The sequence below is a fragment of the Trichoplax adhaerens genome, genomic scaffold (assembly GCF_000150275.1).
Source record: "Trichoplax adhaerens TRIADscaffold_16 genomic scaffold, whole genome shotgun sequence".
NCBI lineage: Eukaryota > Metazoa > Placozoa > Uniplacotomia > Trichoplacea > Trichoplacidae > Trichoplax > Trichoplax adhaerens.
In genome coordinates, this window is record NW_002060958.1 from 1,482,733 (window position 1) to 1,554,821 (window position 72,089).

The 72,089-nt window shown below is 34.0% G+C and overlaps 7 protein-coding genes across 7 annotated transcripts; 3 read left to right on the forward strand and 4 right to left on the reverse strand.

The window, feature by feature from the left end:
- Positions 1-1,393: 1,393 nt before the first annotated feature.
- TRIADDRAFT_60645 (uncharacterized protein) lies at positions 1,394-3,135 on the forward strand (the record flags this gene model as incomplete). Its single annotated transcript, XM_002116545.1, has 5 exons — positions 1,394-1,443; positions 1,601-1,640; positions 2,375-2,644; positions 2,808-2,865; positions 3,059-3,135. The coding sequence occupies 5 exons, from the start codon at positions 1,394-1,396 to the stop codon at positions 3,133-3,135; spliced, it is 495 nt and encodes a 164-aa protein (XP_002116581.1).
- Positions 3,136-8,758: 5,623 nt separating this feature from the next.
- TRIADDRAFT_60646 (uncharacterized protein) lies at positions 8,759-9,850 on the reverse strand (the record flags this gene model as incomplete). Its single annotated transcript, XM_002116612.1, has 1 exon — positions 8,759-9,850. One exon carries the CDS (start codon positions 9,848-9,850, stop codon positions 8,759-8,761), a length of 1,092 nt encoding a protein of 363 aa, XP_002116648.1.
- Positions 9,851-29,446: 19,596 nt separating this feature from the next.
- Positions 29,447-30,010, reverse strand: TRIADDRAFT_60647 (uncharacterized protein; the record flags this gene model as incomplete). Its single annotated transcript, XM_002116613.1, has 1 exon — positions 29,447-30,010. One exon carries the CDS (start codon positions 30,008-30,010, stop codon positions 29,447-29,449), a length of 564 nt encoding a protein of 187 aa, XP_002116649.1.
- Positions 30,011-36,507: 6,497 nt separating this feature from the next.
- Positions 36,508-38,120, forward strand: TRIADDRAFT_31068 (uncharacterized protein; the record flags this gene model as incomplete). The annotated part of the gene is made up of 4 exons (XM_002116546.1): positions 36,508-36,614; positions 37,033-37,260; positions 37,610-37,705; positions 37,838-38,120. Coding segments are annotated over 4 exons (714 nt in total), but the record flags the coding sequence as incomplete, so codon positions are not given.
- A 2,521-nt stretch (positions 38,121-40,641) lies between these two features.
- On the reverse strand, positions 40,642-41,495 carry TRIADDRAFT_60649 (uncharacterized protein; the record flags this gene model as incomplete). The annotated part of the gene is made up of 3 exons (XM_002116614.1): positions 40,642-40,757; positions 40,961-41,067; positions 41,320-41,495. 3 exons carry the CDS (start codon positions 41,493-41,495, stop codon positions 40,642-40,644), a joined length of 399 nt encoding a protein of 132 aa, XP_002116650.1.
- A 5,873-nt stretch (positions 41,496-47,368) lies between these two features.
- On the forward strand, positions 47,369-48,493 carry TRIADDRAFT_30995 (uncharacterized protein; the record flags this gene model as incomplete). Its single annotated transcript, XM_002116547.1, has 4 exons — positions 47,369-47,512; positions 47,752-47,916; positions 48,029-48,118; positions 48,287-48,493. Coding segments are annotated over 4 exons (606 nt in total), but the record flags the coding sequence as incomplete, so codon positions are not given.
- A 1,120-nt stretch (positions 48,494-49,613) lies between these two features.
- On the reverse strand, positions 49,614-59,271 carry TRIADDRAFT_50916 (uncharacterized protein; the record flags this gene model as incomplete). Its single annotated transcript, XM_002116615.1, has 18 exons — positions 49,614-49,721; positions 49,811-49,886; positions 49,983-50,116; positions 50,197-50,253; positions 50,328-50,372; positions 50,484-50,544; positions 50,619-50,749; positions 50,881-50,955; positions 51,033-51,159; positions 51,267-51,362; positions 51,450-51,518; positions 51,620-51,714; positions 51,863-51,937; positions 52,056-52,110; positions 52,537-52,559; positions 53,138-53,313; positions 56,519-56,522; positions 59,254-59,271. The coding sequence occupies 18 exons, from the start codon at positions 59,269-59,271 to the stop codon at positions 49,614-49,616; spliced, it is 1,425 nt and encodes a 474-aa protein (XP_002116651.1).
- Between the last annotated feature and the right edge of the window lie 12,818 nt (positions 59,272-72,089).

The following is a 72,089-nucleotide window of genomic DNA, read 5'->3' on the forward strand; positions in this document are numbered from 1 at the left end:
TAATTATTTTTCTCTACTTGAACTGAATGTTGCTTAGCACCAATGGAAAAAAGCTCTTCGTTGACAGCCTTTCAAATCTACTCAGTTCACAAATGGCAGCATTATGTACAAGCAAAAGCGATAGCAAAAATAATGTCACTAATGCATGCTATAGTCTACTAGTACTTTACTGCCCTCCATTGAAAAATCAACGAATGCATGACATCATTTTTGTTTACTTGCCTTACTGCTAGGAATAATGAAGTGTAAACGCAGACTAACTACTGGTTTAGTAGTAGAGTATTAGTGGTTTTTACTCAGCTGATGGGCGCATCCATAAGAGCGAGTAAATTCCTTTTTCATCTGTTATGTAAATATCTGCGAGTGCACAACGGCTAAGAAAGCTGCAAACCCAATTCAACGATTTAATCCTCATCGATCGTATCCTAATGTGCTCTCTATAGCTATCAGCTCTACTGGATATCACGACAGTCGTTTAAAGTAGCTCAAATATCCATTGGAATAGTGATTCTAGCCGGGCCAAGACTGATTGAGCAGGCACACATACGATTATCCGGATAGTGCTATCGTTATCCGGATCAATTTTAAAAACTTTCATCAACAGAGAATTGATTTTACCAGTTTGGAGAATTGCAAGTAAATATCAAAATCAACGCGTTCAAGGGACTTTTCGCCCAGGTTAGATTAGTCACGAGTACACTTAGCAATACGCGTAGATCCTAATCTTGAAAGTAGACGTTGCTATCGAATACATTAAAATTCTAGCTTATAAACTGTTCCAGTAATTGACATCATTTCAAGTATCAAAATAAAACTTTCAACATGTACCAATCGTTGGTTAATGGATGAATGATCAATTAGTAGTACTGTACAATCGAAATAGTATCCAGTGGTTGTACTCTTTACCATGATTCAATATCGATGATAAACGGCTAAAACTCGCCATCAAAGGTTCATTTCTTGCGGTAACATCATACTGTAAACTGTGATCACGGTCCTCTCAGCCTATCCTCAACCGGTATTTTTACAGTATTGATCGGCGAAACAGATTTCAACAGGAATAATTAATCATCTAACATTGAATGTATTTTCCCATGCTTAAGTTAATGCAATCGTATACTAATCCATTAAGTAGTTGAGTATTGTTATTATACTATCTACAGACTGCGATTGATCCACTCCTGTCGATATGTTGTACAAGTTATAAACTCTCCAACAGTTAATTAAGGAGTTATAATATTGTATACAGTATAACTGTCAAGCACACTCGATATTAGTTAGCGATTCAATTCAATACAGTCTGAAGACAAAATTAATTATAAATCGTAAATCACTATACTAGTCGTTTGCGATGAAGTACTAATCTGCTTACACTGATTGATACTTTTACAGGATGTCGACGGTAAGGCGAGAACAAAGTGATCAGTCCGTTAACGATTCAAGGTTAGTAGAACACGACAATAAAGTAACCAGTAGTGTAGGAAAAAGCAGTTGTGATAGAACAAATTATCGATAAATAACATCGTTATCAGATTATATTAATAGACTAACTGTTATCAATAAATTTTATATATTGTTTCAAATACGTAATGTCATGTAGGCCCCAGTCTAGAAGTAGTCTACCGAACGGAATCGAGCAGGTATATAGATATTACTACTCGTAAAAAAAACAATTCCGTATCGTATGTACAAAGTTGAGTCTTGCAATACTTTGCTATAGAACATCACTTTATAATTATTTCTAAGAGATAAATATCAATCACCGTTTCATTCCGTGTTGGCTGAAATGTTTATTTCTAATAATCCTATTACCATTCCGACTCAAAGTATTATTATACCGCGTTTGACGTGAATGCAAGCGTACAACGCGAAAGGTCTAGCAATCGTTTCTTATTTTAGGGTTTTTGTTTTTTCTTCAGAGACGACCAAAGTCTGGCCAATTAGAAATACTACCACCAGATGGTAACAAATTTTACAAATATCTAAATAAGCATCTACTTCATCGACGCTATACAGAATTTTTACTATCGTAGATATGTTCACCCCAAAATTTGAAGTCATACAATAATTTGTTATAACGTTACATAGATTTATTTCAATCTTCTCAACCTAAATTGCTTAACAAGCTCAACCCTTATGTCATAAATTAATGTACATAGCGCCGCACTATAAAAGATTATACAGTATTATTGTACAGAATCTCATTCCTTAAAACGATGAAGAATCATTGGGTAGTTATCTACGGTAGCTTAAAGTACGGTAGCATACTTACTTTAAACGTAATATGAATTTGTAGTTACTTTAGCACCTCATTGCACCTAAAAATCAATCTCTGTATTGAATATCTCAAAGCCGAAAATGATTGATTCATTAGACGTACAAACAAAGACACTGGTTTCTTTTCATACCAAATCTAGATGAAAAAGTAAACGAAGTATGCGAGCAATTAAGTGAAACTGAACTGTCCGATGCTTCTTTGTCTGATGATTCTGCATCTGACGATGATTCTGCATCTGATATTGGGAATACTTCAAGCGCCTCTAATGGTATCCAAAATAACCATGTCAATTACAGAAATCAAAATGGTACTGTCATGACATCCGGACTAGATCAACAACAATCGCCTCTAGAACTCATCAGCGATGTATGTCTATATAACTGTAAAGAAATTGATACACGATAAAAACTGTATGTTATCCTTTAATCATAATGAATATTTCTTGTAGTTTTTGTTACAAATTATGAAAAGTAACGATGAGGAGATTCACTATATGTTACCCCTTAATAATATTTCATATTTCTTGTAGTTCTTATTACAAATTATGAATGGTAACTATGAGGAGGCTCAAAGGCTATGCGAGCAAAGTAAGTACTGTACTTATAAGTGCAAATGATAATGTACGCCCGTATGTCTAGTTTATATAATGTTATATCCAAGCCTACAATACATTAATAGTAACTTCTCGTGCTTGGATACGAAACAACTAAAATTGTTATAAAGATGTCTATTTTGATATCATCATACGCGTAATATTATTACTATCGAAAATTTGTTTAGTTTTAGAGGTTGAACCCGACAACCAAACATGCCTTGAATATCGAGAAGTATTGAAAGAAAGAATTCAACTTGGTTAGTTGAGTGGTGTCAATTATAAATTATTAAATGATCTTAATTGTGAAATGCGCTATTTCAATTCGATTACTTTTGTAGACATTGAACCAAGTGATGAAGATACTGAAGAATCGGATAACGATGATGATGATGATGATGATGATGATGATGATGATGGTAGTAGTTTGGTTACCTCATCTGATGAAGTCGACGATAGTTTAAGCGACTATGATACGGACGATCTTAGTGATGAAGAAACTTCAACATCAGACTCTGAAAGTAGTCCTAACACTAAAAGTAACAAAATTCGGCGTCCGACACCAGCAGTCCATGTTAATGTGAAAGATAGTAATAGCAAATCAAAGTATGAGCCAACCTTTCTGACAGTGTAACATCTGTTTTGTTTTGTTTGTATTTAATGAGCTGTTAAGGATAAATTTTTTTATCATGCTCTCCAATACTTAACTATCAATTTATTGATAGCGTTTGTACAAAATTCAATGCTGTAAACATCTAATCAAGTATATTTTCATTTTTATATCAATCTACCATAATTAAAATTATGGATTCTATCTATTCCCCCTATAACTTGCAATGTATAGAGATATAGGCTTATGCAATAGTAAGGTTAAGCAATCTTCCATTAGTATTAAGTCAATTCAACTTTATCTAATCAAACTGATATCACAAGCCTATATCCTAAAACTATGAGTGCCTGATACAGTGGCAGTTATGCAAAATAAATAAATGTATCAGGCATAGAAATCTCTATTGTTGTATTGAACTTCTGATCCTGATATTATAAACAATAAAGTTTAGTACTGAATATGACACGATAACAATCTACAGTAAACGTCAAAAATGCTTCTAATATTCAAGTCTCGTGTTTCATTTATGAAAAGGATCTTCTTTTATCAATTGAAATTTATTGCAAAACAGTATATAGACGTACAGTAGCAAATTAGTGAAAAAAGGTATGATAAAATTTTTCCATTGGAGAATGAAGCAATTTATCATTGGTGAAATATGCTGTTCATTTTGAAAGCCATAAATAGATTATAGTCATATTTTTAAATTCATTTCTTATCTAACAGAAGACGTAGAATATTGTTAAAATGTCACAGTTCATTTTAACCCAACGATGTAAAATCGTCTATAAAAGTTAACCTATGACCTATCGAATATAATGAACGGCGCCATATTTATATTTAGCCTTAAAATTACTCAGTTATGCGATCATCTAGATACTTTGTAGGAATAGCGTAATATTCATTTAGTTTAGAATCAACTTCGATTAAATTGAATAGAAATCAGGTCAGGAAATGATTTTGTTTATCAATAGGTATTTTATGCACAGATGACCATGAAATCCTGAACATATTATACGTATGAATACACGCAGGCAACACCCCTCTAATTTTATTGTTCTCTACTATAGGCAGAAAGATAGAAAAAATTTATATATAAAACGTTGGGTTACACGATTACGCAAGAGAATTAAATCTTATTTTAATTAAAATCCAGAGTGAAAGGATAAATGTAGCAGAAACTTTCAAGTAATAGCAATATACGTAGAATATACTAGCCGAATTAATGTCCAATCATTGCCATCTATATATCCAACTTTGCAGGACAGGATATCTAAAACAATAACGAGAGCATACAAATACACTGTGAAGATAATATTCGGTGATCTTAATTAGTGCTAAACAAACTTCTCTATTATCAGCAAACAAAGGTAAAACAGTCAAGAAAATGAATAATAAAATTACTTAGTATGCAATAAAATCGTTAATATCAAGACTACTGAATTTATTGTACTCAGTTTTTATCAGCACCTTTTAAGAGTCCTTCATATGGCTATAAATATATATAATTACCTCGAGTTAAAACGAAGCAGATAATAAAAAATATTTCAATACACACACGTGATATAAAAAAGCTTTCGAAGTTAAAGCAAAAGGAAATAAAGAAACTCTAAGGGCAGAAATCTCTTATTTTCATTGAAAGTAATGAAAGTTAACGTTTTCAGAACTTTTCCAATTCTAGTTATGTGTACAAGTGCTAGAAACAAAGAAACCCAGTAAAAACGAGCTTGATTGAATCTGTTCACAAGAGAATATTTTTAATATCTGAAATCTTCCCTATTTAAAATTCATATCCCATTGAATAGTTTCTTCTATTACTATCGGATTTAAAAAAAAATTATTGTATAGAAGACATTTTCCCACGATACATCATTGTTACGTAGTAAACGATATCAAACTGAGCCTGAGACATATATACGAGTACATATATAAAGCACAGCAGAAGACTTAAATAACGATGAAATAGCCTACAATGACTATAGAACGTATAAAATATACTTAAAAGTCGATACTTGATGACCATACTACAGATATTAAGTACTGACGAAATGTAGCTTCTATAACATTTTAAAATAATTATACGTGGCTTATTTCGAATTAGAAATTCAAACAAACAGGTCTAGATGAATTAATAGTTAGATAAGGCCATAGTAAATATTTTGGAATAATGTGCAATCTTAATAAGGGCAAGAATAAAGCTAACAGCAGTGATTTAAAAAAAACTGAATATTATAATGATCGTACAAGCAATAATCTATTCTCAATATCTGATATGTGATCAGCATGTCAGAGTGAAATTCTTTGTATCAGCGGCATTTAAATTGATTATTACTTAAATTTTACTATTTACTCATTATCAGCCCCTAATACTGTATAATGCACCTTAAGTAGTTTTCATGTTACAGAGATCGTTGCAGCATCAAATTAAAAAGCCAATTTTACATAATGTATTCGTCGTCACGAATTAATTTATAAAGTCATTTCAATCACAAAAAAATTCTTGATCAAAAGAATTATCTAGACATTAATACATAGGTACATATTGCAGGAATTTCAATATTTATATTGAAAGAATAATTACCTTAAAAGGTAATACATTATTGCATAATTAGCATTTAAAAGAATCGAAGAATGCATCGTTAAATATATATTATCTCACGTAATATTCAAATCAAAAAATAAAATCCGACTCGACATTACAGTATAACTCCCTCTGCATTAGTTCAGGACATTGAACACCTTGCCTATTATAAATAAATACTTTCAATTATGTGGATGCTACACTTATAATTAACAACGCATAGTAATATCATTTCATAATGGTTTAAGAACTAGCAATTGCATCAAATTTATACCGATACAAAATATTATGAGACTAGATGCTCGAAATAAATGAAGAATAAATACAATACTTGTTAATACCTTAACAGATTAAAGTTTCTACTTTGAATTAAACATTATGGCTCATAAAATCTTATCATAAATTGTTTAGTGCCGGTACTGTAAAAAATTGGGACATCATAATAGCCCAGAAAATTACACATTCGATATAAAGTTGATACATTATTTAACTTAACATTGCATATATATAGATAGATTTGATATAGAGGCCAAGTCAAAGTATCCGCATGTAGCGGTAAATCAGGAATCGAAATACTGCAGTAGTTCGACTACTGTAATACGTTACCTTATGTAATAATCAATTGACTGATCTACTACTAATTTAAAAATACATTGTTCTATTAACGTAAAAGAAAATATCAAAACATTTTAGCTAGCATTTTATATAAAACACTATTACCAACTTAGAAATAACTGATAATGTTAGGTAAGACAGAATGGAATAAAGAAATAGGTAACTTGCAATCGATATTAAAACTGATGGCATATTACTTCCAATATTGGATAGAAAGTCAAGTTGCGTATAAATAAATGCCTTAATATGACAATATTAGGAAGTGCTTTTTCTATGTTCGTCTCACTAATAATTACTGTAACGATGCTAATATCGTACATTAATTATAGAATAATAGACCATATTTCCTAATTAATATGTCGTTAACAATAAATTACTAAGCTATATTAGAAAGTAGTAACTTAAATTTGTCACGTAGTGCCATTTAATGGATATTAATCAGCGTAAATTTAAGGTATTTCGAAACACTGGCCATAGATTGAATTCAAAGTCGACGTACTGGCAACATCAATCACTATGCCACATTAAAAGGCTATAACTCGATATTTATCCAATTACTGTTGCCTAAACTTTAAAAGTATATAATTACTATAATACATTGGATCATGTTTTCAAGACCTGCAAACATCAAGAGCTAATTATGATTATTACTAAGCTATGTACATACTAGAAGATTTATTTTACATTTAACATTAATACACATATCTATGTGATATCGGAAAGAGTAAGCTACACGCATCGTGAATCAGTTGATAGTTTCACAAGGATGAAATGTCTGCAATCAAAAATTCCAGACCACTATTAGAACAGTACATATTCTGCGTAACTAGGTACTATCATTACGTAAGGAATATGAAAATAGTATACATCTCATAAAATACTGGATCGTACAAATCTCATAGAGTAATAATCAATCATTACCCATAAATAGAAGATGTCTGCTCTCTATTTTCAGTACTAGTTTCTACTAGATATCAACAGGGTAAAGCATGCGTATTTATCCTGAAATACTGTATGATACTTCAAGGTTGACATTACAGTAATAATCAATTTTCTAAACTATACGAATTAGGAGATATCTAATCCACATTTACTATATTGCTTCTTCATCAAAATTGGCACAGTTGACGCGAAATAATAAATCATATTTCAAAAGTCAATACTTTAACAACAATAATCTCCAAGACATATTAGAATGAATCAACTTTGTCATCAAGATACTAATACCGAAAAATTACAAGGGTATTCATTCACCACAAAGCCAAATTTCAAAACCAACACACCAGTAATACTCTAATTACTTTCCCAAGTTAGAGGAGTTCGATTCCTTCAACAGATACGTATATTACTATTTAACAGGATTTTAAAGAATCGTATTCTTTACCCTTAAAATCTTTATGTTCGTAACTATAATGAATTGTTTCAATTTATTTCGTAACGAAACTTTCTCATAATTATGCCAGAAATTAGAAATGAAATTGCATTGATTTAATATATCAGTAACTTTAGTCAGATAAATGTTAAAAACGTCACAGTCCGTAAATTAGCAATGCAAAATATCAAATCATTCTTAAATTGTAAAAAGACAGGAGATGTTTTTAATATAGTTTATTTTGTTAGTATCTATGATATAATTACATCTTGCAGCATTTATTTAATCAATATAAACATATAGAACAAACAATAATTCATGTAGAGAAATTTAATTTCATCTTGTAGGAACTATAAAGTAATCAGCTAGATTTCCCAAACATTTATATCATAAGCAATAGAAATTGCCTTAACCCATTTATTATAGAATTAATTAATGTAATAATGATAATAATCGATTTCGATCGAATGTTTTGCAGCAACTGTACGCAATAATATTAATTAGTGTTATACATAACTTAACTTTATAATTTCAAATACTCTACAACGATAGTGTCAAGATTTATGATACAGTAGTGTTGTACATAACTTAACTTTATAATTCCATATACTCTACAACGATAGTGTCAAGATTTATGATACAGAATTAGTATAAGTTAATGGAGTTCATCGCGCAGTATGTCAGCAAATATATAGAAAATAAGCGTATAATTATGCTTCTTGAATGTAAATATTAATCTTCCTTTTTCGATAGCATAACCAATTAACATTGGAATCTTCATCATGAGTAAAGCAGACACAGCTATAAAGGGAGCAATGCTGCGTCCAACGTGTTATTAATTCAGTCACACCTTCGCGAAAATTGCGATTTAATGCGCCGTACATCATAGGATTAATGCTAATACTACTAAAAGCTAACAAATAAACAGCTAATTCAGCTGATTTTTGATTACCAAACAGAGATGAATCCAAGAGCATAACAACAATTAATGGTAACCAAAGAACCCAATTAACAAAGACAACAACTAATAACGTGTATGTAACCTGTTTATCAATAGTATTATGAGGATGATAACTTCGCCGCCTAGGACTATATGAATTAACTGGCAATGCTGTATCATTATTATCCGACATTGGCGATATTTTATGCCTCCATTGAGATTTAGGATTTTTATAAAGTAAACATAATATTCGAATAGCTAGGATAAAAACAGTCAGAAATGGAAGAATTAACGTAATAATGATATCGATAAAACGAAAAGCACCCAATGGTTTGATAGTACAAAAACCAACCGCGTGGTTATACTCATAGCTACTAATAGATTCAAAAAAGGGCAATACAGCCATGATAATCGATTGACTCCAGACATAAGTAATCAAGATGAAAAATCGCTTCTTATTAATTAAACGTGTATAGGTCATAGGGTATTTTATAGAATAGTAACGTATATAACTTATTACAGTTAACGTTAAAATAGCTACATTAAATAAAACGACAATGAGAAAACCTATGGCATCACATGAATAATTGCCTGATGTCGAATTACCAAAAATCCATTGACCACTGATTAATGATGGTGGTATAAATGCTGTAACGATAATGGATGCTATAAAATGGCATACTGCGATATTGATGATAAAAGCATTGGTATATGTGTATAATTGCTGATTTCGAGCTACGACGTAGAAAACTAAGAGGTTGCCACAAAATGCAATCATCGACACTAAGATGATAAAGATTACACTTGTGATTGTTGAGCCATTCACAGCAACCAATTTAACGGCTGATTCGTGAGTAACCATTGGGTATTAATGATTTTGACAAATGGATCAGCTATAAGTGAAAGAATACCAAATTTAGATAATTAGACCATATAAAGGTTGGTAATGATGCTGCTCTACCAGTTTAATAAGAACTTGTATAGGCGTATACCCAATTTCCTTGTCGGTTGATATTTTCCGATTATAAGAAGATCATGGAATACCAAATTATGGCATATAATAAAAACAAGACTTGACAATAATATTCTTACGTATCTGTTTGGTTGATAAATTTTCTCTTGATAGCTTGTGTGCAATGGAATTATTGAAATAATGATCAATTAATCATGCACTGATTGTGAATACCATTAGCACCTTTCTGGCTCTAATTTATTCTGGCTACGATATTCTATTCGTTAATTTGTTCGCAAAAGTAACAGCATCCAAATTCTGTTAACGTTAACAGTTAGCTAACGATCGTGAGTGATCAAGTAAGCAATTCTGGTCATACCTTAACAGAGAGATTATTCTGGACCATATATTTTCATTCTATTAAACCAGATGATAACTTAGAAAATCTTATTGTCTTTAAATCTAATTCTTTTCTCTCAATCAAACTGAGAAAAACGCCAATGTAACCTCTACCAAATATTCTATGTTTAATTGCTACTTAATAATTTTGAAATAGCATCCTATGCCAAGCATACGGCATGTAAATCTTTCGAAATAATAGTAATATCTTTTCTATACGGTACAATTCTAGGTTGAAGCCACTATAATTATTATCCTATTGATTTTTTCTAAATCACGATAATGATGCTTAGGAATGGTTCGTATCAATTCGAAGGGAAATTTTTACCCAGCTAGTTGCTGTATTTCTGAAATCAGAAATGGAAAAAAATCAATCATTTGAATTACTTCATAAAAATGAATCCATTCATTACTAGGTAATAGTTTGGCTATATTTAACCAAATTTGGATTATAATATTCTATTTTTGTTGTTTCTTAATTAAATAAGATGTTTAATGTAATGTTTATAACTCATTTATGCGACAATTGATTTCATTTTCTCCTCCAAGCATAATTTTTCAGGTGGCTGAACATAAATGAATATATTTTGGTTCGATATGAATAGTTTTAAATTATTAAAGACAGTAAAGAAACTTGAGTATCTAACTTCCTACCAGAAAACCAATTATAGGAGCTCTACCGTAATTGCTCTTCATCGATTATTAAAACTTAAATTCTATTTAAGCAGCTATACATTGAGATTCTTATTTCTGAACTAAAAAATTTATGATACCAATATGATATTATAATTCTATTTTGGCAGCCGCACATTGAAATCCTTATTTGTAAAACGAAAATCTGTGATAATAAATGTATAACAAACGGGACACATTCTATTATACTATAGATCTACTCGTCTTTGACGACAATAGTACCATTATAATTCTGCATCGACGATGGCGTTGTACTTGAGATTATTATTCCTAACTGGATATAGCTCTGCTCGCTTTGGTTAAAATAAGGCGATTAGAATTATAGTAGCGGCGATGCCACTGTACTTGAGATTATTACTCCTAGCTAGGATATTAATCGATCATACGGGGATGAATCTATTCTGCATCCTCACTAGCTCTATTAATAATAGATGGTGTGCCCTCATCCTAATTATATATCGGCAACGAATAACTAGCATTTCCTTTATTTGTTATAAGTGCATCAATCTCGTAACAGAAATTGTTGTAATCCTCCAATTTTAGTTAATTCGCATTAATAGGATTTGATATCGGTCATAAAAAAAACTAGCATTTCCTTGTTTGCCATAAGTGCATCAGTCTCGTAAGGGAACACTGATAATCCTCCACTTTATCGAGAAAGGCTAGCTGACTTATTATTTCACAATCTTTTTAATTATTAAGTTTCTGTCGGTATTTTTAATCCGTGATTTAACGAGGTGCATTTTCATACCCGATATTTATTCCCTTTCTATTCAACTAGCTATAAGCTCTTCATAAAATAGCGTTGTAAGAAATGACTTCTTTCAGTCAGATAAAGAAGTTAAATTTATACAAATCTAGAACGGAAAAGAGGAAGCTTTATCTATTAGGATTGCTAATAAGCTTATTTTGGTAAGTTTACACTTATGACTTGAAAGCGTTTCAATTGGCTACGAAAATAGGAGAGCTTTATTTTCTAATGGGACTTCAATCATTAGATAGAAAAATAACCATGTTTGCTCCTTTCTACTATAGATCATTACGTAAATGCTATACATCAATGCCATTATTTATTAAGCAATGACGTGGATAATTATTTGCTCAAATGGAAATTCAATAAAGATGCGGCGAACAGGAATACAGTTCAAAAACAATTGATCGGATAATAATGTAAGGCCTAAGTGGCAAAATTGAACGTGAAAGCATAGTCATTATCAAGTAGCCTTTTCCAGTCTAAATTAATATGGATCCCATTGAGTTGATTTTACTGCAGTTTATTAATCCGTTGAATCGCAATACGATGATCTCTATGAGTTGGTTGGACCGTAACTTATTAAAATAAGACGAAGCCGGTTCGTTAGGCATTACGATTCAATTAAATTGATGAACAATCTCAGCCATAATGTTTAACTCAAGATCACGACGAAATCATTATCTCGCAGCGATTGGTTTAAAATTCTGCTAGCTTGCTAATATTAATTAATCGGAAAGCATATTCAACGATTAGTGCAATAAACGATACCAGAAAACAAATTCTAACTTGGTAGATTTCGAATCTTTAAGTTGTTTAGCAGATTTTGATGTGTCAGCAAGATAGAGCTTTTAACATGAAAACATAATACTGGCCAATTTGGATAACAAGACAAGGATTTTACCATCGATTTTCCCATACTCGTCGATGTCATTTTTTCGTCTCAGAATTAGTTATTATTGTTAATTTTATTTGCACGATTCATTAAAAGCATTCACTTATAATATTTAATGGATATTAATGACTCGTTATTTCTCTTCCGTCACAGAATTAGTCTGTCAATATTTTTTCTATTTTGATGATCCATTGGAGGATTTTATTTATAGTTTTGAAGGATAACCGGAATAGAAAGGGCTTACCACCCGCTATAAATAAACTATATAGTCTTAAATTAGGACAATCGAGTACAGTTTTTGGTGCTAGATACTATTAGGAATTACTCATAGTTCAAGAAAGTAGAGCAGTCAACATCCATGTGTACTGTGTAAAATTTAATTAGATTATAATTGTGAAGAGTTCGAAAAGAATTTTACGATTACTAAATTTCACAACAAGCTAATTGAATAAAGTGCCAAGTCAATTTGCTAAAGAATCATACGCGAAAAAGTGCAAACGAACAAATGATTGCAACGATTTCATGATAACGGAAATAGAGCAAACAGTCTAAAAGAAGCAGAAATTACGATACTATATTTAGCTTGGTAAAATCAGTCGAGATGTGGAAACGATGGCAACGATTGCATGAGTAATATAAATAAAGCAAGTAGTAATCGATTTATCTTTTCATTCGTTATGAATAATTTTAAAGTTGGCATCAACATGCTGATCCAAGTGTTATAAAGAGTAAAATCAGACTCTCTTATGTTGTTAAATAGTCAATGACGGAACTTAGTGAACTAAAATTATTACACAAGATAGGTATATTACTGTTGAAAATGCATGATTAGATTAAAAATCACTTATGGAATAGATCAAGCGATAGCTACATATAAGAATGGGCATTAAGCATACAAGAGGAAGTAAAGAATCTATTGGATTACTTCTGCCTGACTCCATCATTGAATTAGTTCGAAATAAAAAAACTATTTCTCTTCATTGACTTGTAGTATCCAAGATATTGTAAGTTACCTTAGCTCTTTTCAGCTTGGAAAATAAAATCATGGAAAAAGAAAGGAGTGGATCCAGCGGTGTGAGAGAGAAAATGAACTGATGTGTGACATCGGGATGGTCTATAAAATTGTCCTGATTAGAGTCAGAAAATACAGTAGATGACAGCCATCAAAAGTAGAGAATGGAATAATCCAGGCAGCCTTGCCGATCTTTGGGTGTTAATAGGTTCATTATCTCAGCGGAAGTTGAAAACTAATTGAACTTGGATAATGACAGAAATGTTATTCAGCTGTAAAATATTCGGATTGGTTGATTGGTGTCATGATCGGATACTTCTACAATAATCATCGATAACCCTGCTGCAAAATCTTTTCGATCTGTGATATCGCATAGAATGATTGAGCAAATTGTATCAACCTTTTGACTAGGTTGGAACTAATGATAGTAACTTTTCTCCATTATAACAAGACAATTAGCTTTCTCGAAACAGAAGAAGTTAGACAGTAAGCATTCTACAATAACTTTTTCATTTTGCAAGTCAATGCGTTACTCGTTGAATTCTTGTCAAGCCAATTTATTTTAGTCTATCATTTTGTATAAGTTTGCATAGCGTTAGATTCTTCATTTTTTCCGTCATAACAACAGAAATAACGCTATCGGAAGACAAGAAGTTGGAGAGTAAGCATATTCTTATATTATATCAAATCGAAAGTAAATCTCTAGTTGATTGCATTATTCTCTAATTAATTTATTCTGATCGATCACCGCAGACTTGTATTCGGTTTCTTTTGCATAAGTACAGAGTTTGAGGAAACCACAGAAATAACGTTATGTAAGGACCAGAAGTTGGAGAGTAAAAAATTCTCCTTTGCTATTTCATGTGGAAAGTGTAGGCCATGTTCATTGATTATTTTGTGTCATCATCAATCTATTCTAGTCTGCTACATTCTATGCAATTTCTTTGGGATTGTCATAGAGTTGATTACATCTTTTTCCGTCCGAATAACTACAATAATACTATTGCAAGACAAGAAATTGGAGAGTAAAAATATTCGTGCTCTCTGCCATATCGAAAGTAAAGAAGGCCTTGGCTATTGAATTATTCTTAAACTAATTGATTCGAATCTTTCATTTCAGACTTGTATTCGGTTTCTTAGTATAACTACAGAGTTTGGAAGTAGTAACAGAAACAACGATAGCTAAATACAAGAAGTTGGAAAGTAAAACTTTCCTTATGCTATTTCAAGAGGAAAGTAAAAAGCCTTGTTCATTAGTCTGCCACCTTACATTAGGTTTTCGTTAGCCATAGACTTCGTTAGCCATAGACTTAAACTTAATCATTCTCCGTTAGAACATTAGAAAATAACGTTATTGCAAGACAAGAAGTATCACTTCAGACTTGTATTCGGTTTTTTTGTATCACTACAGCACCTGGAGTAACAAGAGAAACACTTTCTCTTATGCCATTTCATGTTAATGTAAGGCCTTATTCATTGAATGATCATAAATTATATATATGCAATATAATTAATCTGTTCTAGTCTTCCAGCTTACATTAGGTTTCTTTGGTAGTCATGGAATTAGGATTAATTATTTTTCGTTAGAACAACAGAAGTAACGCTATTGCTAAGCAAGAAGTATCATTTCAGACATGGATAAGGTTTCTTTTGCATCACTGCAGTGTTTGGGGATAACAACAGAAACAACGATAGCTAAATACAAAAACTTGGAGAGTATAAATTTTCTTAGGCTATTCCATGTGGAAGCACAGACCTTGTTCATGAAATTATAATAAATTATATATATCATAATTAATCTGTTCTAGTTTGCCACCTTACATTAGCTTTTTTGGACGTAGCCATAGATTTAGGCTTAATCATTTTCCGTTTCAATCATAAAAATAACGCTGTTGCAAGACAAGAAATTGGAGTAAGAATATTCTTATGCTGTCATCGAAAATAAAGGCCTTGGTCATTGAATTATTTTAGAACCAATTTGTTGTGGTCGATAATTTAATATTCGATTTCTTTTGCTTAGCAATCGAGTTTGTAGGTCATTTCCCCTCATAGAGCAACAGAAACAACCCTATTTATTTGGAAAGTCAAGGCCTTACTCACTGATCTATTCAATAATACATATCTATAATTAAGCCATTTATTGTAGTTTACCACCTAATATTCGATTTTTTTACGCTTAGCAATCGAATTTGCGGGGATTTTTTTCCCCTTTATAGAGTAGCAGAAGCAAGGATTTCTATATAGCATGTAAAGACCTTATTGATTGATTGATTCACAAATTCAAAAATCCGTTGCTGTCTACAACCTAATGTTCCATTTCTTATGTATAGGAATCGAGTTTACGATTATTCTTTCCCTATAAAGTAAAGAAAAACAATGCTATCTGACACGTCAAAGTTGTATAGTAGAAACCATTTTTCCATGGCATTTTTCTAGTCTATCCCCAATATCAAATTTCTTTTGCAATCCTAGACACTTTTAGGGAAACTCTTTTCTTATCATTTTTTCCCTATAAAGTAAGAGAAACAACACTATCGGACAAGTCAAAATTGGATAGTAGAAATGACTTTTCTATGTCATTCTTCTAGTCTATCCCAATTGTCAAATTCTTGGCAACGCTAGACAGTTTTAGGAAACTCTTTTCTTTTATAGCTACAGAAATAATGCTATTTCTAGAGAAGAAGTCAGAGAGTGACATTTTTCTAGATCATTACAATCACTGATGAGCACAGTCGGTTTCTTTTGCATCATAATCCAGTTTTATCTACTCTTTCTCTTCTAACGGCAGAAAAAATGATTTCTTAAAAGTCAAAGTTAGGTAGTTTAAATGATTTTATAGTATTCTTTCCATCGATCAGCTAAAGTTCGATTTTATCTGCAATGGTAGAACATTTTAGGGGTATTTCTTTTCCATTATAGCAAGAGAAACAACAATATCTCTAGAGGCGAAGTTGGATAGTGGAAATTTTTTTCACTCTATTCTGCTAGTCTGTTGCCTAAGATGACTTTTCTACTGAGCGAGGAGTTTAAGCAAACTCGTTCTATTCCAACAGCGAAACAGCGATATCTTAGAATGCAATTGGAATAGTAGAATTTTCCTACGATATTCTTATTGCATAAGGAAGAGTGACTTTTCTTCCGCATAACTGTGGAGATTTTACCGAATTCCTCTCTGTTCCAACAACCAAAAATAAGATATTCTAGAGTGCAAGTGGGATAGAATTTTCCTGTGACATTGTTATTGTAAAAGAAAGAATGACTTTTCTTCTGGATAACTGTGGGGATTTTATCGAATTCTTTTCTATTCCAACGACCTAAAATAAGATAGCTTAGAAAGCAAGAAGAATAGTAGAATTTTCCTATAATATTCTAATTTCAATAGTAAGCATCTTGATTATTGAATTATACCACGTCTACCAGATCCGTAAAACTAATTACTGGTAAATTCATTGTAGTGTATCACCTAAAAGATTTCCTTCACATGCTATCGAGTTTAGGAGAACCATTTTCCATTCAAACAACAGATATCTTACTATAAAAGTTTTTTAGTACACCATTCTTGTTTCAAAAGCAACGATCTTGCTAATTAAATTATCCGCTAATAAACCCAATGTAGCGTATCACTTCAACGATTTTTAGCAAAGCTCTTAACTTTAAAGTCAACATGAACAGAAATAGGGCTATTTCACGAATAGAAGATGAATAGTAGAATTTCTCAATGATATTCTATTTTAAAGTAAAAATGTCACTAATTCAATTAGCCTGTAAGCAATCCGATATAGCGTATCGTTGAAAAGATTTCTTTTACATCGCTTAGAGTGTACGCCACCCAGTGAAAGAAATATTGCTATTTCAAAGGGAGAAGATAAATAGTTGAGTTTTCCATTGGATAGCAGAAATAGCATCATTTCAAAATGGAAGATGAATAGTAGGAATATTCCTTTGACAATCTCATTTTAAAACGAAGGAGCTTGTTAATTGAATTATCCTATAGCAAATCCATTGTAGTCTATTGCTTAAAAGATTTCTTTTGCATATCTCTGGAGTTTCGGGCAACCATTGACAAAATAACGATATCTAAAAGGGAGAAGATCTAGAGTAGAGTCTCTCTTTAATAATCCCATTTTATAAGAAAGAATTTTGATCGCTGAAAGATTCTACAACTAATTTGTTGTAGAATATTGCCTAAACGAATTTGTTATAGCTTTATAGTTTACAGCAATTACTAACAGAAATGACGATATCTCAAGGGGAGAAGATCTAGAGAAGACTTTCTCGTTGATAATCTCATTTTATAAGTAACGATTCTTTTTATCGAATTATTCTTTAATCAATCTGTTGTAGAATATCGTCTGAATGAATTTGTTATAACTCTAGAGGTTCGGGCAACCATTGACAGAACGAAGGATATCTCAAGCGGAGAAAATTTACAGTAGACTTTTTCTTTGACAATCTTACCTTATATGTATAGAACCTTATTTATTGAATTACTTTAAAGCCAATTTGTTGCTGTATAGTATTTCTGAAACGAATTTGTTATAACTCTAGAGTTTAGGGCAACCATTGACCGAAGGAGCGATATCTCAAGTGAAGAAGATTAAGAGTAGAGTTTCTCTTCGACTATCTTATTTTATAAGTAAGGAATCTTATTCATTGAATTATTCTACGACCAATCCGTTGTAGAAGATGGCCTAAGCGGATTGTTATAAATTTAAAGTTTTAGCGTAGTTACTGTAGGAAATAGAGATATCTCAAGAGTAGATGACTTATACTAGGAGTATTCCTTTTTTCAAAGATAATTCCTCTGTCACCAATCCGTTCTAGTTGATCACTTGAAAGTTATTTTATCCAGCGACATGTTAAACATTTTCACTCATCACCTCGGAAACGACAATTTATCATAAGTCAAAGTTAGTAGAAGGAGTTTTCTTATGAAATTTATTTAGTTTATTGCCCAATTCAATTTCTTATGCCTAGGTATGTAATTTCTCTCATCACAACAAAAATAATAAATACTTCAACTGTAGGTATTGGATAGAACTCTCATATAAGGGATTATTCAATATCATCCATCTCGACTATCCCTTCATCAGTTTCTTTTGCCTAGCTATCGAGTTAAAGGGAGTCCATCTCCCCATTATAACAACCCAACTATTAATATCCTATCGTCCAGAGATTGAAAGTAGGCATTTTCCCATGATGTTCTCATTTCAAAGGAAAGTCAATGTTGATAACATGATTGGGCAACATAATTAATCTGTAGTAATCTATCACTTATTGGGTTTTATTTTTGCGTAGTGATTGCGTTAAGGTGAGAGAAGTGCCTGGACAGAAAGTGTGAACTAAATAAATAATTCCAGTCTAGTAAGGATTATCCTTGCAATGCTTTCTTCTAGGCCTATCTAGCCTTCTTAGTTTTCGTATTAGTGCATTAGTCAGCATGATCATGTGTCGATGCTGTAAGCGATTATTCCTCTACGCTCGGAAAGATTTTAAATTTAAAACAGGACATCAGGGGTACATTTGTAGAAGTCCATGGTCATGGTATAACTAGGACTCCTTTAGGAGGCGATACCAGATAGGAGGATGATCATTTGTCCAAATCGAATCTATATTTGACGGCTATTTCAGGTACAAACTCTATTGGAACGAATTACTTTCTTCAAGGGTTTTCTACAAGCTATATAGTGTCAGTGATGCTGTTCTTGACTACTTTAATATCGATTAATGGATGGGATAGAGCATTATGCTATTATAAATTCGATGAAAACCCCTGTAGGAAGAGAGACAGCAGGATGAAAATCGATTATCATTTTACTAAACCGATATTAGATTCAATGCTCAAGTGGGAGATTGAATGCAGAAACCTCTTGCTACGATAGTGTTAGTCTCGATACATGAGATAGCCATTTTTCTGCAACGACTGATTAATTATAGTCATCATGGCTGCCCAAGGATTTAGAATAGGGCGATGCTACAACTAAAATGCCTGTTGAGAAGGATAGAGACTATAGATGAAAGAAGAAATGGAGGAACAAGCCGAAATTATTGTTGCGAGTGAAATACCTGTAGAAGGAGAGAAACTATAGAGGTAACAAGAAATGAAGAAGTAACCTGAAATAGTGGTTACAATTAAAATGCCTGTAGATGAAGACAGATGAAGATATCAAGGAATCAAATTTAAATTATTGTTACAAATGAAATATAAGTAAAAGAAGAGACTGTAGACGTAAGAAGAAATGTAACAGCAATCTGAAATAGTACTCACAATTAAAATACTTGCATAGAGACTGTAAATGGAAGAAGAAATGAAATGAAGGAGCAAACTAAAATTGTTTGTTGCAATTAAAATGTCTGTACAGGAAGAGAGACTAGGAATAGAAGAAACAATCTTAAATAGTTGTTGTAAACGAAATTTTCTGTAGAAGGAGATAGACTGTGGATGAAAAAAGAAATAAAGGAACAAGCTTCCATCTCATTAAAAATCCTTGGAAAGTTTTTGTCAATAATCTCCATCAATCATGCTATACGTACATTACTCGAGAAATAATATCAATCTTGATGAATTTCTCCTAATTCATAAAATGATGTGAATACATTTTTAAAATAAAATTAATGTAGATTAATGAAAAGCGAAGCGAAGAACAAATTGTTGATGGAATGGGCATAAAATCCAATTAAAGGGATGTTAGATAGTTGGGAAGAATAAAATTGGATGATAGCGTGTCTGCAATCACAATGAATGTCTTTGGATGGATATTATCGTGAAAGTAAATCATTTAAAAACTCTTTCTATTTTCTTCTGGTTTTACTACCCTTCACCAAAACATCCATTTACATTTCTTTTACATAAGAATAGTACATGTTTTCTAATAATGAGAGAATTTGCTATAAAGAAATGGACTGATCTTCTATTACTGCTCGTTAAAAATACGAATCATATCATTCTTACTTAAGAATTACTTGTAATGTCATATACAATCATGACAGCAAGAGAATTAATCAGTTGTGATGATGAAAAAGGGTAGAAAGGATGACTGTGAACATGGTAAATTACATCGTTTAATGATATGGTAATAACACCAAGTTGGACCAGTTTTTCTCTGCTATTGGAAGAACCATCATGGATTTAATCACTGGATTATTCATTCATTGATCCTTGATAATACATCAACGATCGACAAATTTATTCCCACCTTCACCATAATACGATGATTCCTTGTTGTCAAGGACCAATGATCAAATTTAATAAGCGTTAAAGTTGCTATTTTTTCTACCGTTGCTAGACAACATTTTTATTTTTATTTTAGAACCATTTTCCCATCTTGCACTTAGATCCATTGGACAAGAAATGAATCAAACTGATTATAAGATATAATGATAGTTTTCAATTTTGCCTTACCTACTGGATGGGTGATTCCACAGCACTATCTTGCTTCCACTATTAAAATGGATCCATGCAATCGATTTAGAAATACAAGCAGTCGACACGAGATGATGGCCAATAGAAGAGAATCAACAGGGATAAAAGGTAGTAGTAAGATTGATTCTGTTTAACTTTTTCATTCAACGTATCAAAAGGCGGCTTAAAACATAACAAACTAAACAAGTCAGAAAACAGTAGCTAACTCAACTGGAGATAATTGAATAACTCGAGCAAGCCTGTTCAATCGGTCTTACTATCACAACAAGTGCAGCCTTTTTTTCTTTCAGTTTCTTACTTTCTTGTGTATGTATGTGTATGTGTGTTGTTATTTTATTTGATTTACAGTAGAAGTATTTTGGTATAGATGGCAGACTTTAAAGAGGCAAGAGAGAGCTACACCAGGCATACACACATGTTTCACATCCTGTCTTTCTTTAGCCCGTCTACTACCAAAATAGATAGAAAGGTCAGCGCTAGGAATACATCGACTAAACCAACCTAAACATCAGATGGATAACAAGTTGAAATCAAGTAAAATTGATGCTGAATTGGTATACCAGTAAAATTGAATAAGTTATTGTCATGCGATGAAGAGCAATGGTAATCGATTGCATTGACATCAATACAGACCATGGACTCATTAATAGCTTGATGATTATTCTTCAACTCTCTTTTCCATCCTATCCATTCTGTCTTGCTATTTTTCTACCTGATTGATTCTTTTCTTTATCATTCGAGGATGGTAATAAATTAACAATGATGTATCTATTGTTATTCGACGTTGTTAAGGCGATCATCTATTGTATTAATAAAGATATTGTTATGTTAATGATCGTTATCTAGCGTACAACAATAGAGTAGAACAATAGATAAAATTAATTAGGAAATGATGATTCTTTTATCAACAATCCTTGGCTAGCTATTTCAATGATGGTTATTCTATTCAAGAGTAACTTTTCTTTTGGTTTACATGCCTAGCAATAGGACAATAATGCAAATGCTTTCTTCTACATGGCGATGCTTGGAAATGGCCATCCTATTCGCTGGATTAGTGCAAGAATAGATCTATTCGATGGGACTCGATGACGTTGGATAAAAGATATCCATTCTCTTCTTTCCAGTTAAGGTAATTTTCTCTTCCATTTTACTCTATTCAATGGTCTATTTGCAGTTAGAGCTATCATCTTCTATTATAAATGTCAATTGTCGTCTGTTATCGAGATATGATTATGCCACACTCAGGATTCCCTCCTTTCATGTTTATTTCTATTTACTTGACCTTATAGGATAAGGTTATAGTACTAGCGGAAACGCACTTTCTATTTCAGTCAAATCCAATGTCCAATCAGCTTTGATTGAGTGCTAAATGGAATCGGTGATGATGTTGAATCAATGAATTAATTCAATGTTTGAATAGCTGAACAGCCTGCTATAATAGACGAATACTTATCGACTACAGTTGGTGTACATGTCTACGATACTAACTTGTCCACGTAGTTCGTTCTCTATTTTGCCAGAAGTCAAACTCCATTGGAAAAGGTTACGAGTATGAACTTAAAGGAAAGGATGACTGTGTTTCTTCCATAACATCAAAGCCATGATAGTAGCTGGGCAATCGAATAACCATAGAGAAGATAGCTTTGCTTCGCTTGATAGTGGCTTTATAATATAGTGTACTACGTGTATTTAAAAAAAAACTGAGTTAATTGATAGCTAATCCCTTAAATCGAAAATCCTGCTTGCTTAGATTAACTTATGCGGTAGCACTCGATGCACTTCTCTATATGAGCTCATATCCGTCATACTGGTAGGATATCGATTAACAACTAAAAGTACAGTGTAGTTTTGCTTCATTGATGACTATATAATCTCGTAAGAAAACTTGGGTATATTAATGGATAGGAATTTGAATCCACAGATGGGCATTTGTTCCTTCACAACTAAAATTAAGATAGAGATATCTATCGTAGTGATCTAACTTGATTTAGCAAATTGTGATGTGTTTTCGGCATGGAAACTTAGATGAATACTGCGGTACTGATGCGAAATTCCAAAAACCGAAAATGTAGCTTGATTTGAGTGACTGTTATCGAAAGAGACAGGCTTAAATGTATTCTAAATACAATTTTCAACCAAGGATAGACTATCCATAAACAATCTAAATGCATCTTCATTAGCTTGACTTTAATCTTATGTGGTGGACTCGATAAATTTTTCTGTTGATAAATTCCAATCAATGAATGATCTGTCCGTTAATAGTTGAAAGTATTACTTGATTTGATGGATTAGCATCGAATAGGCCTAGTTGGAGTGGGTTTCTGAATAACAATTCCATCAGCAAGCAGGCTATCCGTTAATTTTAGACTCGGGTAACTTTTCTGAAGATAAATTCTGATCGATAGATGATTTATCCGATAATAGCTGGAACTATCGCTTGATTTGATTGACTTGTATCAGACAGAACTGGCTAGAGTGGGTTTCTGAATAGCAATTTCATCAACGAACAGGCTATCCGTTAATTATTAACGATCGAAAGTAGTTCTTAATTTGACAGACAGTAGCTCTACAGAAGTGATCGGATATATTCCTGTACGCTAATTTAAATCAATTGATGCGCTATCCATAAAAAACTGAAAGTATAATTTGGTCGAATAAATAAGACCGGGTAGGGCATGGTTAATTGTATTTCTGAATACAAATTGAAATTAGTCAATTGTTGACGGATTTAAATTTTTATTCAAAAATTCATTCAAGCCTAGCAACCAAGTCGTATCTTTAGTAATTCGCCTATAAATTATCTATTGATTTGAATTAGCTTACCGAAATATTATACTCAAATCTATCCACAAGAATATTGGCAATCAAACATAAAACGTACTTTCAGTTATTGAAACATGCATTGTTGACTAAGTTCAATTTGAATTCAAAAACACATCCAAGTCTATCAAACCAAGGCGTACATTTATTTATTCTCGTATAAATTATCCAACGATTTGAATTCGTACACCGAAATAGGATACTCTGTTTATCCTACCTATAAGATCGTTTGTGTTCAATTATAAGATGCACTTTGATTGATTAAAAAATACCCTATACCTTCAATACACTTGCCTAAACATATCTGCCAGTTTTTAACATAATTAATCAAGATTTTCGGTCCACACCTGACAGATTTAGTCAGAGATCACAAATCTGGCAAATTTGTTTGAACAAGTATCTTAAGTACCTATCCACTAACAATTACAAGTTGAACTCAACTTGAGTGGATATTATTTGTATATAATGAGATATAATGGAGGTGTTCAGTATATGAATGTTGAATGAACTAATCCACTAATCGTTATTTAGAAGGATCTTAATTGGATTGATAGAGTCTGTATATGCTTATGATAATCCTTTTCTGGGTATACCTGCAGCATAAATTTTACCCAATAATTAGTCTGATTTTATGATTTGGTTTAATTGACTATAGATGAATATGTAAGGCTAGTACAGTTATGATCTTATTGGATAGGATATGTGTGTTGTTATGTAAAGGATTTTGAATCGGTAGGTAGGCTATCCCTTACGACTAAATGAGCAATAGAATTTGATCAACTTAGACTTTGTAAACGAGTTCGGATTGGAGAATAGGCATCCATAATTTGAATTTAAACCGCTAGTATGATTTTTGATTTCATAACAGATTATAAGACTAATAGTAAAGTTAAATGTGTAACTAAATAGTGCTTAAAAATTAAAACCTGCCTTAGAAACCGAAAATTTAGCTTGATAGGATAAATTTTTACTACTGGCACATCACTCTAACAGCAGTAGATGTGATTCGATTCAGTAGACTATTTACCATGTCAATAAATCAAGCATGTTTGATTTGATTTGACTTAATGGGCTAAGAATACCATCATCGATATCATTTTGGATAGTAGCTGTGGAAAGAAACTTGGTAACTCTTAGTCTCCTTCTTGAATAAGTTTGCAAGACTATAAATGGTACATCATAGAAAAAATTGGACAATCAATACCATACAGAATCAGCTTTTTGTCTATTGCAATTTTAAAGGATAGAATACTGTTCAGGTTCTATATTATTGCAATAATCAATATAAAGTATCTTACATAGAATGAAGCTCGATAACTCCAAATTTTATTCTTTAAACGCTTATACAACACTTTAAATTGTTTATCGCGGAAGAGATTATACCAAACAGAACCAGCTCTTTGCCTGCTACTATTACAGTATTATTAAGGATCCAATACTATTGCAATAATCAATGCCTGAAATCTTGTTATTACACTTTTAAACTACAAACATACGTGTATTGGACAATTTGGGACATTGGCCGCAACTTATATCTATCTGCCTAATATATATATTTATCCGTCAAGAAATTTATAAAAGAAATAGTTGAAGGAATGGCTCGTATATTAAAACTGACAATTCGATACACTTCTTTCATTAGCAATACTGTCATGATTTATTAGACTAACCGATTGACTTGAACTAGTATAAATAAAATTAATTTTAAATTGTTACTAAGTAAATTCCTAATTACAGTAAATCAACGGAAAAGGATTCACATCCAAATGACATTTCATATTGTTATTAGGCCGGATTGGAACAAAAATGATACAGAGAGCAAAACGTACTTCAAGCATAAATAATAAAAGAATTAAAAAATAAATACATGAACGAAATAATGAAATGATCTTCAAATCAATAATAAATTGTTAATAACTATTGCAAGCCGACAAAATTTCGAATACAATGAAATGAATTGTGCTTATGAAAGCAAAAAACATTCATGTTTTTCATTCTTGATTGAAGGTAATTAAAAAAATTAACATAGGGTTACCGACCATTGTTGTTGCTTATGATTAATTGATTGTGCCAATGAAGTTTATAATTAAATTATTTTCAGAATCATCGGTCTTCTTCAATTATTTTAAATATATTACATACCGGTAGCCGGTAGTGATCATACCTCTACTTTCTAAAATAGTACGACTACAGCTTAAGAATTGATTAAATCCAAAATTTGAAATGAATGCTCACCACTCTTTCCTTAAACTGCCTAGGCTTCTAAAATAGTACTGATTAAGAATTTATAGATTGAATTAATAGTCGATTTTGATGAGTATTGGCTACTTTTACTTAATAAGTCTAAAATTCAAAAATTGTTAACTAATTTTCGTAAAATACGTTCATCATGGATTTTAAAATGGCTATCGGTAGCAATGATTTTTCATTATCACACTTAAGTATCGAAATTTCATGATCAAAGTTCATGAATTAATTTAATTATAGATAAGTAGATGTAAATTTATCACTTTCCTTCATCACGAAACACGACTATGTTTCCAAAATGCTATTGACTAACAGTTATAAACTAATCAAATACTAGAAATGCATATATTTATCATGACCGGATTTTTAAAACTGTTGACCTGCAGTCATAAATTGAATTAATGAAAGATTACAAATGCACTCTGATTATTCTTATTCCACGCCTAAGACTCTAAAACTGGACAGAATAAAGTCCATGAGTTATATTCTTTGCAGATTATAAATCCATGCTAATTGTTTTACAATCAGGCCTAAATTTTCAAAATCAAAATGGGCCTGACTAAAAATAATTCCTAAATTAAATTAATCCTACGCAGTTATTTGCTACTGATTTATTAAAGTTGTCCTAGTTCATAGAATGATGCTGGTTTATAAATTGAATTATTCCTATTCGCTACTAAACTATCTATCCATACTAGTCATCTTTATGTTACTATGGCAGAGTAATGTCGATTAAAATTTTATAAATTAACTTATTCCTATACAGTAGAGGTATATTCATGCGGCTCACCTTATCCTTAAATATGGTTCTGTTTCCTCACCGTAATTTCAATACTGTGCAGACTAAAATTAAATTATTCCTTCTTTATTCGTCTATACTTATTTTTCCGCTATTATCGTGTTACTATTTTCCTGAAAACAGGCGACTAACCACTGTATCACAACAAGATTCTATATAGAGGCATTCCTATCTTGTTTTGATAGATAATACAGCAAGTTATTTACTGATAAGCTGCTGTTACCTAGAATTTGCATAGATATTGACCTTGATAATTGCATGTTTAATTAATAATATTATTTTCCGTCATGATAGCGTTATTTTTTTTTTCTATGAATATACTGACTAACGATCATAAAAATGGTTTCGTAAAGCGGAACTCTTATCTTGATTTCAGTCGATAATCCACCTTACTACTCACTGATAAAATACTGTTATCTAGAATTTGTATATATATTTACATACATAATTACATATTTTAAGAATATTATCTAAACTATAATTTATAGTATAATTGATGCTTACGTCGCTAGACTATAAATTGATTTGCTAATAAAATGTTTGGCTTCGTAGTTTGGTCTACGAGAGTAGTTCCCGTGGCATCCTATTAATCTTCTATTGTAAATATTTAACCATTTTTGAATTATCTCGTTAGTACATGTCGATCAATATAGGCCAATACAGGGTTTATAGTTTTAATTTTGCTCACACAGGCCTACGTACATAGTGCTAAAATTCACGAATAGAATTGGATTTCCACACTATAGATCCCTATATATATTTATTTTCTGTTATTATCCAAATATTCCTTTAAAAAAATTTAGAATACGAATAATGATATTATTCCATAATAGTAAATTTGTGGGTACGTTGATGATTTTTCAGTATCATTTCAATTTTCATTAAGAATGCTGAAATTGATTACATTATTTGCAATGTTGTAAATATTCAATTGCGCATTGATCATTTCCCGTAATTATTCCAACATTTCTCAAAAATGTTGAATAGAATAACATTATCTCAAATGCAGTAAATCCTCTTCGGTCACTTTCCCTATCCATTCCAGTATTGCTTAAAAAACATTGAAAAGAATGACATTAATTTCGATATCGTAAATGCTCATTGATCATTTCCCGCAATCATTTTAATATTGATCCAAAAATATTGAATATGATGATGACATTATATTCAGTGTCGTTAATGCTTATTGATCATTTCCTGTAATCATTTTAGTATTGCTCCAAAAATGTTGAAAATATTGATATTATTTTCAATGTCGTTATTCCTTATTGATCATTTTCCGTAATGATTCCAATATTTCTCAAAAAAATGTTAAAAATAGTGACATTATCCCGATATGGTAAGTTAACAGTACAGGACGAGCAAGTAGTCAGATATGTTAAAGCGGCATGGATACCTGCTTATGTATTAGCTTAAAACAGAGAAAGCACTTTGTAATGCCATCAAGCGCAAGTATAAGAAGAATAGCTTCTTGCATGGATCAGGCATAATTACCGCAAGTCAAGCGAATATAACTGGTATAATAACTTTCAAAAAATTTAATTCTTTGAGGGCAAATTACAAAAGCAAGTAAGCATCGTCAATGATACCATCTAACCAGTTAATAAAGAAATCTGTCGTACACAAGGAAGATGGACAAGTGCGTCTGTAAATTATGTATCCATTTATATACACATGGAGTAATTCTACAGGTTAGAATAGATGACTTGGAATTTACATCAAGAGTACAATGGAATAAAAATCGTTTCCATCAGTGTCTATAGTGGCAATTAACTCACAAATTATATTTCATCGTGGACTCAAATACAAACCACATTAATTACCACCCAAATTATGTTGAAATAGCAAAAACAAAGGAGACGTCCAACATCTTTAACTAGTATAATCAATTACACTCTGAATATATGTTAATGTTATCGTGTCGCAATAAATTACTTTATTATCATATTAGAAAATAGACTAAAACAAGAAAAATTACAACAATCAGAGAAAGAAGTAAAATATGATAAGAGGGTTTATGTTTTTGAAATCATAAAGTCATTCGGTTATAATTTAATGTAATATCTGATTAAATCAACGGTCATAATTATGAATATTATCCGCTAAGCGTGACATAAGACATCAATTTGAAAATAATAACGAAACACTTTTTGTGTGGTAACACTCTGGATAATTAGTAAACATTTTACATAAAAATGAATATTGTGCATTTAATAATACATAATAGTTGTGAACTGCTACCAAAAGTATTTCAAAGCTAGGATATTTACATCAATATCATCATGCTCTTTATTGCTAAAAATCTGATGGTTTAAATATAAGTTTAGCAATTGGTGAATGATTGATTGCTTGCGTCAATCAAGATTTCATACATTTTTATTAAACATTTCATCGGTGACAAGTTGGTTTTAAATAAAAATTATGCATTTGTAGATAGGATCATCAGTATAGTATCATTTTGGGTGCATTAATCTAGTGTAGATAGATTTATTCTCTCTTTAGGACTTAAAGCATCTATCAGAAATTCTGTATCACCACGACGCTTTTTCCTATTCGATTCTTCATCCATTGCATCCATAGAATGGAAGATTTCATCTTCGCAGCGATAATCCTCTTGTATTTGTATGAGCAGCTGATTTAACTGAATTTTGGTTTTTGCATTTCCAACTAGGTCATCGACGATGGCGCTAACATACTTGGCTAAGCAATTGAAGCATTTAACTAGACTTTTGCATTCTTCATCGACTGCATTTTCAAAACGTTCACGATTATTACAACTCTGACATAATGCAGTCTGATTTCGACCAGTCCATCGACAGTGCTTACACACGTAATGACAGCATAATTTGGATTTTACTGGAAAGACCACCAATCTTCTACACCATGTGCATATCATGAGTTGCTGAAAGCGTCTGCAAGACTCTAACAATTCGCTACAGCTGGTTTCCGACGGTGGTTGTGTTAATAACCGGCAAAGTTCAACGTAGACACTAACAGCTACGCTCTTTCTACTTTTTGCCATAGGAATCATTTTTGGTACATGACTAATTGTGACGGTTGGGAGTCAATGCTGGGCTAGTACGATAATAATGCTGCCTTGAGATGTTGTTGGCAATCCAGTTAATGATCTGTAATAGAATGAATTCAATTCAAATAGGGTTGAGGTTATCAGAAGGTTATTAAAACAGTCCATTATAGCCTAGCTAATTACTCATTCTAACTTTAGCTTTGATATTTTAATAAAAATATTATGCTATTTGTAAAGTAGGTTAGTCATGACTGTCTATTTTATTGAAAGCAGTTATCAGTACAAGAATTACTGTAGGGCTACTTTAACCCTTTAAGAAGTGGTACTGAATATCATCAAGTACAACAATATACGAGTACTATTGTTGATTAGATTCAACTCGGACTTCATCGCGTAGGTACTTAGCCATTCCTGCGAATTTTGATATCTTTAAAAAAGGCCAATGAGCTCTTAGCATCATGGCTTCCATCGACTAAGCACTGTACTGTATATGAACAAGTGTGTTGCGTGTAGAATCCATTCGATTTTTAGTAGCTAGTATACAGTAAGTTGTAGTTCTATCAAGCAGAATGATTGCGAATTTCCAAGGGGGCAACATCTCATGGTAGTGAATGACAAATTGTTGATTACCAATAAACAGATGTAGATAATGGGTTTTGTAGCCTCTTCTCATCTGCGATTTCTTTAGTAAAGATAGCCGACTATTCTACGTTACATGGTGCTCACTTCCTACAGTATTACTTTTATCATCCATTACACTACAGGGAATTAGCAGAAGTCGCTGTACTGATCTATTTCTTATCCATCACTTTAAATGTTGTTATTCATTTAGACGATACTACAGTATGCTAGACTATAGCTATAGTATTTATTAAATCATACTACGATACAGGCTCTTCGAGAAGATAAGAGAATCACTCGATCAGTTCCTTTGCTCTACTTATTGGGGACCTTATAGCGATAGGCAAGATTGTGGTGATTTCAGTCAATGCATAAAATTAGAAAGTTACTCCATTGATGACACAGTTTACGTAGCGGATTCAACTTGCAAGTCAAGAAGGTAGAACAAAGTTGATCGCCTTACAGCCACTCCGAGCTCCAAGTCTACTCCAATGGTAGCACTCATCGTATCCAAAGTAGGAAGAAAATAGACTCAAGTTCAAGTATACTGTTGGATGAGTCGAAAGATTTTATTCAACCGATCCAGGTAGAATTATCTCACGCAGTAGCTTACCATCATGGCAATATCAGTAGCAATTGATTGACTGTGAATCAATATCTCTATTCGATCCTAGTTGAATCTAGTGGACTATCATGTCAGCAAGTTTGACTATTTGAAGTGATACTGCAGTACTTAAGAGTAATGCCATTTCCGATTGATCCTAATTCAATCTGCAATGGCGTTGGCTACCATGACAGTCAGCCATATGATTTGAACTAATAGTGTGCAAACTATCTTGGATCGATTTTCGTTTCATTTGCGTAGGTAGTGGCTATCACGACAGTCCATTCCATGATTTGAACGAATAGTGAGTAAAATATGCAATCGATCCTAATTGAATCTGTATTGGCGTTGACTATGATGACAGTCAGCTACAAGGCTTGAGCTAACAGTGAGTAAACTATCTCCAATCGATCTTTGTTCAATCTTAGCTATGATGATTTAAACTGAGGGTGAGTCAATTATCTTCGATTGATCTCTGTTCAATCTTAGCTACTACGACAGTCAGTTTGATGATTTGAACGAAGAGTGTGTAAAATATGCGATCGATCTTCGTTGAATCTGCATTGGCGTTGACTATGATGACAATTAGCTACAAGGCTTGAGCTAAAACAGTGAGCAAACTATCTCTAATCGATCTTTGTTCAATCTTAGTTATGATGACAATCAGTTTGATGATTTAAACTGAGGGTGAGTCAATTATCTTAGCTACTACGACAGTCAGTTTGATGATTTAAACGAAGAGTGTGTAAAATATGCGATCGATCCTCGTTGAATCTGCATTGGCGTTGACTATCATAACCGTCAGCTATATGACTTGAACGAACAGTGAGTAAACTATCTCTAATCGATCTTTGTTCAATGTTAGCTATCACAACTGTCCGTTCTCTAATTTAAACGAACAGTGAGTAAAATAACAAATTCATCCTAGTTGAGTCTGCATTGGTGCTGACTATTATAACAGCGAATTCGATGATGTTCACCAGTAGTAAGTAAACTATCTCCAATCGATCTTGGTTCAAAACTACGTTGGCGGTGGCTATGACAACAGTTAGTTTGAATCATTTGAACTAAGAGTGAGTAAAATATCCGGATCGAGTTCAATCGTTGAATCTGCATAGGTGTTGACTATCATCCATGGTGAGTCGACTATTTGCGATCAATTGTAGCCCAATGTGCGTTGATGATAACAATCAGTGAGATGATGTAAACTAATGGTGAGTAAAGGTATCTGCAATCGATCTTGTTTGAAACTGTATCTCATTCAATATCACCACAGCAATTTAGCGTGCTCGACGTAGTCTAGCATGGGGCATAGTCCTACTTTCGACTGCAATGGCGTGTATGTCAATCGTGTCGTCTCCAAGATAGCTAGAAAAGTAGTGGGCCTACTATGTTCATAGCTACTGTAGTCAATTGATGAAGGATAGAAGACATCGTTGATGGGGTACTTGTTGGCTGTTCAAGTCTCGATCTGAGCCACATCCTGTACCTAAAAATGGGCCCATCTCATTGAACGATTGAGTGGCTGACTGTCGTTCGTTTGCATCGCTTTCCAAATTGGTAGAGAGAGTCTATTCTACTTACATGGGTAGCAATGGTCGTTGAAATCGATCAATGGAGACAAGTCTTTGGGCTCTTTTTTTGCCTACCAATGGAGCAAGATGGCTGTCAAGAAGGTTTGAGGGAAAATGGTCGCCATGGACAAATGGTTGCAATGGTGATTGGCTTGAGGCGTGAGCGGCTTGACGTGTTGATGTTGTCAACCCAAAGGTCACACTCACTTTCTGGAGTCTGGTGTCAACTCAAGAGTGAGTGTCACAACTGCACTATCGGGATGAGTCAGCAGCGATCCAACGAACGACACAATACGATGACGTGTCGTCTGGTTGGCAGTCTGCTTCTACTCCAGTCAGTGACAATCGAGGACTATTTTGTATTGCATACAGTATAGGTCGTTGGCTACAGAAAGAGCATCATGCCAGCTGTCTGCCCACTCTGTCCTACAGATCGCATTGCCTGTCCCATCTTCCAGCAGAGTCCAGTAGTCCAGTACTGGACACAGTACTATAGTACTTGGTCATGATAGCATTTTACAAAGTCGCAGAAACTTGAAAATCGAAAATAAATTGATAGATCATGTCTGTACCTCTGAAAACAAGAATCATTTTGGAATTACTGTACTGTAGACTGCATACTGTACTGTCCTGCACTTGCATAATGAGAACGCGAAGTACTGTACACTGTACAGTAAGTACTGTAGTGGTCACGAGTTCGCTGAGTACTGTGCTACTGTATACAGTACTGTACAGTACTGTATCCTGAGTGTACAGTATAGTGTACTGTAAAGTAAGTACTGTAGTCAGGACAATGAGGAGGTACTGTTGTGCGCATGGCTCATTTCCAAGACCAGGCCAAGACATTGATTTCAAAATTCCCTAAGCAGCCATGGACTATTTCTATTTTTTTACAGCTAGTGGAATTAGACTGCATACTGTCCTGTACTTGCATAATGAGAGCGCGAAGTACTGTACAGTACACTGTACAGTAAGTACTGTATTGTGCTATACTGTACTGTACTGTACAGTACTGTATCCTGAGTGTACAGTATAGTGTACTGTAAAGTAGGTACTGTAGTCAGGAGGGTACTGTACTGTACTGGAAGTACAGTAGTCCGGACTCTGAGGAAGTACTGTTGTGCGCATGGCTCGTTTCCAGACCAGGCCAAGACATTGATTTTAAAATAACCTAAGCAGCCGTGGACTATTTCTCTTCTTTTACAGCTAGTGTAGTAGGCTACTTTTAGCATATTGCACTATGGTAGTGTAAAGTACTCATCTTTGCACTCCACCGGGATCAACTTGGAAGAACGACCAGATCTCTATGCTACCGCTAAAGAGGAAGAAAAACAACCCATTGTTATACTGTAGACGCGTAGAATAGACATGTAGTCACCCTTTTGCATCCAAGAGTGCAATTTGTCAAACAATTTTTACAATGCATGTCGAAAATACACCATTCTAGGATAGACCTTCATATACGCTCCATCATTTTATATTCTATAGTACAATGATTAGTGTTTTTAGCTATGTCGTTAATTTCAAATGTTAAAACTACTAAGTGTAAATATGGCTGGCCAAGTGGCCATTTCCAATGCGATAGCTGGCATCACCTGAACTACAGTACCAATGGTACAGTATACGGTCAACTTTACTGTACTTTGTATTGTAGAACGAGGAATTCCACCGGTCCAATTTTCAAAATCAATTTTCAAACCGTCCTCGATACAAACAAAGTTTATCATCGCCATTCATCTTCTCTTCCATCGGATGCAGAATATTCTTCCTGGACGAAAGGTAACCGAAATCATTCAACTTATAGTATTAGAAGGACCACTGTAGACTAAAGTTCTCTCTTACTCGATAGCGAAATAAAATTCAATGATCAACTTGATTGCGATGAGTTGAACAGGACTGCTAATGAACTCTTCAACTTAAACGTTATGTAAACTATGATGTAAACACAAGCAGCCAACTTGATAGTCTTTCCAAATATTCACATCGCTTATGTTGAAGATGATTATTGTGATTGCTATCGTGTATTGTTGTGAATGGATGGATGCAGTAGCCCTACTGTGATAGCAATGCGTCAATAGAGCAATCATTTTTCATATCCGGTCCGATCATAGGATCCATCTTATCCTGTATCTGTTTGTTGACATCATGTAGAAAATGATTCTTAGTAGTAATTCATGTCTGAACGGAAAATCTTCTACGATGCCGCTGGACTCTACCAATTCATATATGGCAGCATTCATTTATTGATAGGATTATTCATTAAAGTTGTCTTTGTAATTAAATTTCTAGTATCAATAAGGGACAATCTGCACCCCCATTCAGCCAAGGAGACAACTAGCATACATAATTCGATTTGTTGACGTGATCCATTTTAGAGAAAAATGATTGCTTGTTAGCCTTAAGTAATGATGCTATATTTTATATTAGAATACTACTACGACGTAGTTGGGTTGAACGAATTTATAAAAAACATCATTCGTTACTTGATCAGATTTTATAGTGTCAGTTAAAACCTGGTTCTATTGACGTTACACGTTATATTATATTACTTACACTAGGAAATCATTCATTGCTAGTCTTCATTTAAAGTCTGCTATGACATAGCTTCACCTAAACAGTTCATGAAGAACAGTATTCCTTTCTTGATAAGGCTATATAGTTTCTATCAGGGCCAGTCATCACGACAAGCAGGAACTATATGGTCCTGGTTGTTTGTTGATATTATACGTTAAATAGGAAATTATTTGCTGTTAACCATTCGGCTTTAATTCATAAATGACAGCATTCGTTCTCTGATACGGTTACATTGTGTCATTTCTATCAGTAGTCCCTATTCCTATCATTATTAATCTTAATTTTAAAGTCATCATGGCCCCGGTCTGCACCTTGTTTCATCGATCGGGACAAAGTATAATCATACAGTATCTTGTTTATCTCTATAGTGCTATCGATTTGATAATTACATAATCGACAGTGTTGATTTACTTTCATACTGCCATTACAGTTATCTTCAAAGCCTTCTAACTCTTCAATACAAACTACCACTATGCTAACCTTAGTATAGTACAATGCTTTTCTATTTACTGTGACTATCACAATACCAACTTGTCATACTATCATCTTTTACAGTTTATCTGTCTGTGATACAATATCAACAACGATATACTAGATGGAGATCCAATCTGAACCGAGTGAAAAAGTGAGTTGTGCATGGGATATCGACTTGGAGGACTGGGAAAAACCGACAAAGTCCAAGCGTAAGCCCGATCTTAAGCAGAAATATCTCAAGAAAAACAAACAGAAAGTGGAAATAGTTCCATGTACTATGAATCAAGAGCTAATGATTAATAGAAAAATGCTAGATGTGCGCAGATGGTAAGAGATGATACACTATATGAATACCAGCAAATAGCGTATAGTATTCAGCAGAGAGTGATGCCAAAGTTTTAATTTGATTACCATTCATATACACCATGTCATAACAAAGTTACAATATTCGTTAACATGTACTGGCTAGGTTTTGCATAAGTCGACCTCAGTATTGGAAATCTTGTGGTATGTCATCGGTAGTTTCATGTTGGAATTATTTATTCAGTACTTTGGGAGCAGGAAGGTTTGTAAAAAATTCTACTACATACGCATTAGTGGGTTGCTATGAAACCGAAATGATTCCCAAAATCTAAATCGATACCTATGTTATTAGCTTAAATCCTATACGGCAAGAGGATGCGCTTTCTATTCTGGGATTTGAAAAGCCTTTTAATGAAATTCATTTTGGCCCTTTTACTGGCAATGCAACGCTAATGAGGTAATGATGGACGCTAATGACCGCGCATTAATGTCTGTTACAGACTAGTCATTGCCATTATTATCCATGTTGTATTTTATTTACTGTTTACTGTTAGTCTTGAACTCACCCTTAGTGGACAGTACTAGCTTATCCACCCTTATAGCTCAATATTATATTATTTGTGACAACATTTAATTTTATGGCATCAAAATGTTAGATGATAGTAATGAAATGATTACTACTGCCAGTCCTGTACAGCAGGCTACGCTAGTACAACGATCGGCTACAAATAGAGTGCAATATTCTATGTTAACAAAGTACCTACATGATCCTCTTATAAAAACTTCCCAGATTGATTGCATGTCAATACCATAGGACATTTACATAAAATAGTAAAAGTAAGAAAATAAAATGATATTTTTGCATATAATTTTAGATGGTTTAGAAAGCTTTGCATATTCTTTGGAGTGAAAGGAAGATGCTCTTATTTTTATAAGCCTCATGGGGCAGGCAAAACTTCAGGCGTCACCGCAGACTGCGCTCTTGAATTACTCCAAACAGGGCTCCGAAGTAGTAATTGTGCCTTCATCTACCATTGCAATAATCATTATATGTGTCCAATTGGATATGAAGTCGTACCACAATCTGCCGAACATGCTTACAGGTATGTAAACCAGGGAAACCTTTAATGTTCTCTAGTAATCTAAATACTAGGTATAATTAATAATTGCAATCTAGAAGTAAGCTCCAATATAAGCTGCAACAACAGAATCTTGCTGTAGCTATATACGGACATCAATATAATTAACATTGAATAATTGTATAAATTTTATAGACCAGTTAAGGGAGATGTGGTATGGACTACTAAAAGACCTACTAAAACAAGGTCTCTTAGCAGTCCATGGATGTGAATACCAATATATGACTTTGCCTTTTTGAAAATGCTATAAATAGAGTAAAATAACTTTTCTTATGAACTATTTGAATTCAATTTATTACCATTTCTCTACAAGCGATGTAACAAGCGGCGTATACAATGAAGATGAACGTAAGAGTTGGATTTTAGTGGGTGATACAAGCAAAAAACAGCCTGGTATCCACTGCATACCGTATGTGTACAATAGTTAAATATTATTTTTGAACATTTTGTATTACGTTTACCGTAAATGAATCAATAAGGTCGTCAGATAAAACTAATACGTGATAGAATAATGCTGCTGTGTTGAATTATTGTACGACAGTTGGGAAGAAATTGTTAAAGATCTGAATACCCAGATGCCATACCTTTACGATGTTCGACGTCGATATAAAGGCATAAAGAAATTAAATACCAGCAAAGAAGGTGGAAATATACATTGTCTCATGATATTTCGTAAATGTTCTACGCGTTGTTCGGACGTAGCGAAACAAGTCTTGCAGCCGATTCAAGACTCCGGGAGTAATATTGATGATAACATATTAAAAGTCAACTTTAATAGCGTGCAAGAAGATACTACGACTGAATTGATAGATCTCGATATTTAAAGTCAAATTTATTGTAATGTGAATCACTTTCGTTGTATAGTAATTGGCAAGTGTTATTTGCATTTTAAGCTTTAAAGTAAATCCTGAGCAAGAAAATACTCTGTTTGCTTTGGGCTTAAAAGGATAACACTGCATACCCTCAAAAATATCTTACTGTAGATCTTCTTGTTTATTGAATAGATTTCTCATAGTTCTATCACTAGCAGATCAACTCTACCATAAATCATTATTCATTTTAATTGAGGTGGTAGTCTGTAGTCATAGACAGAATATATTGTCGCTAATTCACTGTAAAGTATAACACAACCTGTGCGGAGTTTCATTACAGTCTTCCGTTAGTGATAATTATTTTGTTCACTACTATACGTATGTTAATCTATGCGACTCTATTTACATTCTTGTTCATTTTTCGCAATTTTGCAGACATTTTATTCAATCTATTTGTTATAGCTTAGGTTACTTTTATCAAATTTGGCTGAAATTTTATGTACATAAGCTTTAGCTTATACTGTCAACCAAATCTGAGGAGAAAAGTTTATGTTACTGCTAGTCATGACTGTATCGCTGATGACAGTAGAATTTCCTTTCTTAGTAAAATGACAAGGTTTATAACATAATCTTCTCCATGTAATGTGCAGGAGTGAAATCATCATTTACGTTTATAATTAATGTACTATTACATGTTATATATAAATAAAGTATATTGATTTACACTTTTGTCTTTCATGCGCTATTCTAAGTGTTGCATTGGCATGATTTAGCTCAGTAATAGTGGCAATATACACCGTACTCTCCATCGCTTACAATAAATTATCTCTTATTTCCAAAATCTAAATTTACGCTAGGTAATATTATTTGCTTAAATCCAGTATGCCAAGAAGATGCGTTCTAGGTTTTGAAAAGTCTATTGACCCTATTAATTTTCGGTCCCATTACTGGTAATTTGCGGCTAATGAGGTCATGATAAGGTAACATACTCTACTGTCCTTCGTGTATCCATCGTCGCCATGTTATATTTTTTGTCTTCGGTTATAGTGCTAGCATTCCTTACAACTCAATCTAATTCTACTATCGTAGTTACTTTTAAGCTATTAATGTCTTTATTTACAAATGGGTGAAAGAGCTACTAGTATAGATTTGTATAGTATACCTTATTAGTAGCAAGATCACATCTTAAAATAAAATTTTATAAAGGCAGGCAAAGTACATGTCCTATCAATAAAGATTGAATTTAATTTCTTTCTATACTCTCCGTTATCATAATATTTGCAGTACTCTTCAATGTAGTTTTTTCAAGTCTAATTACAAGTACGTAACTATAGCGGGACAGTAGTAACAATTTAGAGACGGTATATAAGGCCCAGATGTTATTTATGAAATGTAATTTTAGCTGGTTTAGAGAATTATGCTTATACTTTGGAGTGAAAGGAACATGCCCCTCCCTTTATAAACCTCATGGGATAGCAAGAATGCAGGAATCACTGCAGACAGCGCTCTTGAATTACTGCCAACGGCATTACAAAGTAATTATTGCACTTTCATCTATCATTGTCATAATCATTATACTGTATGTATTCAATTGGATATGAAATCGTACCGGAATTTGCCGAACGTGCCTACAGGTACGACAGCTAAAAGTAACATTAAATGTCTACTAAAATGCTAGGTATAACTTACAATCTAGAATAGGCTTCAACGCAGGCTAAGGAGAATACAATCTTATAGTTGTAAACAGTATGTTAACATCGTTAAGAATGTATAAGAGTACCAATTTTATAGGCTAGTTCAGTGAGATGCGTAATAGATCAAAACACGATATTGCTTTTATTTTGAAGGTTGCACGAGTAGTATGGATGTCTTTTGATAATTTAAGAAATAGAATTTAGTAGATTTTATTTTCAACTACTCGTATATAATAATATAATGTATCATTAAATCTGCAATGTTATGTCTGCAAGCGATGCTGCAAACGGCATGGATAGTAGAGATGGAAGTGAGACTTGGATTTTAATTGGCTATACCAACGAAGAACAAACAGGCTTTCATTGTATATCGTATGTTTTTATGGTATTTACATCTTACTTTTAATTAATAACAATTAATTTTGAAATTAACCAACGAGATACCGGAATAGACAGGTGCTAGATAGACTAACACTGCTGTATGACATGGTTGCGGTACAGTTGGAAAGGAATTGTTCAAGATTTGAATACCCAGATGCCATACCTGTACGATATTCGACAGCGATATAAAGGTATCATCAAGTTGGATGCTCCCAAAGACGGTAGCAATAACCATTGTCTGATGGTGTTTGGAAATTGTTCAACACGCTGTTCAGACGTAACGAAACGTATCCTGTAGCTCAATCAAGACTCAAAGAATAATATAAACGATAATATATTAACAGGCACGTTAAATGTTGCGGAAGAAGATACTGTAATCAAGTTGATCGATCTTGATAAGTAGCACAGAATTTCTTGACTGCGAACTGCATTGTTGTCCACATGTTAGCACGTATAAATTACTCTTTAGACTTAAATCCTGAGCAGCAAATGCTATTTTTTGCATTTGGCTTAAGACAGCAACGTCTCATGGCTTCGAGTATATCTTTGCATTTATCTTCTTGATAATGATTATCTAATAATAATTATTAAAAAGATAGTTAGTTTATAGCTAATGGATTGAATAGCAGATCTAATGTGCAATGACAGTGACGGATATTTATTTAGTGTAGCATTTGCTGTTTAGGATTTGTTATTGCATCAAGCGCATTATTACGTTTTATACACATCATAATGAATATTTGAGTGATAATCAAGAATATCTACTTCACCATTTACCTCTTAAACAGACTTGAATTGCGCAGGCAATGTCCTTGCAAGGTTCTTTCTTTGGATTCATTTCCTTCGTGTAGATTAACTTCAGTAGGTCAGAATGATTTTGGTACCTAATCCATAATCAATTGAGATCAAATTTAGTTACTACATGAATGCAGGTAAAGATTATTGTTTATGGCATTGTAGCACTGTAATTAGACTACACATCATAGCTACAATTTCGATTACATAAGGAACCAATATCGCTGTCCATGCATCGCCTTTATGTTGTTCGCTTACACACGACTCATGCAAAACTCTTCTTTCCAGTGTCATTATAGCCTATAACCAAGGACCAAGCATCTAGTGGTCCATGATCTAACCCTAACATGGCATTTGCACAGTACTGGAATAAATGTCCATAAATAGGATAGCAGGTTGTAATCTTATTCGTAACTGGTTGTACTCGCACAGCACTGGTATCTTTCGAATCGTGCAAATAATGAACACAATTGTGAGTGGCATACGGAATTGCTGAAACTAAAATTAGCAATGCCATTCTAAATCCTATCGATTAATTGATAGCATTTAGAGGTAGAAAAGGTTCTTATCAATCCACTATGTCAAAGTGATGGTAAATCAAGAAGAAAATTCCATATTTATAGAATAATGTAGAATTCATACTTGAAGGCCATTATCGAGTGATTGCATTTCTATCTCTATCTTCTGAAAACATTGAATTGATGTGTACATTGTACTGCATGCTATTTTTAGTTGGCTTATATATATGTGTAGAATTGTCTTAAGCGTTTCGTCCAGTTGTTGGATTTGTGACAGAAAGTCTAGCTGTTTAACCTAGCTCTTACTCGAATAGCTGTTGCAATACAACGTTGCTCTATAGCATTTACTGTGCTGGTATTCTTGTTCAGTCAGGCAGCATCTCCTATACTGTACTGGAATTACAGAAAGTAGGCAATTGTTCAGCTACCCTCGGGCCCTTTTTAAGGGTTCAAGAGGCAGCTATTAACAACTTGCTCTCTTTCTAACGGTATTAAGCTAACAGTTGATTTAGTAACATGTCCTATCGTAAGCGGTAAGCACGGCAACAATTACAGCATTAATCTCGATGGTAACAGCTTGCTCTCTTTCTAATGGTATTAACACTTAAATTAACAGCAGATTCAGTAATATCTCCTATGGCAAGTGGTAAGCACGACAACGATTGCAGCATTAATCTCGATAGAAGCAACTTGCTCTCTTTCTAATGGCATTAACACTTAAATTAACAGCAGATTCAGTAATATCTCCTATGGCAAGTGGTAAGCGCGACAACGATTGCAGCATTAATCTCGATAGAAGCAACTTGCTCTCTTTCTAATGGCATTAACACTTAAATTAACAGCAGATTCAGTAATATCTTCTATCGTAAGTGGTAAGCACGACAACGATTGCAGCATTAATCTCGATAGAAGCAACTTGCTCTCTTTCTAACGGCATTAAATTAACAGCAGATTCAGTAATATCTTCTATCGTAAGTGGTAAGCACGGCAACGATTGCAGCATTAATCTCGATAGTAGCAACTTGCTCTCTTTCTAACGGCATTAACCCTTCAATTAACAGCAGATTCAGTAATATCTCCTATCGTCAGCGGTAAGCATGGCAACGATTGCAGCAGAAATCTCGATGGTAGCAGAGTGAACACTGTCGTAACATCGCCTGTGCTGTCAACTACTGCTTGTTGCCTAGTAGAGCTGATTCATTGTCACAGTTCTTATGTCTTGTTAACGTGCGTATGATATTGTGCTTGGCTCGAGTTTTCAAATAAAGTAGATTAAAAGAAAGGAAAGCTCAAATCTCAGATTCGTGAGCTCGTTATAAATACTCACCGATTGGTGGTGTTTCTATCAACGACGATGGTGTATTATTTCAGTCTAATAGCAGGCTCATTTCGACTCCATACGCTGCCTACTACCCAGCACTGGTAGAAATCTAAGCAAATGAACTCTTCCTTGTGCTACGTTGAATTCAGTCTTTTTGCAAGCTGTAAAGAATGCCTTGAAGGCCAATGCAAAGTCCTATCAACTCTGTAGTATAGAAGACTTTCATCGGCCTCGTCCTTCCAGAGTCTGTACACTTGTACAGTATAGTAAACAGGGAGAGGATGATGTTTGCAGGAAATGCTCAAACTGCTGTCGCTGCAGTCTTGATCAAGCTTAAGGAAGAACTGTTTCCCCTTGGTCGAGAAAATGTAGGCGTAGATTTGATCCCTCTTCTGATAGACTAAATCAGTAGAATTAATTTACATGATAATACTGTAGCCCTGTTAGTAATGGAGAGTAGATTTTGTCTTGGAAGAATGGTGATGTCACCATCTTGATTGGCAGTCTTGACTAGTCGAATGATGTTATGGCTTTTGCAATGTAGGCCGTAGTGTACGGATTGCCGCTGTAGGCTAGGCAAGCATGGATGTTGCCTCATCGATATTTCTACTGCCTATATAGCTTGATGAATATGAGCAATCACGATAGAAATAAGGCAAAATCAACAATCAAGTTGGTCTTGAAGTGGCCTTTTCGTCTTACTTCCATCATGGCGGAATGAACCATCGAAAGCAAGCGAGCAAAATGGATGTCACTATAACAATATACTGTAGAACCTGGCTGATGAAGGCGTGTAGCTCACCCGACTGTCTTTGTCAACGACTTGATAATAAACCCTATATCGCCATCAACACTACGCGACACATACTAGGCTAGCACTATACACCGTTGATGAGAACGTTCGGCCACTACATCCAGTACTGAGCTCGAATTCATTAAAGGAAACCTTCTCTCTCTCCAGTTTCTACCTCTATTCTCTTCACTTTAGACTTGTTCTCCTTGATTTTGGGTTGAAATCCTTCTCTATTCCATATAAGTCAATTAATTAATTAATAAAGGACATCATCATGGCTCTCCATTAACCTTCATGGATGCCTTTTACAACGATGACGTCACAGCAAGAGGATTGTACTGTAGGACAGCTGGAGCTGAGGAAAAGAGATGTCGCAGGGTTGTCGATTAAGACTGACTGAAACGTGACTTGAGAGTACAGTTTACTGTATGGATCCGAAGTTGGTACAGTTCATTTAGGGTCTGATCAAGTTGTTGTTTGGTATAGGAGACTGGGCAAGAAGTCCAAATGAGTGTACCAACAAAGTACAAACTATCTCAGTTTTAATTGAATGAAAAGCGGCCATTTCTAGACATTAATACAATATCATGGCAAGCTTACAGTATAGAAAGATGGATTTATCAATACTATAGAGAAAAAACTATTCTTGCCCACTGCCCAATCGAATCAAGATGATGGATAATCTATCGGCTGCAGGACTCACACCAACAAAGTGCCATGACATCTGTTTTAAGCACACGGGAGGCTACAGTACAATCTCCAATCCAAGTACTGTAACTCTCCAGTCTACAGTACTGTACAGTACTGAACTGGCCGTCAGTCGCAAAAATAATGTCACTCTCCAGTTTGTACTGTAGCTAAAGCTGTGCTTTGTACTGTACTCTAGGCCACAGCACACACAAGCCTATTTCAACCTGGTTTACAACATGACTTACGCCCCTGCCTGAGGGACCAAGACGAAGATCAACACTCTGCAGTACTAAGTACTCTTCTACAGTACCTGTTACCTAGGATAAGGGTGACATCATTTTAGCACTGTACAGTACAGTACGGTATAGTGCCGACATCAGCAAAAAAATAAATAAATAAATTAAGTCTTCATTTACACCTAAGCTCGGAGATAGCTAGTCATGGCTACCGCAAGTTGTTCATCAGCAAATCAAAAGATCCGAATTTGGCAATTTTTAGACGTTCATTTTGGAAGTTGGCGCTATTTCTCTGCCGATCAGTGCCAATCTTTGCGACAAGGAGTTGATCGTGGCCAACAAACGGTGCAATTGCAAGGCTGCATTGTCAACTTCCTATGCAACGAGATGCAAATCCAACAGGGTAAGAGTTCATTTTAGCATGTTTACGATGCAAAGTTGCCCTTGTCGAGTGCATGGGGTGCCATGGCTAAGCCTTTTGCCATGCAATACCTCTGTGTTCATCCTGTGTCTTGGACGGATTCAGCTTGTAGATAAAATGCCACTTGGATAGGTTGAAATGTCAGCTTTGCAGTCAAGGTTACTGTATACTTACTTTCGTTATTGAATCTTGATAGTGTTCTATTGAAATCCTCGCTTCGCTTTGATACAGGAAAAGAAAAGTCGAAGGATGCATGTCCCACAGTCTTGTTGGAACTATAGGATTGATCGGTTGCGTAGTACAGGATCTTACTTTCGTTATTAAATCCTTCTGATACTATTAAAGTTATTCCTTAGCGTTGATACAGTCAAAGAAAAGTCGAAGGGTGGATGCCTACAGTCTTGTTGGAACCATTTCACTGATCAGTTATGTAGTGTAGACTGTTATTTTCGTTATTCAATCCTTGTTATTAGACCTGAGTGTACTGTGAAAGAAAAGTCGAAGGATGGAACTATTTCATTTGTCTTCTTTTCATGGAGTAGCACATCCAAAACCTAGCTGTTGATATTGTTTTTATCTTAGTTTTAGCCTTTGTGGTAAATTAACCTTGGCAATGGTAAAGGTTAACTCGGTTTGATCGTCAATTCGCACTGTTGCTCAAGATGATAGATACTAACTACTACTACTTGGTAGTTGGTAGATTGTGTCAGATTTAGCGATACGTTGAGGAGTGATTAACTTATGGACTCCCTTCTTCAGATGAGATTTTAGCTCCAAACGCTCAAAAACGTGTCTTCTAGCAATTCAGTTTAGTCAGACAAATCAGTAAAACGATTGCTGTAGTGTTTTATTTCCATGAATCGTTCATCATGTATGATAGTAACGGTAGTGAGAGAGTGTGAAATAACTGTTCGATAGGCAGCTAAACTCATCAGAAAAGGGCCCCCTGGCTTGATATTAGTTCTCTCAACCTTGTTTCCTCCTATTTGGTATACGTATTCTTTACACTTGCTGTTAGTGTTACCTATTCTTATCCAATTATCCATCGTGTGTAACAAGAATAATAATGTGTCCAATTGTGAACGTTTTACAGCAGATCAACCCAATCTGCCAACCATAATTCCGATTCGACAAATCGATATTGCAGCCGATTCCACTATCGCTGAGGGCATCGCATGGGAATGGGAAATAGAACACAATGAATGGATTCCTTATAGGGACGATGCCAATGAATTAATCGAGCAGGAATTTTCGAGAAGCAAAAACCAATGGAAAAAGGATGTGGACTTGTCTGTCATTGGCTTACCTTATACGATCAATTATAAAAAAAACTTTCAACGAAATACTTACAGCGGTTTCAAAAGAAAAATTCGAAGAAATATTTACGGAAGCTACAAAGATACTTTACCAATAATTACGGATAGTGATATGCAAGACGATTCTCTCCATAAGAAAGAATTTTCTACAGGTCTTATTCTATAGGCCTAATAACGTAATAACTTTTCATTGACTAATTTATCTTCCAACGCTAGCAACCTACAGTAGCAAAATATAACTATGCCATAGTGTCTTGGCAGAATGTTAAAAGCATGTTCTCCTTAACGCTGTCGATTGAGATTTAATGAACCGAAATGATCCCAAAGAGTAATTGTAACAAATTCTTCGTAGGCAACAACGACGATCTTAAAGGGACAAACTCTTCTGCAATTGAAAAGAAAGGAGAAAACTCAGAAAAGACGGCCGTTGATTTGACTCAGTCGCCACGTAGTAATGTTTCAGCATGGGATCGGAAATTGCATAAGCAAAAGTATAAACAGCTAGCTGATTTTATCTTACCAGTTGATAATCAACAATTGCCTGATGAGGTAAAATGATTGAAAAATTTGTTGCTATTATGTATGATGGTATTGGATATCTACCATGGATAGATGCATATAGTAATGTTCCTTTTCCTTGATAACTGCTTACAAATGTGCGTAGGATCAATTGCAGTTTGCATATTAGTAATATATACCTCGTCTATGCGTGACAAATGATAACTTGCATCATTGAAAACTCCTAAAGTCCATTCTAGCTCAGTAACTATAATTGAAGTTCAGTAATCATACGAAAATAGATATTTTTGAGCAAGTATAACATCGATCTTTATTAAATTAAAAGTATCATCTAGCTATACAATGTTAGCTTATTTATTGTTAGCTCGCTAAAGGGTATTGGAGTTAGAGGTTAGATTGCTATAGGGTGTATGCTCGTATCTGTATTATAACTATTGAGTATTTCGGTACAGTTATAACGTTCAAAAGTCAATAGACACATTTTTAATGCTACTGCTATTTCGATGCATGACTGTTAGTTAAAATTGACAACATTGAAATATCATTCCACCCCTTTCAATTTTATTATCGTTACAGAACTGCATTATATGCTTTGAAGAAGTGACAGCTGCATCAGGCTTTAGTAACGAAGATGAAAGTAGCAGTCGTGTCGTCATGCTTAGCCAGTGCAAGCATTATTTTCACGACGAGTGTATTTTCGCGTGTGTGCAAAGTAAAACTGTAAGACCATGATAACGTGATAAATATTCAAGTACTAAAGGCGATTGATATTCTCACCATAATGTGTAAATGTATCTTTAGATGTAAATTTGAGATGTTAACAGTCGAATGACTGAAATATCCACTTTTCTCAATAAATGTAACATTAGATCAAGATACAAATACTGTCCAGGACTTCTAAGTAGACAATATTGAATCAATTCAAATATTTAATCGCATATCAATCTTTTTTAATACAGTCTGAATTTTTAGAATGTCCAAAATGTCGCACGTTGCATGGAATAAAGACTGGAAATCAACCTGAGGGAACAATGACCTATGTAGTACAGAATGGGATGCAAATACCTGGATTTAACTCTACATCGGCTATTGTTATTACCTATAATTTTCGAAGTGGCATACAGGTTATCATTGTGGATTAAAATAATAAAACTTGTTGTCGGTATATGTCCAGCAGTTGGTAGGTTTATATAATGAATTAATTAATAATTATTATTCATCATTCTATGATTTTAGGGGCCACAGCATCCCAATCCTGGTGCGAGGTACCATGCAAATGCTTTTCCCCGAGTAGCTTACTTACCAAATACTGCTAAAGGACAAGAGGTATGTGTTCCGCCCTTGATAGTTTCTTACCAAACTGCTCACTCCCGAACAGTACTACTAGCACACGTTAGGTTAGCGTATTTTGTACTGCTAGTCATGTTTATTGCATTCTAATTAGATACTGTAACTAATTACTGTGTTAAAAATTGGGTATTAATTGCACTGTAGGTACTTCGCTTACTTCAGATCGCTTGGGCACGCAGTTTAATATTTGCCATTGGACGATCATCAACAAGCGGAGCTGACAATGTTATTGTATGGAATGATATCCATCATAAAACTGAATGGCAAAGTAACTATAGTGGTCATGGCTATCCAGATCCTGACTATATAAAACGCGTAACTGAAGAATTGCATGCCCATGGAATACGCTGAATACTTTTATGACATCAAATAATCATCTACTAACAGATACATAATTCATTTGGCATTATGTAATCGGATTACATGGTTTTGAGATATCCTATATATTTATTGGCCACTATAAACAATTTACTAATGGTAATTTAGCTAGTAACTAGCTTCAATATCCTACGATTTGTTCAAGTAATGTGAGTATGTAGATCACTTACGAGTATGTATATATATATATATGTACAAATATATATTTGTACTGTGATAGGTCAGTAATATCAACGAAATAATACCATGCCTACGCAATTTTTTACAAATAAATGATATAACAGCAAAATGGTATCGATATGTTAAACAATAAGGTGTTCTTGTGTTTTTTCCTCGTACACTTGTCGTTAATTTAGTATTTTAATACCGCATAATTGCCGTAGCATTTGTACATAAGATATTCGTATCTTTACCATATTTGGCTACTCATAACGGCTTTACAATTTATCTTTGGGTCATTATATTAGCTAGTTTAGTGAGCATTTGGCACGAAATTCATACCAGTATCTGTGTTTTTCACACACGTATATACCATCTATCTAAATATTTATATAACTTTATACGTACATATGTATACTTCATATATCTCTATTTGGCTAAATGCTTTCAGTTAGACTTGTTTAGAGAAATTCACACAAATAGCCCAGCTAAATTACATTCGTACATTGATCATTAACAAGTAATAACATCAGCATTGACAGTTTAGGTAGGAGTTCCGTGGTAAATAAACGGCAGAGATACGGTTGTGATAAGGTCTGCTAAAATTATAATCACAGACGATGATACATTACAATAAGTCCGCAATGAAAGATCAGCTATATAATTACAATTCCAAAAAATGATGATGATTTTAAAATTCAATACGAGAATTGCATAGAACGTTAAGGAGATATTATTTCGTATACAGTAGACCCTAAAAATGTACTTTCTAAGGATCGATGTAGTTTTTAGTTTAGGCCAATATAATACAAATTTTTACGATATATATTTCATTTTTTCTTAAATTAAACCCGATCTTTTCACCGGGCTTCACAGATTTAATGGTTGTCTGAGAACATTCACCCAGTGTAATGTAGATTGTTTACACGACTTATTACAATATATGACAGCATCTACACATTCTAGTTCTCGCAGTTTCTGCTTGATCAGCTGGCGTTGCAGGAGGAAAGTATACATGAATTTGTACAGATGGTAACTGATTCTAGATAGAAAAAATACAATTATGATCGTTACCCTTGAACGATTTATCGCACCAATTTTACAGTATGACATCAAAGATACGTTACACACCATCAGTCTTTTAATGCCACTTTTGGTAATGCCTTGGCAATCATACAATCCAATACGTTTCAGATTACGACATTCACTATTCAAATAAGTCGGTGAAATTTAATCAATACTTTATAAGATTGTAATCTCTGCCAAATACAACGTTGCACTTGATAGCGTTGTTGCTACTTACTGTAGTTGGCCTAAAGTGCCGTCAGTGAGTTGTGGGCAGTTATCGAGTTCTAAATGCTCAATATTATATTTAATAGGGCTCTGAACTATCTTACGTATACCAGAGTCTGTTATATGCTCGCAATACGATAGAACCTAGGTTATAAATGTCAAAATCCACGTTAATTATCCTATACAAAAAGTCGTAGCAATTAGGGGGAGACGAGATTGCTTACCAAAGAACGCAACTTTGGACAATACAATGCCATTTCATTTAACACATTATCTGATATCTACACAAATATATGATAACAACGTCAATAGACGACCGTTAATGCTATAAAGTTGATTACATATTATTTAATACCCTAGCACAGTCTTCCAAGTCTAGTCGTTCAATATCGCAGCAATTCTGCATAATAAAATGATAACATTAGTGCCAGCAATTAAATCTTAGCCAATTGCTATGCTAAATGACTCTTGTCTATTCTAAAATGCGTCAGTAGCGATTTATATCACATACTTTTAACAATACTTGAAAGCCATTATCCGTTAAACTGGAACAGTGGGCAACCTCTAATACTCTATGTTCGTTGAAATATACAAATGTGAATTGGGAGTTGTTTATGCTTGATAACTTTAAACGTTCATTAAATACCTTAAATGTTTACAACCGTGACCCAGATACTTCAAGGAAGCATCTGTAATTAGGTCGCACTTTGACATGCATAACTCTTCTAGGCTATGACAATTTACACTAACTCCTTCAACAGAAACATCATGGATACCCTAACAATAAAAATAAGCTTGCTATGATAAAATGTCCATTGAAAATCAACCGATGATTAGAAACTGAATGCATTAGGAAATATCGCAATAAATTTTAGCAGCTGCATGTCTATTCCAGATAAATTACTTACTATACAGTTATGTAAATTTAAAATAACCAATTCCTTGCAATTCTTTGCTGCTGTAATAACTGCATCATCCGTTAACTAATGGACATATAAAATCAAGAACTTAAAGCAAAACATCCTATTTCAGGTATTTTCTTAGAGTGTATATCACTCACCTGAGTGCAACCTTTCATTAGTAGAGTTCGAAGTTTGGGGCACTCCTTCGTTAAATTCTTGATGCCACTATCAGTAATCCGATTACACCATGAAATATCTAAATAACTTAATGAACCGCAACCATTGCTACGGCGTATATACAGACATCTATTAGATACATTGTGCTAGCTAACAAACTACATACAATATAGCACATGAGTGATAAGCGAACTTCATTTTATGCAGTTTCATACCCTATTGCTATTAGAGAATCATCGCCAACTCCCGAACAAGAAGATATATCTAGATATCGTAAATAAGGGCAGTTTCTTCCAAGACTTATGCAAGTTCTAGCACATTAATAAAAAGGCAAACTTTAAAATCAAAATAGTCTATTGTGACAATACAGTATACATAAGCAATAAAAAAATACGAACTTATCCGTTATAGCACTGCATCCCTCTAACTTTAGTGCTTCTATGTATCGGCAATGTTGGGAAAATGTCCTGAATAATTGAATTCCATAATACGTGATCAAATATTTGTGGTTTCAAATATAAATAAATAATTGAGATTATAATGAAGTCGGAAAAATTTTAAAACATACTCTAAAGCATTATCTCCAACTTTTATGCATCCTCGAATATTAAGCGTTTTCAAAAAGCCTCCACAACGTTGTGCAATCCTCTCGATAACTTTACACTAGGATGATGCATGAACAATGCTTCATTAATGATAGCTATCGTATACAGTCAATAATATTGCTTAAGTAGCCACTTTGGCTATATCAAACTTAAGTTAATATAGCGTTAAATTTGTATATCAATATCAACGGCATTGGTATTCATACTTCAATATCTTTTTGAAAGCAAAAGAGATCTACATGTTGCCAATTACTACCATCCAAAGCTAAAGTATTCCAGGTCTAAACCATGATAATATATGTAATGCGCAATTCCATATAGATTAGTACAAAATTATGCTGATGATGTCATGAATATTTTCTAGGTGAGTACAATGTAGCAAAATTGAATTCATCTTACCCTACAAACTTGTGCACATCGACAGAGCGTCACTGTGTCTAAAAAGGAGAATATCCTGAAAAATGATAGAATAGCGATGTCAATGGAAATTTTGAATACTTGACGTATACTATCGACGGTACTTGTGGCAATCACTAAGCTTGGGCTTTCCTTTTTTATTAAACTACGTCATCCATGTGTGAGAAATGTTGTCTATAGTTCAAACTGGCAGGACTGATTTATATTTAAGGATAATCTCTATTCTAAAACAATAAAATTTTACTACCACTTTATTAGTCATTTTATAGTTATAGATATATTTCCTTATTATAATTTTACAATTGGAACATGATAAACTTGAGCCTACGACCTAACGATGATTGATACAATTTCGCCGGTACGAAAGCGTACTAATTACCTCAACTAATTAATAAATGGTGTCCTATACAATTTACCGTTTAATTCGTTACAAAGTGAAAGTTGATGAAAAAAATTAGCTTACTTTAGAGTTATTTCCTTCGGCAGCTTACGGATATTATCAATGCAATCCGGTTGTTTCGATTGCGATAAATTCTATGGACAGAGAATCAATTTTAACTTTTAAAAATAATTTGACTTTTTTAACAAAGAGCTTGCTTTAAGTATCATTGGCAGTAAACTTTTCGTCGAGATATATATTATATACAAAAGGTTTTGAATATAATTGTATCCGTTATATACAGTATATAGCTATTGTATATATTTCTACAGTAATATACTCTTCCATTTTTTACAGGACGCTTACAATGATAGAAATGAAAGTAATGTTTTTTTTTTTTACATAGCAGCTCAAAGTAAGCTACGTCCTTCGGAGAGCTTTTCATTTTAAAAGGGAACGATTAATAGGTGTACTTTATGTATAAAGTGATTCTATTCATTGGAAGTGATGGCAAGACGAAGCGTTTCAGAAAGCATTCTCTCCGTTATGCTCGAATCATAACCATTATTACATCATGACAGTTCTTTGCCTATCGACCATCGGAACATGCATACTGCCTTCTCCGTATTTGAGTAGTCTGTAGTCTGTGCTGTGCAGTTCTAAAGCCATTCATCCAATTCTTTACGGGTAATATCAATGTCAATGACTGTCTTAAATATATAGTTCTCATCATTTTGTACTCAGAGAGTGGATTACGGTACAAGTCAAAGACTACGATTATGCATATCATCCATGTAATGCCGTTTCCACGCTTCCTGTCTGCATTTTTGGGTAATGCATAAAATTCGGTTGGGATCAAAACTGATGCATTCCGAACAAAAGACACTGTATTTTGATCCATTTTTGCCAACAACCAAGGCATTACATTCATTTCTAGTCTAGCTCAACAAAAACTATCCACCGCGTCGATTTGATTACTAGTACTAGTAGACATGAACAGAAAATTCTCTCGGCATGACATCAATAAGATCAAAAATAGCAACAGCAGCAATGGTGATGGTTATTCCAATTAATAAATAGGATCTGCACTCGAAGTATAGAACGTGCAGTGTAGTATTGTGTAATTTGCAAGCCCTTCACTCTTCATCATCTTTATCAATGATCACCATTCCGTCATCGTAGAAAGTACTATCCTATTCATCGTCGCTGTCTAGAAATACAAGGTACCGAGGATATAAAATGCACTATTACTACGATTCCGTTCATCCTAGACTGCATCCTACAATGTCCAAGCACTTTACTCTTCATCATCTTTATTGGTGACTACTATTCCGTAATTTTATAAAGCACTTGACTACTCATCATCCTTATCTATGCAGTACAGTACAGTACAATAGGTATAAAGTAGATAAACTGGGCTATCGCTACGATTGCGTTAACCCTATACTACAGTAGATTGTATAATTTAGCTAATTTAGTAAATTTTACGTAATTTACTAAGTTAGCTAAGCCCTTTACTCTTCATCGTCCTTTATCGATGACCACCATTCCGTCATCGTAGAAAGCACTGTACTATTCATCGTCGTTGTCTATAAATACAAGGTACGAGGATATAAAGTGCGCTATTACTACGATTCCCTTCATCGTAGACTGCATTCTAAAAAGCACTTTACTATCCATCCTCGTTGTCTATAAATACATGGTACGAGGATATAAAGTGCGCTATTACTACGATTCCCTTCATCGTAGACTGCATTCTAAAAAGCACTTTACTATTCATCCTCGTTGTCTATAAATACAAGGTACGAGAATATAAAGTGCGCTATTACTACGATTCCCTTCATCGTAGACTGCATTCTAAAAAGTACTTTACTATTCATCCTCGTTGCCTAGAAATACAAGGTACGAGAATATAAAGTGCGCTATTACTACGATTCCCTTCATCGTAGACTGTATTGTAAAAAGCACTTTACTATTCATCCTCGTTACCTAGAAATACAAGGTACGAGTATATAAAGTGCGCTATTACTACGATTCCCTTCATCGTGCTGTAGACTGCATTCTAAAAAGCACATTACTATTCGTCATCGTTGTCTAGAAATACAAGGTACGAGGATATAAAGTGCGCTATTACTACGATTCCCTTCATCGTGGACTGCATTCTAAAAAGCACTTTCCTACTCATCATCCTTCTCTATCAATATAAAGCGTACTATTACTACGATTCCGTAATGCTATACTGCATTCTGCAATTTCCAAGCACTTTACGATTCATCGTTCTCATCTGGAAATATAACGTGCACTATTACTACGATTCCGTAATCGCCAATCTCAGTATCAGTAGCGTTGGAGCAGCTAAGTGCACCTGTCACGGGCCGAAGATTTTCAATCGTTTTGCATGACAAATGGAAACAATCGATATTATTACTGTATTTTTATTGATATTATGATTATTTTTTCTCTTTTCCTATCTGTATGGAATAGTGCTGTTGTAGTACAGTGTACATTAACCTCGAGTGTAGTCTATATTGTACTATGTCGTTTTCGTGTCTTGATGGCAACAGTTCCCTAGCTCTCCCCCCCCCCCAAAAAAAACTAGAGACACAATACAGTACTGTCTTTTACGGTATTTAACAAGAATCAGACATAGTACAATAGTGTAGAGAAAAGTATGGCGATTTTTTCTCTTTTTATTCATGCCAAGAGTTGTATTCCAGCCATGCTATCCGTGCATAGACACGAAAATTATTTGAAGGCAACCAAGACGTAAAATAATGTCTTTTGGACGATTTTAAATGCAATTGATTGACTGGGAAAGGTGGGAAGGATTTTCTATTTTGATCCACTGCCTATGGTGGGGTAAAGTAGGCTCCCAACTCTTTCATATTTATTCGTTTCTGTTTGGTAGTCAATTTACTGATGCCGGGGACTTGCCAAGTAGGGTAGTCGAGTCAGCTAACAAGAATAGTAAACTGGATCATCGTACTGGAAGCATAACACGGCAGTCGATGGAGAATAGAGTAGAGTGGAGAGCAGAGTACCTGTGCTGTGTTTGCTGATGACGATAGCAAAGCAATCGCATACAGTAGCAGTGTCTAAGCGGTACAGTACTGTAGCAGGATAGTCGAATTGAGTGAAAAACGAGAGACACGGTCGCAATATTCTCAAGATGAGCGATTTCCCAACTGAGCATCGATCATTCATCATCCAATGCTACAAGCCCTGATGATGAGAATGCCTCCTATCTCCAATCATTTATTCATTGTATGACTATGCCATGGGAAAATAGGTCCCCAAATGGGTCAAGTACAAGTGGAATGAATGAGAAAATGAAACTCGATCGCAAGTGGAAAAATGAGCCAGTGTCATCAATGCGTGGAGATACTGTACTCGTATGGTCCAGTATTTTATTATTATTATTTATTTACATCGACGCGTATTTCAAAACAGAGTTGACTTTTTGCAATTGATGATTGCTTTTACGTTCAACATCCTTGATGCAGTTGATCGTTGGGCTTATTGCATGTCATGGTCAACTAGGATCGTGATGGTGTCGCGTTTGTTGGATATAACGCTCAAAGAAGTCCATTGGTAGGCAAGCGTCGTTTGGCTAGTGAAACAACAAAAGTTTGTGGGACAAAAATGGCAGAACCCTTTCTCACTTACCTGAACTTTAGTCTTGCTACCGAGTGTACCAGTCATTGCATTTCTAACGTGATCCAAGCAAGATAAAGCGACTTGAAAATAGTGGGTTGTATCGAACTAGTTGGATAGAGTTAGGATAGGACGACGTAATCTTTTTACGATAGCATTCGGCTTTCCTTGCCACTTTTATTGATTGATGATGGATAGAAATTTTCCACAGTGTTTTCAGATGAATGTGGTAATCCTGTTGTTTTGTTTTCGTGCAACTTTGCAGCACAGTGTGCAGTACTGTATACTCTAAACAGTGCACTGTACACTGTAAATTCGGTACACGGTAGAGTAACGGACAACCGATTGGCAGGACAATACACCTACAGTACATGTTGAGTGCAGGCACAAGTACTGTACCCTGTACTCAGACCATCCTACAGTATAAAAGTCATCGCTATTACAGTACTAGTAGTACTGTACTGTACTGTACAGTACACTGTACAGTATGCTTTTTAACAGTACAGTACAGTACTCCATTCAAAATTCTCTCTCGGTACACGGTAGAGTACGGACCACCGATTGGCAGGACAATACACCTACACTCCTACAGTACATGTTGAGTGCCGGCACAAGTACAGTACTGTACTGTCCATTACAGTACAGTATAAAAGCCATCGCTATTACAGTACTAGTAGTACAGTACACTGTACTGTACAGTATGCTTTTTAACAGTACAGTACAGTACTCCATTCAAAATTCTCTCTCGGTACACGTACAGTACACTGTACTGTACATGTACTGTACAGTTCACGGTAGAGTAACGGACCACCGACTGGCAGGACGATACACCTACAGTACAGTACATGTTGAGTGCAGGCACAAGTACTGTCCATTAATTACAGTACTGTACTGTATAAAAGCCATCGCTATTACAGTACTAGTAGTACACTGTACTGTACACTGTACTGTACTGTACAGTATGCCTTTTAACTGTACTGTACAGTACTGTACAGTACAGTATAGTACAGTACTGTACTGTACAGTACTGTACTCCATTCAAAATTCTCTCTCGGTACACGTACAGTACACTGTACTGTACATGTACTGTACAGTACACGGTAGAGTAACGGACCACCGACTGGCAGGACGATATACCTACAGTACATGTTGAGTGCAGGCACAAGTACAGTACTGTGTACAGTACAGTATACTGTAAGTGTACAGTACAGCACAGTAAAGTACAGTACTGTACATACAGTATAACAACAACGAAACTTACTTATTGGTTAAATTCTTCTTCATATTTAGGCCAAGCTAGCAAACAAAGAATAAAAAGAGCTGGATTCGACGCTAATTCAGTATATAGCTTTCAAAGTAAGTTTATAAAATATTTTGAAATTATATGCACCGAAACGCCTCAAATTTTAGAAGGCAAGATTATTAGATTTCTAACGGCTCTCTGCTAAGGAGTTAATTCTAGAATACTAATATCAAAGCAATAAAAGCTAAATAGAGAATAACGTTTTCTTGGAATTCAACACTGTCAAAATGTTACAATATACAATACTAGTGCAAACTCCCGTCGCTTTGCTGACGGTTTACGATAATGTGCTCATTTAACATATAGTATTACCATTTGTCGTAGACCTGTCAGAGGTTCAGTAACTTTATACCGTGTGCTGTGTAGTAGTAGAGTGTATGACATATACTGATATACATACCGCATTTCTCTAATCTTACAGTAACTCTCCATTTTTAGCTATGTGGAACACTCTTACCCACTCATTCAAACCGTATAATATACAGTATATATATATATATATATATATTAGTGCAAGCTCCCGTCGCTTTACTGACGGTTTACGATAATGCGCTCATTTAACAGAGGTTCAGTAACTTTATACCGTACCGTGTAATCCTGTGACTTTTCATAAATGTGAGTTTATGAAAGGCGAAAGCGGCTGGAAACAATTACAAGCTGTTGACTTTACCGACTGGGAACGTGGTAAGTATATCAGTTTTATTACTCTACAAATTTGAATTTGCAGCTATGTCGTTGCCAAAATTTTAATCGAAAATTTTGTCCAATAAATCAAATTAAATACTCTAATCAGGATTGCAAGAATAGCACAAATTCCAGTTTACTATTGGGAATTTAGCTATAACTTCAACATCATAACCTGATTTCTTGCTCAATGCATATTTTCGTCTACTTTTAAAAGATGCTAAAATAGGAATGGTTCTCAATTCCAAATATGAGAACATTAATGGCCAATATGCGGATATGATTAGTCCCCCAATGGTGAAATCTCATGAAGCAATTTCAATTAGGGTAATTCCTTACTGGTATTTAAGATGATGATTTGAAGATCAGCTTACTTTGCAAAAATTTAAACTCTCATGACTATATGAAAAATTTAGGCTTGAAAGATGATTATTACGCTTATGTCCAGAGATTTCCATATAATTCGACAGTTTCTACAGTAATTCTACGAAGTCCAGTTTTACGACGAAATTCAGATAGTCAGTCAGTGGAGGTAGCTTCCAAAAGTCGGGCTGTTTTCTTTAAGACAGATTTCTATAAGCTATTATGACAATGCCAACATCAAATTGACTCATTTCTATTACATTTGATTTTGCAAAAAAGATGTATTACCGTCGTTTGATTATCGGCTTTCAAACTGGAACCTACGCTATCAGGTATCAATACGTTAACAGCACATTTATCACCTTAGATTTTGGAGTTTTAGTTCCAAGTTCTCGAGAGAGCTGGAGTAAAGTTGGTGTTTCGCCGAATCAATTCTATCCCACCGAAGATTTTACTGTAAGTCATGCAAAATAAATCTTAAGATACGAGTTAATTACGTCTTATTTACGGCAAATACTTTTATTCGCTCAATTATCCATACAGATGGAAATCGTGTATGAACTGCGTGGCTCAAGTACACCGTCTTCAGGCGGCATCCTAATCGATGATATTGAAGTAACTAATTCCAAGGAAGGTAATGATTACCAAATAGAATATAGAAAAATGAAATAGGAACAAGGCTTAATTTTTTGATGGAGTACCTTATGGCGTTATTGTGTCTTAAAGACTAAAAAGTTCTTCAATACGCTAGTTAATTCCGGAACCAATAAAGCATTTGGTCTATTTCATGCTGCAACCGTGGTGGGGATAGCCATTTTGAGTACCTTGCTGACACTATCGCCCTCGAGTCTGCTATTTTGATTTATGGATGCTTCTGGATAGGCGAAATTGGACCAAAGCCTTTAACGCTTATTGTTGTAATTATTTAGATAATTAATAGATCTCAGATACTCTGATCCAATATTTATAGTAGTTTTTACAAGTACGTTCAGCTCAATGCCTGAATGTGGGACTAAGCAAAGTATCCTGATTATTAGCAAGATTATCGAAGATAACAGAGTATCTAATACTGCATGAGATCTAATTTAACTTAGGTAATTATTATTTTACAACATTGACACGAGATCCAATAAGCTGAAAGTTTTTCGACGCTTGATGTGGATACCGAAGTTGTAACATTTAATGGTAGTTTATTAACAACTTACAACGCTAACGATAGATTCAATAAGAAGCAAGTCTTCAGCCACTTAGCATGGATACCAAATTTTTTAGTTTTATTGATAGTTTATTAATAACTTATAATGCTAAGACAGATCTAATAAGGTGTATACTTTCTGACTCTTGATATGAATACCGAAATTTTTAACTTTCAATAATAGTTTATTAATAACTTACAACGTTAACGATACATCTAACAAAGCGCATGTATTATGATACTTGATATAGATACTAAAATTTCTAGTTTTTAATAACAGTTACTAATAATTTTAATGACAGATCCAACATGTTGCAAGTCATTTGACATTAGATATAGATACGGAAATATTTAGCTTTTAATAATTGTAATAGAAGTTATTTAGCCTAGTAACTACAGCAATGTCAGTTTGCTTAGGAAAGTCAAAGTTAGAAAGATCAAATAAAGCATTTGAAATTATAAATCATATTTTGATGGAGATTTAATGACTGATCCAATAATTTTTTGTTTATATACTGATACTTGAGTGTAAGGAATAGTCCACAGATACTATACACATTTGCCATAAACTAATGGGGCATTGTTGAAATATGCCGGTTGTACAATTTTACTTACATTAGTATCAGAATGCGAGATAAATTTAGAATATAACACAGTGTAGAATCTAATGGTAAACAACCTTAATTAATATAAATCAATCAACGATCAATTAAGACCTAGAGAATCAGCACCACTAAATCATTTAAGAGACTCAAATTAATAATAACTCACTAACAAGTAAGGCTGGTGCTAAATTAAATATCATAATAAACATAATCATGTCATAGTCCACTATCACTTCCAACTACAAATTAATTTACACATAACAAGAATGAACATCGTGACACGCACTAAAATTTTTACTAACAGTTACTGGAGAGCGTATTGAATGTTGGTGCTAGGCATGGTTACAAAACTCAATCGTTTCTTGGTTTAGAAGAAAGTTATCCAAAACTACTGTTTCTACTATTTCCCCGAAATGGTTTGCTTTAAAAGATATGTGGCCAACGGATTGCTTTGGGCTCTACTCAATTGTAGGTAGTATTCATTCCAATAATAATTTTGGATACTGTAAGGAGCGATATAAGCGAATCAAATCAAATTTGTACAGGTAGTTGTTACTTAACTAAACTTGCCTAATCTAAACTAATTAAATTACCGTAGATAAGTAACAATGACTGAGAAATGCACTTTCGGAATCTTCTAGCTATATCTTTATTCTAGAAAATACAAGTCTGATTTAATATTCAAAATCAATCATTGAAATAGCTGTTCTAGCAATAAAACCGGCTTACGATGTGTGATATATTTCGACCAATAAGACTTCGTGAATACATTAAATTATTCCTAGTCTAATCCAATGAATTTGTAATATTACTATAGATTAACTTTATGTTTTCTCTAGCTTATAATTAACAGGATTTATATCGAATTTACCATTGACAATTCATATACTATATTTAGTATAATTTAAGCTGTATTAGGAACAGGTTTGTATCGACTATATTAAGTCTTAAATTAATTCATGCACATATCCAAATTGATAACTATCTTATCGTGATCCATATACATATCTAAATTAAGTAAGATATCATTCATCACAGTTGATTCACTACCGTGACAAAAGTACAGTTTGCACAGCGTTTCTGTATAGGGAATAACAATGAATGTCTGTATTTCCGGGTAGGAAGTCAGAATAATTGTGAATTTCTCTGTAATATATAGGTAATGTAGGAGTATGTCCAGTTCAGTGTGTTGTGTATTTATATTTGTTTCTGTTACGAAATCAAGGTTACTGCAAACCTTAACATTAAAAAAAATGATGTTGTATGACGTCGTTGTATAACACTGTAATTTAGTAGCAAGTCATTATCAACCAATATTACGATATATTGTATTCAAAAGCTAGTCAAATTATGAATTATCTTGACCAGCTCTAACAGGGTTTGCAGCCATCGTCACCTTACATTTCTGCTTTATTCGCTGCAAAACAAAAAGACAGGGTTAGATGTAGAGCGAAGTAAGTCTACGAATGTACAGTTATGTAGATACTGGATTGTCACTTAAGAGCTTTGCTGATGTCATTTTTTTAAATCGAATAAACTTATGCTAAGCAGTATCACTATGCTCAAATCTAATTTAATACGGTATAACATTGTTTTGTACAATTGATACACCAAATACAAGTTTCATAACGAAATTAAAACGACCAAACTAGCTAAGACCAAATAGGCTATGATTAAACTGTGATTATTGACAGGTGGCTGAAGGGTTGTTATGAAATTGAAATAGGGTTAGGTTTTCTTAAGATATTATTGGCTTTAGATTGATTTTATCGCAATGATAAATCAGTATTTGTATGAATGCTATCGATTTGTTTGTGATATAATCTTGTCATACGCAACAGAAATTGATGAGAATTAAATCATTTGGCTGGCTTAAGTTAAAATCTCATACTAATGAAATGAATAACTTCTAATTGGCTAGGTCTGTACTTACGTATCGTGATAAGATAAGCCAACATGAGTGTCAAAGAAGTTAAAACAGTATACAAATTCAATGAAAAGAAATTGCAAATTAGCCAATCGTTAACAAGAGTTGGACTCAGGCATATTTTGTCAAGATTACTTTACAGTTTACGAAGATGATGTCAAGATACGAGAATAAAAGTAGTAGTCGATAAAAGTTGGCAATCGCAGTAGCTAAGGTAGTCGAATGCAATACTGTTGGACTGTGAAGAATGCATCTAGGCTGAATAGAATTTAGAAAAATGTGAAAAGAGTAGCCCATACATGTAATTTTGGAGCTGATTAGAAAGAAGAATTCAGAATAGCTTGCAACCCACAATATTTATTTCTATTGACTCAAAATCTCCCTATCTAACATTGCTTCCAGTATAATTTCATTGTAATATAAGTGCTTTTATTTTCCAATGCTACGAGTTATCGTGCAGATATTATCAATGCTAGTATGCATAAATACTAAAATGGAGGAGGAAAAGTATACTTCTGCAGTATTGAAATACTCGTGTCGTGAGTTTAGCATTTGAGTTCAATTCTGATTTAAACGTGGAATTACTAATATGCGCTACAGTAGGCTATAACACTTGCGTAGTTTAACGCAATTGGTTGCTCGTACCCCGTGTAATGTAACTAGTATTGTGATTGTAGACCGTTTGCCATGTTTAGCATGCCGTTTGGATTACACAGTGCTCCAGCTACGTTCCAGCGTTTGATGAATGCAGTGCTAAAAGATTTACAGGGAGTTGCTAATGTCTAATTGGATGACACTATCGTCTATAGTGCAAGTTGGAAAGAACATTTGCAGCACCTGGGAACTGGTATTCGATCGATTGCGACAATTAGGATTAAGTGTTAAAGAATAAAAGTGCAATTTCGCAAGCAACACTGTGTCACATTTGGGACACACGATTGGAAATGGAAGAATAGCGCCTATAGATGCACATGTTAGAGCCAAAATGAAATTAAAGACGCCAACTACGAAGAAAGAAGTACGTTCATATCTTGGAGCTATTGGCTATTATAGGAAATTCATTAAAGAATATACCGAATGGACTGCGCCATTAGTAGAATTGACTAAGAAGGCAAAGCCGAATGAAGTTAAATGGACCGAACAATGTGAAGAAAGCTTCCAGAAATTAAAGCAGAAATTAGCAAGTGGTCCGACTTTGAAAATTATAGAGCCGGATAAGAAATTCATCCTGCAAACGGACGCCTCCGAAGTTGGTCTTGGAGCCGTATTGTCTCAATTGGATGAAAAAGGCGAAGAAAGGCCCGTAATATTTGCTAGCCGAAAACTGAAGCAAGCTGAAATCAATTACACGGTAATTGAAAAAGAGTGTTTAGCTGTTGTTTACGCTGTAAAATTGTTCTATATTTGCTTAGATGGTCGAGCGTTTGTTTTGCAAACTGACCATAAGCCGTAAATATGGCTTGCTCATATGCGTAAAGATAACCAGCGGTTAATGCGTTGGTCTATGTTTTTGTCGCAGTTTAAGATTAATATTAGACATAGACCTGGTAAAAGTAATGGCAATGCAGACGTATTATCTAGACTAGTAATGGATAATTGATTATTTGGCCTGCGTGCCGGGAAAACTTTTGTAAGCTTGTTAGTTTGTAGAATTTTGTATTGGTACAAAATTCTAGGCGGACGAAAGTAACGTAACTAGTATTGTGATTGTAGAATATTAGCCATGTTTAGTATAATAATGTACGGTAGATATTTATCCTATGAGATATTTGGCAGACATAACTATAGACTGTGGTGGTATAGACTCTAAGCTAGAGTGCAGATGACTATATACAGTAAGGTGTTGAGTTACTAATAAGGCTATAGGTAAAAATAGAACAGTAAATCATATATTAGGATATGGTTAATTCATCGTACTTTGGCTGGTGTGAATAATGTCTACGTAAATACTGTAGTCGTATCCATATCGGATAAATGATGGTCCGCAGTAGAATAGTCTTACTAAGAATAATTTAACTACGTGTAAAATAAGGTAAAAGGTTGCCATGCGGATTGTAGCTGCGAATGCTACGGAAAGTATAAAAGTATGCAACTTTAGATTATTCTGTTAGTTCGTTGTAGAAGTCTTTAGAAGTAGTATTCGGCTAGAGTAGAGCTGTGTGTAGTTAATTTTTGTATAAGATTCAATAAAGCCCTTATTTTATTAAAATTTGGAATTTCGTGATTGGTATATATCACACCCCGGTAAAATATGGTAATTCAATGCCCGTATTTAGCGCGTGAAAGCGTGATAATGTTACTACCATTACTTACTAGGTTATGCACTAGGATTTATAAGCGTATGCATCGAGTACACCGCGAGTTCTTCTTGTTCATAGTTTGTTATCAAAACAGTTGCAGTTGATTTTAGTGTATTAAAGCTTAATTCGACTTTTTAATCCACTTAATCTGACTTATTGTGGACCGTTAAGAATTAACTTCACTACAAATACATTCCTGACGCAAAATTGCCGTATCAATCAAATCAATCCATTTAACATCAACATCGAACCAGGTTATACACTAATCGATCCTCAATTCTAAAAGATAATTTCAACTGTCAAAAATATTCTAGTACTTGCAACTATTTTTCGATTTAAGTTTTAAAAGAAATTACTTGAGGATATAGAAATATAGTTGCACTGCGGCATGAATTATCACTCGATAATCTGCATTAATTTAAAAGGATGCTTGCTTTTGCGAATTTACATACCCACAGACGTACAAAATTTGGACAGTCCAATTTGATGATATACAAGTCTCGTAATATTCAATGAATTGAAATGATAATTTTTTAGCTATAATGTTAATTGAATGATCTTGCTAATTGAATTTCCTTATGCAATGTAATAGAAAATTGATTAATTTTACACTTGAATAATTTACTATGGCTAACAAGTAGTAAAATATTGTCAATAAAGTTCCTTCCCTGTGATTTTATTGATTTATTAGTTTGTGTTGACTGAATAAATTTATTTATCCTTCATTTTACCGACATAGGGCTATAGCAGATGTCAAGTTGACGTTTTAATGCTTTAATAATATAACGCTAATATTATTAGTACAACGATAATTATTAGACTTAACTTTGTATGGACGAAAAAATGATAGTCAAAGTATTTGTTATTAATATTACAATCAGTAACTTGCTAGCATGATTGTTAATAATATTGTTCCTTATTTAAGAAATGACGTAGAAGATTTATCCTTCAAGATCGTTTTACTAGCGTTTTACTATTTTAATCTGCGAATAATATGACAAGAACTTGAATTTCTTGCTAACTTGACATTATTACTCTACCCTGCACTGTCAGTACAGATCATATAATTAAGTTCTACTGAGAGCTATCTACATCTATCTTTGCAGTGATAATAAAACACTTGCACAATTTTACATTTTAACTTACAAACCAATCCATTTGAAGTTGTATTTCTCGTACGATGGTATGACTACAAATGTTCAAATCTTCGTAGAATTAAAGAAATAACGATCAGACTAACATTGATTGTGGCGTAGCTGTTTAGGACGAAAGAGTTTCCTTGTGATTAGTATGATAGATTAAATTATTTAGGACTATGACAAATGGATGACTTTCACATTAAAGTCATGGTGAATTACTTTAAACAGATTTTTCCATTTATGCCTATAATACGATGACTGCGAATGGTTATTCCTATATATATAATACCTTGTAAAATAATGAAGAAGAAAAGATGGCGACATGATGATTTGACAGGGTAAAACTTAAAGACACAATCTTTTTCTAGATATTTTGTACAGTAAAATAATACTAGTTACATACTAAAAGCTATAAAGGACTTTACTTTTAGTCCTTTTCTACAGAGATCTTAACTCTTAGGATAGGAATGATGCTAATATTTCCAGCTCTTCTAATTCGTTAGTAACTAGTATTTGAGTTACTCTTCATCGGTACGATGAATTTATTAATTTGAAGTTAATTAAAAGTGTAGTTTTATTTATTTGCTAATTAGACATACGAGTAATACGACTAGCTAACTCTTAGAATTCAATATTTTAGATATTTATTATAGTACAAAATGAGTAACGATTGGGACTTAGAGATATCAGTTTCATCATAGGAGTAATAATAAGATCAGTTTTGCATCATTTCTGAAAGATGGTATTATGAAATCGTAATTAGAAGTGCATTAGCGTTGTAAAGTACTTTACTTTAGCTTTAAGCTTTCTTTCGTGTAAGTTTTACGCTCGTAGTTAGTACTTGACTATCCTTTATTTAACTTTGCATGAAGATTTATCGATTTTCTGCCTTCAAATCGTTGAGGTAGAGATATTGGTAATACAGTATATATGCTATATATTTAATTTAAATATTTAGTGTAAAATTTTTAGTAATCCTCCATCCTCCTTCAAGAGGCTTTGAAAGCTTTTCGATACGAAAACAGATTTCTCAAGTAGCAACCTGCACTATGTAACTTTTCATATCAGTTTTCCTCTTTCCCGTACCTATCGATATGCAATTGATACAGATATAAGGCTAATTACAGTTTTAATCATTTATCAATTCCATGAGGAATGGTGTCTAAAGTGATCAATGCAAATTAAAAATATCCAATCCATGAGTAGTGACATCCTACAAGATATGCTACAGATTGATTAATAAGTAATTATGAAGTAATCAGTTATAGGTAGACTATTCTTCTAAGAGATTTATGGCTGATCATGACCACGTAACACTTATCCCATTCAATTCAATTACACAAATAAGTTAATAAGCTACTGTACGACAGTAGCACTGCAGTTGAAAAATTTATTCTCACTGGTAGCAAAGACTTGTGATATTAAATGCATGGCTTACTAGAACTTAAAAATCATGCATTATTGCTATGAAAATGGGACATATCGACTAATGTACAATGATAGATAGTGCAATGCAACGAAGCAAAACAGCAATTGTAAAATGCAATAAAAAGCATCGTTAACCTACAGTGCAGTAGATAGAATTGTCCATTTTATTGTTATCTTAATTTCAGCTAAAAATTTGAATATATTCTATAGTAACATAGAGAGTAAGTTCGTACAGTATTTTAATCCATCGCCAAATAGATGGCTAATTTTCGTACACTTATCCAATATTGTACTGATTCAGGTAATATAGAATGATGACTAAAATGAACGACGCATGGAGTGTAGATTGGATAGTAGGCAATCATTCGAAAGATGGCATGAAAAGCTTATTAAAGTCATTTTTCGTCTGTCGACCGAAAAATAACAACTACTCAACAGCAACGACTAAATCGCCATCTGTCCAACTATACACTTGTATGGAATGAATGTCTGTAATAGAAATAAGATTTAAAGTAAATAACGATTTTAATTGCCACACTAACTGTGGAATAGTTGGCATCGATGAAAATCTTTGGATGGAAACAAGCCTACAGCCAATGTCGATGTCACAATTTAGCATATTGAAGATGTATCACGAATGCTTTACCTAGCAACGAAAACGAATTGTCTTTGTATTATTAACCCTTGCAAGTTTTTGATTGAAAATATTGAAAGAGTGCTATTGCATTGACGAGGTTTTACCCTGCTACATCAATTAGCTCGATGAGTTGGTATCTGATCTACAAATTAAGAATTTTACTGTTTATATCAGAATTCAAGAGTAATGGCAAGGTAATGATGAAGTAATGAGTTGGAAGTTTTCTGGCAAAAATGAGAGTAAAACACTATGAACCTATTTAAAGCTGGCGAGACATAATACTTTTTATTTGTTTGCAAATTTATTAATTACGTCGTAAGTGTACATAACAAGATGCGCCATCCAACTCTATGGCTGGTTATTGTAAGCGTATATGATTGCTATTGCTGCAATAGATATGAGGAAAAGTGTGTATTAGGTCGATCTAGTGTGTATGTCTATGAAATATTAAACTTATAGACAATTGCAAAGGGCGTAATTAGTGAAAGTTAAATGTTGAAAGAACGATTACTTGGCAATCTTATTTATACTGACGCGACGAAGATGAAACTCTTGACTTGATGACGTGGTTGTACAACTGGGAGCAGTTGCATTTATTCAAACCAGTTGAACTAATGAATGTCAACACCAATATCTACCAATTCATTATTATATTGTAGCTATGTCGTAACGTCAAAGTTACCAAGGTGGTTGATACCTTATAGTATATAGGGAATTCTCTCTTTACTTTCACAGACTTCTTTTCCTTAAACAGTCCCCGATTACACAGCTTAATTGACTAGGGCATCAGCTTTGCAAGAATAGTACTGTAGATATGGTGTATGATTTTACTCACACACAAGTTACTGTATCTACTACAAAAGTAACTTATTACTTTAATCAGATATACTGTACGTGTGTGTAAAACTCAAGTACTACTGTGATGCACTATCTAATTTTATTTTCAAGTATTGCAGTAAAACGGAAGATTGATCCATGTAGGTACCTGCTACAATCAATGCACAACATACTTTGTGTTGACTTGCCTCTAAAACGAAGCCAATGATGTGTCTTCTGAAGTATCCAATATAAAACTGTCGATGGTACAATATCAGAAAAGGAATATTGGTTAATGAGTGGTTCTACTGTCGGAGGAAACGATTCCTCTATTCTAATTTTTATACTCGTACGTTAAAAAAAACATGTGAGATAAGTTACAGCATTCCATAGTACAATTTACGTCTTGACTGCATCGTTACAACTTGAACGAAATATCATTTTGTATTGGACACGTTGGTTTCTGTTCCAATATCATGTAATTTATATAATCAATCTAGCAAGAAAAGCAATTATATGCAATTGCTGACAACTAAGTACAACAAACTATGATTATGGAATGTAGCAGTTCTATCATTTTATTTTAATTCAAAACGGTAAATTGCATAAATGCAGTACACTAGTGGTGCTATTACAAATTCATATGCTGTATCCAGTATAAAATACATACGATTGAAATCAATTAGCCTAACAAAAACTTAGCATGATAACTTAATCGAAGATTGAAGTAAACTATGACAGAGTTTTAACCATTGAGGATTAAGGGTCAGTAGAGCTTCTCCTGTACAAGACATCACGTGATGGATCTGGATAAATGAGATCAGTGTTGTATCCTGTCTGTCCTCGTGCGCATATACAGGGTGTATACTAATATTGAGTGGAAAATAGAGCAGCAGAGTGGATGCTTCTTGTCATCATAGTCAAATTCAAGCAGTCAATATACAGCAGATTTTGTATTGATTTGTGTCTAAAACGAAGCAAATGATCTGTCTTTCGAGGTATCCAATGAATTTATGAGCGTAAACTAGGTCTGTTTCATCCTACAATTTGAAAAATAAAGATTGTACCGTAGAGTGCAAAGAGAAACAGGTGAGAAACTAAGTATCCAATAAATTTATGAACGTAAACTAGATCTGTTTAATCCTACAATTGATTAAAAGAAACAGATTGATTTATATGTAGAAAGAAACGGGTAAGAACATAAGCATCCAACGAATTGATGATTGTGCAAATACATCACTATCCAACACAATCATATCCATGGTACAATATCAGAAAAGGAATATTGGTTAATGAAAAAACAAAACATGTGAATTTACAGCATTCCATAGCACAATTTCCATCTTGACTACATCATTACGATCTTGAACAAAATATCATTTTGTACTGGATATTAATATTGATAAGAATATTGTCGATGGTACAGTATTCAGAGAAGGAACATTGGCTAGTGAGTGGTTCTATTGTAGGAGAAAACGACTCCTCTATTTTAATTTCTTATCTGCGTACGTTAAACAAATAAATAAAGTAAGACGAGTACGTTAAAACAAAACATGTGAAGTAAGTTTCTGCATTCCATAGCACAATTTCCATCTTGATTACTACATCATTACAATCTTGAACAAAATAGCATTTTGTATTGGATACGTTGGTTTCAGTTCAAGTATCATGTAATTTATAATTAATCTAGCAAGGAAACCAAGTGTATGCGATTGCTGACAATTAAATACAACAAAGCATGTTTACGGAATGTAGCAATGCTATCCTTTATTGGATTTGAGAATGGTAAAGTGCAAAAATGCGGTTCACTTTACAAGTCGTCAGGTTATCGATGTGGATAAATGAGATCAGCGCTCTATCATGCCTATACGCTGATATGAAATGTATGCGTAAGTTTGAGTCCAAAATAGGGCAATAGTTGACTTTGTTGATAGGTAATCATACCTGCGATCAACGCAAGACCATTTGTAAATGGATGACTGAGGGAGAAAATGGCAGAGGATACATCCGTTGCATCTCCAATCGAATGAACGGATTAAGACTAAGTAGCAACTACTCTCTCTGTAAACTTTGCAGTCAACATCGTTCAGATACTCGTATCGGAATATTGGATAACAATTATAACAGGCAGGCTATCAACAAAGTAACTAGGTCCATTTGTTACCTTCTACACTGTCTGCTGGTATCTATAGTAGGCAAAAACGAGTACTTTACGTCTTTCAATTTTACTTGAAGTAAAACATTGAAGAAAACCCACCCAGCTACTAAAGCAGTGACCATGGTAACCACTGCCAATGCGCAATATTGCACACCATCGTCTCCAACGCAATGCAATCTTGTCACTGTGTCACGCTTCTAAAAGTTCCTATGCAATGGAAGAGAACGTGCTGATAAGTGAAGGGCGTTATGCGAGGAGGCGGTGCGCATGGATCATCTACGGATCGGAAGAAATATCTCAATTTCATTGGTTACTTCTTTCCTTTCACTTAATTTTATTGGTTACTTCTTTCCATTCACACAATGGAAAGAAGTAACCAATGAAATTGAGATATTCCTTCCGATCCGTAGAAACGGACCGCCTCTTCGCATTACTAAGTTGCTTTCGAGCAGTATGATATACTGTACGCTTGCATTGATAGAGTCGAATCAGCGGAAAAATGGATCGCCTCACCCTTATTTAGTACTGAAAGTGATTTACCGACTCGCTACGCGCCAGTAGTCGCTGGGCGCCAAAACAACCACTGCAAGCGTTATTAGCGTGGAGTGTAGCATAGCGTATTGTACACCACTTTGGATGACCTACTGTAGACTACTGATAGCATCTGTACAGAAGAACATTGGCAACATTCTTCTCAGTTGGCGGGCCTTGCTGGAGTTTTCTTCATCCCTTTTCTCAATCTCATCTTTCATCAACGATCCGCTACGATTGGAGGATTGTGTACGCTCCAAGCACCATTATCGTATTCTCTATTTCAACTAGGAACATCAGCACCGATATCCACTTGCCATCAACTCCAATTAACCTGGTAAGTGGAGATGATCGTCATAACGGATCATGTACCTACGAAAACCAATTGTTGTATTATTGACTCTTGCAAGGTTGGATTCAAAATAGTGAAAGAGTGCTGTTGCATTGACTAGGTTTTACCCTGCTCCATTAATTACCTCAATGAGTTATACATTGTAAAAATTTTACTGTTTATATCACGTTTGGAGAGTAAGAACAAGGTAATAATGAAGTAATCAGTGGTTCTATGCTAGAAGGAAACGACTCTTTTTTCCATTTTTGAAGGGTAAAAAAAACGGGTGAAATAAGTTGCTGCATTCCATAGCATAATTTGCATCTTTCCTGCATCATTTCAATCTTCAACAAAATATCATATATCATAGCGGAGTATTGGATAACAGGCAGGCAGGCTATCTGGTACTTACAGTAGTTTAATTAAAAGATAGTTGAAGTAAAACGTTGAAGAAAGCTCGCCCTTCTATTACGGCAGTGACTAATTGATTATGGTAACCACTGCCAATACGCAACATTGCACACTAGAGACCCATGGTCTGTAAGGGTTGTTAAGGGTCTCGATTG